This window comes from Myiozetetes cayanensis, unplaced genomic scaffold (genome assembly GCF_022539395.1).
Source record: "Myiozetetes cayanensis isolate MyiCay16 unplaced genomic scaffold, myiCay2020 scf5-8, whole genome shotgun sequence".
NCBI classification, from domain to species: domain Eukaryota; kingdom Metazoa; phylum Chordata; class Aves; order Passeriformes; family Tyrannidae; genus Myiozetetes; species Myiozetetes cayanensis.
In genome coordinates this window covers 56728851-56800939 of record NW_026087742.1, presented here as the reverse complement: position 1 = coordinate 56800939, position 72089 = coordinate 56728851, and positions in this window count along the sequence as shown.

The following is a 72089-nucleotide window of genomic DNA, read 5'->3' as shown; positions in this document are numbered from 1 at the left end:
TAAGCTTGGCCTACAAGGACCAAAATAGAGCTGTGACACAAGGCCAAGGTTCTGTGCATAAGTAGATACAGCCAAAAGGAAATTCCAGCATGCATTGGATATACTAGTATTGTCTTCTGAGAGCCTGGAAGCACTGGTTAAGTCATTGGTGCAATGGGCTCAGCACTTGAACATGCTAGCAAGTTTTTAGACAGAGAAACAGACAGACAGCTGGATAGCAGGTGGTGGGCGGGAGCCGTGTGCACTGTTTTAATTTCTCTTACACTCATACTTTCTGCATCTGATAGACCTCTCTTAGCGAAAACTATGGTTTCCTGGGTGAAAAAGCGAAATCCATGAACCTCACTTAGACAAAATGCAGTGGTGTCCGTTATGCTTTTTAATACACACACAGTGTGTATTAAACTGGAACAGTCTTGCTGCCCATCACTGTTGGACTGGGAATCCTGTACCTTTCTGAAAATTTTGTCTTCTTTTGGAGTGTCATATTTTTGATTGAAAAAGATCTTTCTGATGAGATTTAGGTTCTTTTTATGTTTGTAGCTCATAAAGGAAATTAGTAAGTTCCTCTATGGTTTCTAGCCTTCCTCTTGCTCACATAATTGACCTAAAATAGGGAAGAACATATAGCAGAGATTGTTGAAAAATACTACATTTACAGAGGATTATAGGAAGCATTTTATGTCTCATCTTTCTTTTGTTAGAGACATAGGTAGACACAAAAATGTTCAGTCAATTACTGCAAAGAAAATAGTATTCTTAGGGAAAAGTAAAACTTTGTTTTTCCTTTTAGATATGGAGTGCACTGATACATAATTCTGTTTCTTTGAAGTGTGCAGCCAGTACCATAATTCTCATAAACTACAGTTTCTTTAATATTCCATTGCTTTGTATTTATTGACCTGATATAATACAACACAATATTTATTGTACTGAGTTTTGTTTTGATGTACTGCATGAGCAGCTTCACAATGCAGTTATATGAGTGTGTGATTTCTTACAAATAGTGGATGTGTTCATCAGGTGTTTATGACCCCAGCTTGCTTTATTTGTAACAGGCATACAGTGGTGTGTGGAGACAGTGCACATAGATGAACATGCACATAAAAATAGGAAATATTTGAAATATGCATTTCCATCTCTCTACCTGCATTCTCCTCTAGCCTGGAGGTACTTGGAATGATATCACTAGTGCTAACAGAAAGTGTTCAGTGCATCTGAAACTACTTGAATTCTTGCTCAGTCAGAGTTCAGCTCAATTTCATTGCTTTATGAAAGGCAGGTCCTGCTTGACTCACCTGATCCCCTTCTATGACAGGGTGACCTGCTGTCATGGTTTAAGCCCAGCTGGAAATTAAGCACCAGGTAACCACTTGCTCAACTCCTCCTCTCTTTCTGCCCCATGCCGGTAGAATGGGGAGGAGGATTGAAGTAAAATTTGTATATTGAGATAAGAACAATTTAATAGCTGAAAATAGAGTAAAATACAATAACAATGGTACATAATAATAAGAAGGATAATAAAAGGGAAACAAACAAGTGATGCACAATGTAACTGCTCACCACCTGCTGACTGATGCCAGACCCCCTTTCTGAACCCAGCTTGTTCCCTTCCAGGTAACTCCTCTATCACACTGGGCATGATGTTCTATGGTGTGGATTATCCCTTTGCTCAGCTTGGGTCACCTGTCCCAGCTATACTCCCTCCCACTGGCATGGCATGAGACAAGGGAAAACACAAAAGTCCTTGACAGGATAAGCACGACTTAGCAAAACCCAAGCCATCAGTGTGTTATCAATGCCATTCTCATTCCAAATCCAAAACACATCACTGTGACAGCTACTGAGAGGAAATTAACTCTATCCTAGGGAAAACCAGGACACGTGCTTAGTGGATGAAGGAAAGGCTGTGTGTGTTGTTTCTCTAGACTTCAGTAAAGTCTTCGACACCATTTCCCGCAGTATTCATGGCCCAGATTGGTTCACTGTTCATTGTATTAAAAACTGTATTGTATTAATGACCAGACACAGAGAGTTACATCCTGTTGGCAGCCAGTCAGAGGTGATGTTCCCCCAGGCTCAGTATCGGGAACAGTTTTGTTTAATACACTTATCAATGATCTGGATCGAGGGATCAAGTACATCCTCAGGTAGTTTGCAGAGAACACCAGGTTGGGCAGATGTGTTCATCTATTGGAGAGTAGGAAGGCTTTATAGAACAATCTGGACAGGCTGGATCAATGGGATGAGGCCAACTGAATGAAGTTCAACAAGGTGAAGTTCCAGGTCATGCACTTCTATCACAACAACCCCATGCAGTGCTTCAGATCTGGGGAAGAGTGTTGGGAAAGCTGCCTGGCAGAAAAGGACCTGGGAGTGCTGGTCAGTGTCTGACTGAACCTGAGACAGCAGTGTGTCCAGATGACCAAGAAGGCCAGTGGCATCCTGGCCTCAGAAAGAGTGTGGCCAGCAAGACTAGAGAAGTGATAGTAACCCTGTACTTGCACTGGTTTTGTGAATCCTAATTTAGGATCCCACTGCGTACATCAATTTTTATTGAATGAGTGATTTTGTTTTCTCAAAGAATCACCAGTATTAGCAAAAGCATTTTTAATATAAATTTATAAATTGTGACTTACACAAAGTGTGATAGTAAGTTTCATTCTATCAGTTACTATGTGGAAGAAACGTAGAAAGAAATGTTGAGTTAGAATCAAGTTAGAATCATTTACACAGAGACCAGAGTCTCTGTCTGTGAAAAGGCAAGGAAGACCCTCCCATTGAGTCACAAGATTCAGAGAGGATTCCCTTGCTTTTTAAACTCCTTCTCAGAGGGGTGCCTGTGAGTGCCTAGATCCAGATTTAGTCCTAGATTTGGTCAACAGCTTATGTCTAAAGGATTATATGAGCAAAGTTTGTAATAATTAGTAATGAATACATGATTAGTAATGTTTCATCTGTGTTAATTCACCATGCTTTCCGTCACTTACTGAGGATGGGTTTTAAACAAAGGATCTCTCCACCCTGAGTAAGGAAGGATCTCAGACTCAGATATGAAATTTCAGATCTTGAGAGGTTTCTCCGCTCAAAGCTAGAGTCAACTTGTATGCATTCCAGTTGAAATTTAGGGAGAATCCGCATTGGGCTCATCTCTGATTGGAAAAATGTCTGTGTCTTGAGAAACAACCTTGAGCATCCCAGATTACTAGGAGATCGCCATGCACTCAGGTTGTCTAGCAGGGAGAGCTCAAAGAAGACTAACTTTGGCTCTCACATTTATGGATAAAAAGTAGTTGATTCATAGTCAAATTACATGTAAGAAAGGTATGCATGAGATTCCTTGTATCCATAACTTTCTTGGTTCTATGATAAGTCCTGAAAAAACCACCCACTATTCATGTGGTAATCATATGGTGGTGCCTGGAGAACATACCAAATTACTGCTAGTTTGGCTAAGGTGTCAGATGCAACCATCACAAAGGATGAGGCCGTACTTTGAATCCTGTGTTCAGTTTTGGGCCCCTCACTTCAAGAAAGACATTGAGATGCTGGACATATGTCCAGAGAAGGGCAGCAAACCTGAGAAGAGTCAAGAGCACAAGTTTAAATTCAAGGATCTTAACAGTTGACATACTTGAATGCTTGGATGCCAGTAGGTTACATCTAAAAGCAGGAAAATGTTACACCCTTCCTGGGCTTAAAATCTCTCTTCAAATGGCATGTAGGAACCTCAGTGAAGCTCTGCTCTGTTATTAAGTGATGATGTCAACATTTTTACTTGCAATTAGGGCAACATTACCTGACTCTTACATAGTAACTTAGAACACTCAGTGAAGAAAACTAAGTGAAGAAGAGTCCTAAAAGTTAGCTAAACTCTCATCTCACAGAGACTTAAACATCTAACTCTCAAATTTTTACCTGTCACAAAGCTGTGAAGCATTGAAGATGAATGGATATCTCATCTGTTGAAGCTGAGTCTTTGAGAATGCAGAATTCCTGACTCCAAGGAGAATAAATAAGTCAGATCCTTTCTCTATTCTTACTGTTGAGCTACCTGCCTAGAAGGTGGTAAGTGAAAGAAAAATTGTGTGAGTTTTTCTTCCACAACTGTTTTTTTTTACAATAGACAAATATTGAATTTTAATCCTTCGATTAAAAGTGATTTTTTATTATTATTATAGAATAGCTTAGGTTTTCTGTCCTATCTTTCAGAGGTATACACAGCCAGTGCCTTGCAGATAATGTTGAAGACAGACGAGAAAGGTAAATATTCCTTTAGGTTTGCTAACTTCTGACTGTTATTACAGAACATGCCCTGAATCTTGGTGTCACCATCTTCCACATCACTGGAAAACCCTGATGGTATCTGGGATGTGTAACCAGGTTATTTGATTTTGAAATCAAGGTACAGGAGGCTGACATATCCAGGTCTTTCCCCAATATGAAGTCAGACTACAGTGAGGAAGAATACTTGGATACAGCATGCCTGAATTCTGTACTAGAAACATAAGATGCATATCTTAATTTTTCATCAGTTATGCAGTTATAGGAATTCCACATCCTCAGATTGGTGTTTAGCCTATGCTAAATGGAAAAGTAAAACAGTCAGGGAAAATTTGGAATGTCTAGGGGAACAGGGAAAATTAATTTAACCTCCACCTTAACTGTTGATTCAAGATTTGATGGAATAATCCTAGAATCATAGAATGGCCTCAGTTGCAAGGGACCTTAAGGATCATCTAGTTCCAACCCTCCTGCCAAGGGCAGGGACACCTTCCACTAGACCAGGTTGCTCAAAGACCCCTCCAACCTTGCCTTAAACACTTCTAGAGATGGGGAGCCCACTACTTCTCTGGGCAACCTGTGTCCAAACCTCACCACCCTCACAACAAAAAACTTCTTCCTAATATCCAATCTAAACCTACTCTCTTTCTGTTTGAAACCATTCTCCTTTGTCCTATCACTACAAGCCCTTGTAAATTGTCCTCCTCTATCTTTCTTGTAGTCTCCCTTCAGGTACTAGAAGACCACAATTAGGTCTACATAAAACAAACACAGAAATACCAGGTCCTGTTGGAGGTGAACAGGAAGAAGAAAAGGATTTTAAAAGGTGGAAGGAAACAACATCTGGCAATGTGGGCCAGACAGCATAAGATAAATAGACTGTCTCTGTTAGATTGTAAGTTTTCTCTCACAGGGGAAAACAGAGAGTTTCTGATTGGACAGTGTCTAGTCAAGGCATCTGGCCTTTCCAATTAGGTACTTAAAAGTTATCTGAAAATTCATGTATCACCCCTTTTTGTCTCTGTCAATCCCTAGTCCTGACCAATGCCCTGGCCAAGTTTTTGCATATCTTTCCCCTTTTCTAGAATCTTCCTTATCTGCCCTATAAAAACCTTCCATTTTGTAAAATAAATTTAGATCAGCCCCTATTGCGAACAGCCACAGCTGCTATTCTGTGCAACTTGCCTCTTGTCCTTTGTTATGAGCTCGGCCGGTACTTAATATCTGGGTGAGACAAACTACGACCCTACCGGGCACAGTAAGAGGAACTGCAGCTTAACTGTGAGAATCCCGCTGGTCTGGAAATGATCCTGATCCCCAAATCGTGTCAAGGTCCTTAGTGAATGTCCACAGAATTTTTAAGCAATACTTTAAATAAAATAAGGATTAAGAGGAGCTGTTGAGCAAATGGAACATTTAAATTGAAATGGGAGTTAATTATTCTGGAAAATTATTCAGTGTCTAGGAGGTGCTTGAATATTTTAATAATGAACTTTATTAAAAACAACGTATATATAAATAAACTCTGAAAACAGTTCAGAAAATGACACAATTAGACAACCCAATGGCAGAATAAGATTATTAGAGAAAAGTACATTAGAACGAATACTACAAGCTACCCCTACACGTTGATGGATCTGTAATTATCTGCAGCCACTTAGGGAAGTGAGCTAGCTGAGTGTCACTGGAGCAGTTAAGTGAAAATGTCCCTCAGTGCTCTATAAACACCAGAGATACCTGGAAGTTGTTTGAAGTGTAGGATACACAAAAGAACAATACTAATGACACATATTTCAAAAATTCAGTATTCATTGCAGTGTTCATTTTGACGTGACAGGATGCAGCAGAAGAGAAACAGTCCAAAGAAGGGAAATGAGAATATAGAGAACTTTTATTGGAAGAGAGATCAAAAAGATTAAGTCAATTTAGTTTATAGAAGAGATGAATAAAAGGTGGTAGGCTAGAGTTGCATATAATAATAATAGTATAGTGGATGACATCCTATTTGGTCATACGCCTGTCTCCCTTTCACATAAGAACAGAAATTAACACCACTGGAATAATTTTACTGCATTTTTAAATATATTCTTAGTGCATGCTAAGCTATCCATTTCCTGTAGCTACACATTTCCTGTGGGTTTCGATATTTTTCCTGACAGAGTTTTTTGGAGTTAAATGAAAATATATCTTAATGTTAACTTTTTTGTGACCAATGAACATCAGCAATAAAAATTTAAACTTTGCATTTTGCAAATAACAAGTATTCAAAGCTTTTATTTGTTAAGAAAAACAAAAGTTAATAGTCATCATAATCCTAAATAGATGAAGCAGTGGTGAAGAAAACTGTAAAGCAAATATGAAATTTAATAATGGCCCTCCAACAGATTGCACTCAGATTGTTAGGAATTCATTAAACAATGGTTGAGCGGAACAGACAATTAAATTATTCTCATATGAAGTATCTATCCATATTATGAATATTGCATATGACAGTACACATTTCTGAAGGGAAGTAGTCAACAAATTTCATTTCAGAGAATCAGCAAGAGGCTTGATTTCAGCCTCCAGATATATCCTTCTTTGTTTCACAGACAAAATAATAATAATAGCAACAATAATTGGGATGCTGATGTATAAACAGAGTTCATATACAGAATCCTAATAACATAATGTAGGCTTCTGATAACTGTAGACAAAAACTTATGCCAGTGACTTGACAGATATTTCAGATACATATTTTATGTACACTTATAAAAAGAGTAAAGGTGGGTCTGGTAAAATGTTCATGGCAGCATTAAAAAAAGTCAATGAGACTAAAACTAAGCCAAAACAAAGATAAACATAAGTAGAATTTACAGTGCTGTATATCATAATGTGTAATGAACATCAAACATTGTGAGAAATCTCATACTAGCACTCAATCTTGTCACGTTTTGCTAATTTTAAATCTGACTTATGACTGAGGAGCACTAATGGAAAAAGAATCTGAGAAAATAAATTTCTGCTTTACTTGACACCTAATGGAATGTAAAATGGAATACAAATAACAGGTAGTGTTTAAAGCTAAAAGTAAAACCTATTACATCAGTTGGTGATGATAATTTTATAATCATCAAATTATTGATCTACAGATAAGATCAAGGTGACCAAAAGTAATATAAATACTGTAATAAATAATATATTCAAAACATATTTGAGATAATATGTATCTAAATCAATGTTTTCAGAGGAAAAACTATATGCAAAATACAAATATGTCTATAGTGGAGATTTTTTCCTATTGTATCCAGATACAGAAAGCTGATGAACACAGAGACCAGACTGGTAATCTAAACTCTGAAATTATGATTTTCAAGTTTTAATTCAAAACACAAATGGTGTGACAATCTGAGAACTTGCTGGGATATTATTCATAAAAATGTTTTGATCTCTTAAAAGGCCAAAGACTGGATCCAACCTGTGGAATCTATTAGTACATGACATAAGGTTTATTTCAGAGGAATCAAGAGAAATAATCAGGACAGTGACTGAAGACCCACAGATAAATAGGGTGCACACTACTCTGGCACACATTGCCTCAATAGTTTCCTTGATGTCTCTATTTCTCTGCCAGTTTTCTATGCCCTACTCGCTGTTAACACTGCATATTCAGATGTGTGTAGCCACAGTAAAATGTCTTAGCATGTTTTCTCAGCAGTATTTTCTTACGGTATGACAATCACACTGAAATTCTGAGGACTGACAGCTTGGTAACTTGCAGTTTAGATGTTGAGATCCAAACTAGCTTCAGAACTTGCAAGGTTTTCCCATTTCTTTTATAAAGCTAAAACTCATTATGCTGTCTCTTATTTCAGCATGAATAACATTATTTTCCCCAGCCTTGACAAACACAATATTGCCCCACTTGTATTCATTTATAATGATTATTTTTGCTAGATTGTCACTTGATCATTCCATGACCCTAACATACCTTTGATGATGCCTCCCTGCTTGGCTCAGTTAAACTACTTTCCCACTCTGCCCTTATTTCATTATTATTTTTTACATTTTTCTATTTTGTATATTGCCTTTCATTCAATATCAATAAAGGCATTAAGACTTGGTCTATCTACTGGCACGTTCTGTTAGCTTATTAGATTTTCAGAAAAGCACCTTAACATATGCTTTTACCTTCAGGTTGCAAGAGTATGGCAGTGTACAACTAAAAGTGCATCAGTAACACCAAAGAGCCTTTTGGCTTTTTCAGACTGTGTTTTTAAAAGTTTAACTGTCCTAAAATGTTTTTATCTAGGCTGACTTTGTTTTAAGCAGGATGATGATGTGCTTGTTCTGCTAAATTAGGTAAGTTGGCATATGGTGCAGAAATACGCATGCCAGCTGCGCAAATGTTGTCTGTACTGGTGACACATTCTCATTAAAGAAAAAAACTGCATCTGTGCTCATCAGAGCTAGAATGCACTGAGTAGATGCAAGGCAGGTTGATGTTTTTAACCAGGTTCAAGCAACCGAGAAATACTTCCACCACTGTGTCTGGGTGTAGGCCAAGTAATGGAAATAAGGTATGCATTGCACTCTCATGTCCTTGCTTTGCAGAGTTTCAGAGAGAAGGGAATGTGATTATGTGTTCTGTTCAGGCATGGATTTGCTGGGGTTGGGAAAGGAGAGGGGGTGAGAAAGAATCTTTAGCCTGTGGATTCCTATTGCATGGTGTGAAGCATATGCTCATCCACTGTGTGAGACAGCTGTCAATGTGTAACCTACTAGTCTAGTTGGACTTCCATTATTTTCAGTTACAGCATCCGGTCTTAAATATTGGACTATAGACTCTTTATCTATTAGCAGAGGAAGAGAAGAGGAAAAATTAATGAAAGGGCTTCAGGACAACGAATCAGGAGGCAAGATACACAATTTATTCTTTACGAAAGTCAAACAATGAAATATCTTAAATCTTACAGCTTCAGGACACAAAACAGGCCTTCACAACACTGTCAGTTTGGGCTCCTGTAATGGATTTTTACCCAAAGTCGAGGCAGTCTGGATATTAAAGGAAAGTATAGGAAGGTCTAAAAGTAATCATTAGATCTGCAAAGAATTCCAAAAGTGCTGGAGTGGGTCCTTGGGCAGAAACAAAGGGAAAAATATCTCAAGGCTTTTGACACAAAGGATTTTCTCAAAATATTGTTTAGATTAATACATCATTAGTAAAAAAAACCCAGAGCAATATAGCAGTGAAAGTAGCTCTAATAACTAGATCTTGAACAAAGTTATTAGTGCTTTATCATCAAAATAGAAGGACTAAGTTGGGTTCTTACAAAAAAAAAAGTATAATGCATAATACTGTAAGATGTCAACAAAAGAATAGTCTGCAAGATGTGTGAAGTATTCCCTCTGCCTTATTTAGGAAAGTTCCAGTTGGACTATATCCAGTTTTGAGCTACTCTTCAAAAAATGGTGTTTTCCCTGGACACTTTTGACATGAATATCCAGAACTCTTGAAATCAGCTGCTGTGCAACAGACCGTGATATTTCAGGTTGTTTAGTTTAGAGATCCAGAAGCTTAAAGCTGACATAGGTAGGACATGCTAGAAAAATTAATTTCTGTCCAGTTATAAGAGAAGATAGAAGGAAGGAAGGAAGGAAGGAAGTGATCAGGTGAATGTAGTACTATTACTTCCCAAATACTACAATACCGGAACTAGGATGCTCAGTGGAAGTAACAGGACACCATTGGAAAACATAGGACAAGGAAAATTTTTGCGTGAAGGGTAGTGAATTCCTGGAACTTTCACCTAAGGAGATTTTGGTGGCAGTCAGGATAAGCAAGTTCAAGAAGAGACTGAAAAAATGCCTAGATAGAAGATCCATAAAGGGATGCTAAAAGGACTAGGGAAGAGATTTTTTCCTCTAGAATGCCAAGTAAATATTTGTAGGTATAACAGAAGTACAAAGGAGGTGGTGCAGAAAATGAGCAGGCTTACATACTCTCTTTAAATAGTTTTTCTCATCGCTATTGTCCAAGAGAGAGTATGGGACTAGATGTACTATTAGTCTGATTCAATAGAAAATTTATTGCATTTTTAAGATAGATTAGGAGGACTTAAAATTAAGCCTTCCCCTCTCCCTCACCTGAAAATGTAATATTTTCATGATAACAGGATACCTTTTAACAATTTGGATTATGGAATATTCAGATGCTCTTTCTGGATATATAGGCAAAGACAATGATCTTAATACTTCGAATTCTATTTCTTTAGACTGTTATATTCTGATGGGTTTTCATTTACTGGGTTAAGGCATATCAAACCAGGGAACCTGCTATTCTTATTCTTTCAATGTTATTCAAGGCTAGACAAGCCTTGGAGGGCATTAATCTTCTACTAGTCCAGAGGGAAGAGAACACATTTTCCAGGCTACTGGTGGAATTCATCTATCTCTGCAGAGGAGATTTTTCATTGCCTACTCACTGAACAGCCTAACAAGGAATGGAGTGGGTTGCAAAGCTATCAATGGATTCTGGAAGTGTGCCTTGCCCAGAAATCACATTTGAGCATCTTATGATCCTTCTGCACAAAAACAAATAGAAAATCCTACACTAGAGATTTTGATCAAAAGTAAAGTGGTTTTATACAAAGATATATAGGTCTGCAAACTGATCCCTCCCTCCTTTTCACTGTCCATACGGGACTACCCATCATAGCTGGCACATGTAAGGAACTTTTCCAACTACTGCAGCCCTTGGGATAAAAAGTCAGTAGTGATTTGTCCAACATTTTAATGTTAATAAAAATGCAATGCATACAACTAGTGTAACAGAACTGTGGAAGAAAAAGCATGTACTACTATTGCTAATGAGAAAGACTACTGACTTCCTACTTAGAGAGCATGCATTTAATCTCTTTCTGACTGTAGTTTCTGAAACTGCTCTTGCCATTTTTAATTTTACAGTATGCTATACCTATGGTCATATTCAGAGTGGAACTAATAAAGTTAAGAGACTTCAACTAGTGTGTAAACTTCTTTTGGGTGAAACTAACTCATTATTTGAATCGTATGATGCTATTAATTTATGATGTAAGTGTTATATGATATTGTATGTCAGTACTGTTGTAGTTGCCATATGTCCCAGATATTATAGCAGGAAACTCTTGCTGCTAACTAAGATAGAAGATAGGGGAGGAATGAATTGCAATGTTAAACCCCCTGGCCTGGTCCAAACCAGTGGAGGACAAGCCTCACAACAAGCAGTGCAAGAGGGGCAGTAATCTGACCTACGTTGGTTTTGGTGTCCAGTAATGCCATACAACACACCTACTCCCAAGTGACCAGTCTAACAGATGGAGACCAAAGTCATGGATTAAACAATCTCAACAGACATTTTATGAGTTTTGTATTTTATGGTCATTTTATGGCTATTTTGCAGGGGTGGTCCATAGACTAAGGGAATGTTACTTGTGTATATATATAAAAGGATGGACTGTGAGGTAGAGGTTAATAGGGAATCTATTTTATAGTGTGGGACATGAAAATTATGTAAATAGTGTGGAATAAGGGGTGAATAATGTACTGATTTTGGCTAGGATAGAGTTTAATTTCTTTACAGTAGCTTGTATGGGACTGTGTTTTGGATCTGTGATGAAAACAGTGTTGATAGTAGAGAGATGCTTCAATTATTGCTGAATAGTGCTGACACAGAGGTCTTCTCTTCGTCTTGCACTCGCACCAGTAAGTAGGTTGGGAGTGCACAAGTTGTGAGGGGACACAACCAAGACAGTTGACCCCAGCTGACAAAAGAGATATTCCAGACCATGTGACATCACACTCAGTAGTAAAACCTAGGGGTGACATTGCTCAGGAACTGGCTGGATTTTGGTCTACTGGTGCTGAGCAGCTGAGTTCTTTTATATCTTTTTTTTTTTTTTCTGTTTTCCTTTACTGTTTTATTTTTGTTTTGTTTTGTTTGCTTTGTGGTTTTTTGTTTAAGGTTTTTTGTTTGGTTATTAAACTGTCTTTGTCTCAACTCATGACTTCTCTTTTACCCTCTTGTATGGTGCTTAGTTACCTATTGAGGTTAAACTGTGTCAGCTGAACATACAGAATCCAGGTAACTTAGAGACTTGACTGACCTGAACACTATAGATTATGAAACCTTTAATAACTCAGATAATATTGCTTTTCCACAGAAGTGTCTGTCATTTACCTTACAACTCCTTACATTACTAAATCAACCTAGAATACATGCTAATACAAGCTACAGAGCTCCCAGTGAGGGTGATCAAAGTAACCTTAGTGTGAGGAAGAATTAACCTCATACAAGTTTTATTGCCACAGAAACAGTAGGTCCCATCAAATGCATAAGACTACACACTTTATTGCCTGTGAAATTTTTTAAATAAAACCTACAAACTCCCTCGGAGACTAAATCTATACATAATTGCCAAGGAAAACCTCTTTCCAGATAAATAATTAGTCATATGAATTTAAAAGATATAGGTTTCCAAATGTCTTTGTTTTCCTTCTTGAAGACGAAAGTATTCTGAAATATTGATATATTTGCAAATAAAGAAATAGGTGGTGCCATTCCCAGCTGGTAATTCCATGAACACAAAATCATTAATTTCTTTGAACCAGCTCTTCTTGAATATTGCTAGGTGCAGCTGTAGCTTGGAAACAGGCATGAAAAAGCGCGCAGAAAAATGTTTGTACTCTTGAGGATATTCATCGTGGCTTATCAGAAAGCAGTAGGATAGAAAATCACTTTATTGGAAATGTATTTCTTTATACAAAATGTTCATGGTATGAGTAAAGCCTAATATTTCAAAGAATTGATATGAAACATTGTCAGAAAAGCAAAACTTTCACAAGAAAAGAAAAATATCTTGTGATACAAGAAGAGTTTATTTTTCTAGAATCCACTCACCCTCAAGCAATATTATGCAGGATTTATCTCTCCTAAATTTGATTTCTACAGAGTAGATGTTTACACTTGAACGTATCATCCCCAGCTCTTTTCTTCTGGTTAATGTAAAGTAAAGCACTTTTGGAGGGCTCTTTGTCCTAAACCAGACCTTTCATACAGAATGACTCTATCACCAAATATCATGCTTTATCAGAACGTACTACTTGGGGTGTTAACCATACAAATGCTTGTCCGGCAGGCAGTGCTCCACTGGGGCAGCCTAACAAACCTCTACCACAGCTCAGCCTTTGAGTAGTCCATCTGGTGTGTCTGACATGTGACAGGATTTTACGTTTCTACTCCGTCTCCAACGTATCCTCCCTTGGGCCTCAAATTTTGGGTTCTGAGATCTGAAGCCTGCAGACTGTGGAAGACAAAACATGATGTTAAGAAGATACGAGTATGAAGAACCTCAAAGTGTTTGCTGGAAGTGGTTTTCCACTGTGACTATTCTGTAAGATACCCAGAAGCCCTAAAAAAGCATATTGATTGCTGCACAAGCTGAAAGGTCTCAGAAAGACTCCTAGAGGTCTTTGCTATTAGGAAACTCCACCACTGGCCTCATTTTAGTAGGATGACTAAAATAGGTTTTGAATACCATTTCTGTAACAGATGACTAAATGTAGGTATCCTCTTTTCAAACTGAACTACGTTATAGAATTTAGAGTCACTACTGTGACTATATGAGTCTGTAGCTCTCCCAAAAGTCCTGTTTCATATCCCTTAGCTTTGTGGACAAGTCATATATGCCCTAGACATTTCAAATGCAGCAGTGAAAGCTGGCAAACTAGATCTTGCATATTATGTCTAGCCTAGATTTCAACCCGCAATATATTGGTGATATCATTGTGTTAGGCAACACAGCAGAGGAAGTGTTTGAGAAAGGGAAAAAAGTAATAACTAAAGCTGGTTTTGTCATAAAACAAAGGTCAAAACACCTCCAAAGGAAATCCAGCTTTTTGGAATAAAATGGAAAGATGGGTCCCAATGGATGTGATCAATAACATAACAGCTACTGTCTCCACCAATTAATAAAAAAGAAACACAAGCTTTCATATGTGTTGTGTGCTTTTGGAGAATGCATATTCCAGGTTTCAGACCTCTCTATAGAGTGACTTGGAAGAAGATGAAGTTTTGAATGGTGTCCAGGGCAGCAGCAAGACATTGAAAAAATTAGGTATGAGATGGTTCATGCAGTAGTTTGTGTCAGTCTAGACGGGACAAAATGTGAGAAACCTGCTTTAACTGCAGACAGGGACTATGGTCCCACCTGGAGCCTCTGACAGAAAGTACCTGAAGAGACTCAAGGTTGTGATCTGAGGTTTAATATTCAGGGATGCAGAAAATCCAAGGCCCACTACATTCCAACTGAAAAAGAAATATTATCATCATAAGAAGAGGTTTGAGACCCTTTCTAGAGAGCTAGTATTGAAGTACAGCTCCACTTGGCACCTTGATCACCCTTACTCTCTTGTAGCACCCTTTAGGTACTGGAAGGCTGCTGTAAGGCCTTCCCAGAACCCCTCGACTTGCTGGCCATGTTTCTTTTGAGGCAGCCCAGGATGCAGTTGGCTTTCTGGGTTGCAGGTGCAAATTGCTGGCTCATGTTGAGCTTCTTGTTGAGCTTCTTGTTCAGCCAACCCCCTCAAATCGTTCTCCTTAGGGCTGCTCCCAATCCTTCTTCCACCCAGCCTTTACCTGTTCTTGGATTCAGTTCTAATTTGAGTTCACTAAGTTCAGATGTCTCTGCAAAAGTCTGTAAATGAGAGACAGGTTTCCAAAATTTCATTAGAGCAAATGGAATGGCTTTAATTCAGTGACATTGTAATGTGTTCTAGTTAGTCTCCAGGTGCCACTCTGAAATATGGAGAGCTTCTGCAGGTCCTGTATCATATCTATCGGCTCTTTGCAGATTTTTTGAGTATGCTATTTCATATGGCACTGTGTGCCTTTGTTTAGGTAACTGAATCTCACTTGGAGAGCTACTAAAAATATTTCAAGTCTAATGCTCGTTCCAGTTTGTAGTGCAATTTCAGAAGCCCTAGAGTATCAAAGACATCTGCACAGGGCTGACAGATATGACACAAGACCTATTGGAGATTCATGCCCTTCTGAAGTACCCATTAAAGGCTAGACAGGAAATGACTGGTGTTTTAAATGGTATAGACATCTGTGTTTAGGCAGTAGAATAAACCCTCTAAATCTAGATGTCTTAATCTCAGATTGAATTTCACCCAAATAGCCTGTGTTTAGAAACCTAATTAGGTAAACTGATTTGCAAAAGTTACTGGGAAACCAACAGCTCTTACAGATGTCAGACTTGTATTCAGGGAAGGGAGAGAAAGATCTGGTTTATGAATGAGGAAAAAAAGATACTTATCCAGTTTTCTCACCACCTATAACAAACAAACAAACAAACAAACAGAAATATCTTGAAATGCATTAATAATTTTTAAAAAATTAATTATGGAGGAATTCTCAGATTGCATGAATATTCACATTTATAGATTATTCTGCTTTACCCATGTTTGCATCTCTTAACCTACTTGAATATCTTCAGGCAATCAGATGTAGCAGGCAGGATCATACAAAAGCCAATTTCAAAGTCACAAGTATTTTCACAAACTGATTGGCACACAGAGGGATCTCTAACAGAATTGCTTCCATGCTCATCCAAACACGAACAATCATGTGCAATTCTATCTGTCCTATGCTAGGGAATGAATTTTAAACATGAATACTGATCCATGCAGTAAAAGAATCTATCTAAAAATAATGATCATAACAACAAAAATCAAATTCCATTTAAATATTGCCTGTCTACTTACAGATATTGCATGCAGAAAACAGGCTATATTGATTTTATGGATTTGTTTCAAAATAGACACTATTCTGTGTTAGTAATACACAGAGCTAAGGGCTACTATGCAGTGAATGTAATTCAAACCAATTTTGGTGCACATGAAGAGTTGGCTGACAGAGTGGAGACATACAAAGTCTGTGCTTCCAAAAGCTACATCATTTGATGCAGAGTAAGAGTATATGTTGCACATCACACAGCAGCACCCCCCTGCACTAAAGAGACTCCTGACACACCTTGTGGGATTTGTACAGCTTTATTGAGCCCTGGGTGCTGAAGTTGCTTGGTGTGTGGCACTACCTCTTTCCCTCGTGTAGTGGGTTGACCCTGGTTGGATGCCAGGTACTCACTCCCCTCTGCAACTGGACAGAGGAGGGAGAAAAACAGCAAAGGATTCATGAGTTAAGATAAGAGCTGGGAGAGGTCACTTATTTATCACTATCATGGGCAAAACCGACTCAAAGCAGGGACATTAATTGAATTAATTGCTAACACAGTCAAAGCAAAAGAGTGAGAAGTAAAATAATCTGAAAAAACAACTTCCCCCCACCCTCCTTCCTTCCATGTTCTCCTTCTTCGACCCATTCCCCCCCCATCCCCCCCCACCCCGAGGTGTAGGGGGACAGGTAATGGTGGTTATGGTCAGTTGTTTCTACCGCTGCTCAGGGAGAGGAGAATAGCTGGCATGTTTCAGGGGTAGGAATGGCATATGTGGAGAAGCCTATTTCTGCAGCCAGGTAGAGAAGCCCATGGAGCTTCAGCTCACAGATATTTACACAAGGGAAACAGCTGTTAGGGGTGAGAGACATGGATGATATACTCTTGGGGGAGATGTGGTGAAAGGTGCTAAGGGAGACGTGGATAGAAGCTGTTGGAGTCTTAAGGGGAGAGATTCCTAGGAAGATACATAGGAGATAGGTTCTTGGGAAAAATCCAGGTGAGAGGCTTTAGGGGAAACATGTAGCGAGGATTTTGGGATACTCATATAGGGAGATAGTCCTGGGGACACACTTGGGAACATGCTTTTGGCAAGGTTCATAGAGTAGATGCTCTGAAAGATGCTCTTGGAGACATGAATGGCTTCAGTGGTAGATGAGAGAAACTGCATGAGTATATGACAGACTCCAGGAATACCTGAGACAAAGCCCTAAGGGAGATCCAAAGAGACTGGAAGAGAGAGCACCAAAGTAACTTCCAGGGAACCTCATGGCTACACGTCTTAGGATTGTGCACTGCTAACCTGGGACTGTTCAACTGAGCCACCCAACCTTCCTCCCAGACCTTGCTATCTTCCTGTCTACTTAATATGTAGTAATGTAATACTTAAAATGATTTGAATATCTGCAAATAAACTGTTTTGATATCAATGTCCATTTAATTTCCATGTAAGCAATTTTGTCTCAAACCATGAGAGCATATCCTGAAATCTTCTGATGATGATAATTTAGAATAAAAATATCCTCTTTTTTCCCCTTCTTTATTTCTAGAATGAACTTTTTTATCCCCAAGAGAGAATAATAGAAGAATTCTTGCACACTTTCAAACCTATTGCTTTGACAAGCTTATCTCAATGTACTCTTCTACTTCTGCACACAATTTAGAGATAACCTTTTCTTGACAGTAGTGCTTACCATCGGCATAGGACCTCTTCAACAGACAAGATCACCAAGTCCTCTGGCAAATCACATTACTTTCCATGAAAGCAACTATTCCCAGCAAGTCTCAGAATCTGGGCTTTCTATGTTTGTCCAAAACTTCATGAGTGCTGAAAGTGTTTCATTTGGAAACACAAACTCTTGTGCCTCCTTTATCAGTTTACTCTTCATACACACCAAAACTGGTTTGAACTGCATTCACTGCACAGTCATTAGTCCAACTCTAGTTCTTTATAGTCATAGACTATAAAGAACTATAGGAAGACAGTTGAACAAATTCACGGTACAAACATCCAATAAATTACAATCCTTTTATTCTGGAGTGAAATAGTCCGTGATAGATGACTATAAACTACACTGGGTTATCAGAGATAAAAGGTGCAACCAACATTGTGAATGCTGAGCTCTGTAACATGTACTGAAGCAATATGAAGGAAGGAATTACTAAAAGAATATTATCACTTTTCTTATCAAAATATTTTGTTTTAATATCACAGAAGAAAGTGGTCATTTTATCTTTTTTCATTGTTGTGTTCTAATTTACATACTGCAAATGGTTGAACCACTTTTCTGTTTTACTTTACTATTGAACCAAGCTCACTGTCTCAGCTGTACAGTCCAGTAATAACACTACAAGATTCTAAACTCACATAAACTGGTTGCAGTGTTCATCAATAACTATGGAACCTACAATTATTTCCTTTGTTTATTTAGAAAACATGACCTGTCAGTTATGATTACAGATCTGTTTTCCTAAAACTCTTTAGATGCTATTAAACTACAGTGTTTATTTTCTTACTAAGATTTCATTTTTACCTACTACATATTCTAGGGCCCATCACACTTAACCTTGTTTAATTATACCTCATGGTTACAAGGTTAAAAAGCAAGATTAAAGGGTGTTTAGGTTTGTATGTGACCTTTTAAGTAAAAACCTATCTGAGACAGTCTCAGGTTTTCAGACGACCTTTATAATGGTTTTGTGCCCCTTCACTTTTTATCATTATTATTTCTTGTCTTTAACTTTCAGATTGTAAATTACTTTGATTCATAATCATAAATCTCCTTTTCCCCTCCCACCCCCATGGTACTTCTGTTGCTTACCTAATCCTTTTTTTAACATTCCAAACAAATAAGAAAGCTTTTCCCCTCTTTGTGTTTATATACTTTTGTTTCTAGAGTTATTTTGGAAGATGATTTTTTACATAAGGATAAGATAAATCTGTTGCATTTTTAACATAATTTGCAAACCTGTTTCAAACATACCAAATGAGTTCTTTACCTTGTTAGGTTATGTTAGTGGAATTGAATGTGACTTCTATCTTTTAATTTTCCTACTCATGATTTGTCAAGTGTAAGCTAACTATTTTACACAGCAGCATTTGATTTCTCTATTAATTAAGTTCATTGACAGGAATAAGAAAGTGAAAAAATGTGGATTTTACAGAGGTTGCTTTTTAGCTCTGCATACACAGAAAGCTTTTCAAAGCATCCAGCTAGTACGTTCAGCAACAATGTACCATTTCCATAACTATATTGTGAGATTTCATCTAAAGGATGTTTTTTGAGATACAGTGCACTAGTTTAATGCTGTATCTATATATTTATGAGCCACCTTATTCTGTGGGATCCTCCTAAATCAAATATATATATTTGCTTATATATATTTATGAAGACCTTCAGATGTCTATCATTACCATCAAACTTAAGTGATATAAGGAACAAGGAGCAGTGCTGGCAGCATGCATTCACTTGGGTTCCAAGCTGCCATGGTGCCAAATGGAGCAGGATCAATTCTTAAAAAAAAAAATCATGATAGCATTTCAAGTCCCACATTTTGCAGAATACCCTAATGATTAAAACCTTTTCCTCATAAATGGAAGGACATGGTTCTAGATCTGATTCAGACTGTGTCCTGGAATTCACATGTCCTATATGGGAAATTTTCAGAGTAGGTATTGTGGTTTCCTATTGAAATGTTACACAATGAGGAGGACACAATTCCACGGTGCCAGCTGTATGTCGTGGTTTTGCTCTGGGTCAGTTTGCTTTCACACTCCCCACATAATTACTATTAGTTGAGAGAAGGTTTATGTAGACAAAAGAGACTGGATTTGGGAAAAATAGTATGAACATTTATTACTAGCAAAATAAAAACTACTAAAGAACTATATCTACAATAATTCTACTTAAGTAAAAGTACTATGTATTACAGAAATATTTCTCCCCCCTTTATATCTGTCCAAGGAGGAGAAGCAGTTTCTTTTTCCATTCTCGGAGCTCCAGGTTTTTTCAATAATTCTGCAGCACTCTTGTCGCAGCTGGAATTCTTTCTCCTTCCCTGTGTTGGCCTCCAGGGCTGGGCCTACTCCTCTCCTGGGCTAAGATAGGAGGCTGGGGGTTACCCAGGTCCTGAAGGTTTTTTCTTCCATGGTCTTGCAAGGAGACACTTGCTTACCATGGATCTTCTTCCACAGGGTTACAGGGGATAATAGTTTATGAGTCTACTCCTGTTTCCTTGTTGAGGTCCCTCTCCACGGGAGAACAGTCCTTGATAGACCTCTCCGGCATGGGTCTAGCATGGATTCCACACATGGATTCCAGCATCCCTACCTGAGCCGTTTTCTGTTACAGCATAGGTTTCCCTCAGGGTCACAAATCTCCATCACCAGTAGCATGGATTTCTCACTGAGATGCCAAGCTTATCTAAGCCGTCTGTTCCGGCATAAGCCTCATCCCTTCAGGGTCATAAATCTCCAACAGGACTCTGTCTTATCTCAGGTCTCTCATGAAGTCTTGGCTTCCTCATGCATCAACTTATTCCAGTGTAGGCTCCTCCATGAGCAACACGGGGGTTTCCTCACCCCAACCCAACAAACTTTCACAGGTAGTAGGGTTTTATTTTTCAGTTTTTTCCCTGCTGAAGGGAGAGAGTGAAAGGGGGGAGTAACAGCACCCTCTTCTAACTTCTCTCTCCTGTTGCAGCTTTGGCCTTGAACATTTCATTATCTCTGTGCCGGAATTCTTTTGCAGCAGTTTCTGTCCAAGTAGTCAGTCCTTCTCTGAAGTTTTCTTTTTCTTCACTCTCTTACATGAGAGAAGGGGGGCTTCAGTGCTACACCTGCCCCTGGCCCAGGGCTGGGGGAGGAGGGGGCCTTAGCCCACCTCGGGGCCCGCCGCTGCCTCTCCTACATGGCTGCTGCTCCTAATTTCAACTGCACCACTAGCCTTCTCTTCCGTTTTCTTAAATATGTAATTAGCAAAGGCGTTACTGAGAGTCTTAATTGGTTTCTTGTCCGGAAATCCACCAGGACAAAACTATCCTCAGCCCCAGGGGCTGGCTGGTTGGGCAAAACCACGGCACTGGAGAGCACAGATCATGGTGACTGTATAAGAGCTAGAAAAAGGAGACTTTTTGCCTCAACATATGATAAAAATTTCAACTAGCTGATCTTCCCTAGGGTTGTATTTGATTGTTAGGATAAGCTACACTTTTCTACAGTGGATTTTCTGTAGCGATGGATGATCACCAAGGTAGACTACAGGTATTGACTGCAGAGTGAAAGAAAGGAAGAAGAGACATCAGAAAAATAAGTAATCAATACTTTAAAAATAAAACATGTTGATTGACATAGTTACAAAGAGACAATTGCCACTATTATGCACAATGCATAAGTCATGCACAGATACAACCTCAAATCATTACAGCTTCTATCACTAGGTTAATTAAGAGCTTAGATGTATGTCTTAATTCTCCACTTGGAGCTTTAATTATAAGACTGTAATGACACTAAAATCAGTCATTGACCATTGTGGTTATTTGATGTCCATTAGGACATGCCTTTGCTCTTGATGAAATAATGATTGCTCAGTGTATTTCCGTCCATCATTATTTGATTAATGAAGAAATGACAGTTTACTTTTAACTAAAAATGTCAGTCTGTCTTAGAGTGGTTTAGATTACGAAAAGCAAAATCAGTTCTTATCAAATACTAGAACATCATAAAATCATATCTTATTGCTGAAAAAAGGCTCATAAAGAAAGATACTGAACAGTCATCTTAAGAATATGTATCAAGAGCATAATATATTTCTAATTAGAGTGACATATATTTTAATTTAAAAGAACTGAACTGAGGCTTATATATGTAATTGAGTATGACTTCTGACAAAACTGTTATTACTATTACAAATTTACTAGCTAATAGCTTCAGGATGAAGTCACTGACAGTTAATGATATCTATGACATATTTTCATAACTTCTGTGATTGTTGCACTGGAGGAACTTGCTACCATTATAAATCTTCAAATCAAGTCTCACTCTTCAACTCTGTTTCCCCTTTACAGCTAAATGTGGACACAGCTCAGCAGGGTCATTTAGTTTTATAGTGCTGCTTAGAGAGAAAGAGTGCTTTTATCTGTTGGGGTATGATATTCTGTTATGCTGCACCACATAATAAAGTAAAAATTACATGCAAGTGGAAAGAAAGCAAGAATAGGATGGGTAACAGTACTGGGGCATCCAGATTTGTCCAAAAGGTTGTGTCTTTCTGAGTATATGGAACTTGAAACTGTTGGTTATGTCTGTCCCACCCTGGTGTTATGAAGTCTTCAGGTATATCTGAAGACCTTTGGAACAGATTAGGACATCACTGTTTGTATGTCCATTTTCTCACGAGTTACTTAATAAGAGTTGTCTTATTAAGAAGGTATATAACTTCTAGCTATTAATGTATTTTCAATGTTGCTTTTTCTATAGGTATTTATACAAAGATAAAAGAAGTAAAAAGTAAAAGTAAACAATATATGTACATATTGGAGACAAGGTGTAATCAGTGACAGAAATACATCATCTAATCATCTATTTACCTGGAAAATGGCTGTGTGTTCCTTTGCCAGTCTTCTTGAAGCAAGGCCACTGCCTTCTGCTAATACAGTTGGACACAGAAGATACGATTTATTAACACCCAGTTTAGTCATTCCTATTCTGTAAATCCCATGAACAATAGAAAAATAAATTGCAGCAGAGTACAATATCTTATTAAAAAACTTGAAAAACCATAGTACCATAAATTGTCTAATGTTGGTCAACTAATCTTCACAGAATCATGCAAAGGTTAGGCTGCAAAGGACCTCTGAAAATTATCTAGCGTGTGTGCCCTCTCACATATCAATAACATATGCTACAGTTTCAATAAATTGCAATAGCATTCAGTAAAATATGTAGCAGACTATATCCTCAAAACAAACTCAAACCACTTAAGCCCCAATTCTTTGATTTCACATTCTCCATATGAATAGTGGGCTATTTTTTACTTTTAAATGCGTCTTTTCACCTCCTGATTTTGTCTGGGAAGAAGAATTGGACTGTTAAAAGACCACAGAAGCCCAGAAATATTGCAAAATCTTTTCAGATTAATCTGCAAAATTTAGTCTGAGAAGATACAATAGTACTAAGGTACAATATATACAGTGGAACTATTTAACTTCCCTTGATTGTTTCTTTCTGATTTTTGTTAATAAACATCTGATAGACCAGGCAATCAAGTGGGAAATTCATATTGTTTCATCTTTCCTATCAGATTGTTATTACTCTGAAGTTTGGACTGCTTTGGGTGTTGTTTGTTTCAATCTTTTTTTTTTTTTTTTTTTTTTTGTTTGTTTTGTTTTGTTTGGTTTTTTTGTTATTTACTTTTTGAAAGACAATTACATTATCACTGACTAAACATCTCTGTCTCACACACCTAGCTGACTCAGTAAAACAATTCCAACTGATTTCAGCAACAGAGGGTCAGAACTATAGAGACAAAGTTCATTCCATCTAAATTTAGTTGCTGAGAAAGAGATACTTTAGAAGTGTCTATCCAGGTGTTTAAGGGGTCATTGCCAAAGCTCAAATCAGTCAAAATCACCTTTCTTTATAGTTAAGGGAGATAAAAAGATATTCCAAGAGGGTGATTTGCTTAATCCCAAAACACTTGCCCAACACTGATGAAGAGAAATCATTCTCCCACTTGATCTGATGCTGGGTAGGATGGGGTGACTGCTAATGCATGGAGAGCCTCCAAAGGACTGGTTGAAACTCTGATGGATTTCATCATATTCTAGGCTTTTTTCCCCCTCTCTTTCTGTCCATATTGACTGTAGAAGGAGCCCCAAACATTTGTACTCCTAGCATAGGTACTTCAGCTGAAATTCTGCCCTGAAATGGAATTAAATTGGACTAGGTAGCCTTCCATTAGATGTTCTGGGAATTTCCATTTCACACCTTCTTTCAAACTGTTGTTCACATTCAATTGCCTAAATCACAGAATACACTGAGTTGGAAGGGACGCACAAGGGTCACAGAGTTCAGCCCTTACCCCTGCACAGGACCAACCCCCAAGAGTCACACCATGTGCCTGAGAGTATCATCCAAGCTCTTCTTGAACTCTGTCAGACTTGGTGCTGTGACCACTTTCCTGGGGAACCTATTCTTTCAGTGTGGTTCCTTTTTCTTTTTTTTTCCCCTCAATTTTTTTTTCACTGCCTGACTTCTGTTCTACCATTTCTGGTACGTGGGTTGTATCGACGTCCTTTTTTTCGCATCAAAAGTTTGGCATATACTCTGAATATCTCAGCTCATATGATGGGCACACTTATATGCTAATAAAACAAACAAACAAAACCAAAAACTAAGACAACTAAGGCCAAATTTTCACAAGTTTCTAGTTATTTGGGTCTCACTTAGGCATTAAAACCATGACTTCCTGTTTCTTAAGGGTTCTAATTTTCCATGTGGCTTTCTGAAAATTATGCTGGTTTTCTTTACTTCCCAACTGAAACACATTCAGCTGTTGATGTCCTACTTCTGGAATTGGCTGCAAGCACAGTTACACTGACTTTCCCACTCTAATTCTCTCCTCACTACTCTCTCCCAGCCCTAACTGTTTGTGTACAGTAATATGCACATACCAAACGTCTAGAAACTCTAAGCTAGTTCATATAAAGCTGGCTTGCTTGTTCATTTTGAATGTTTTAGCAGGTTAAGATCATCACAGTCCTTATATTTTCTGTAAGATGCCTCATGTCATCCCCCTTTTTAAGTGTCACAGCAGAGAAGGCTGCATTCATTATCTAAAAAGCAATGTAAACTGTTGGTTAGGGTTTGTTTTGCTACTCGTTGAAGTACAGTTCCTCACACAGAGATTAGTGCATACATATTAATCCTTCTGTCTTCCTTCTCCTACCATCATTTGTTTCTTCTTGTTGTTATTTGTTTGGTTGTGGTTTTTTTGTTTGGTTGGTTTTTTGTTTTCATATACCCATGCATTTGTTTACATGAAGTACTCCTTTTCTTCTTCACCCAAGGGTACTACAGTATCCTGGGGTGTCTTTAGATGTCAACTAAATTTGCTAATACTTTTTGACATTCCGTGACCCCTGAGGAAAAATGTGGAAATGTATTCTGATTTTAGATTAACTAAGACTTCAGTTTATGCAAAACTGACAGACAAATGGAGTGGAAGTGATACATAAGACAAATATAATTAGACACCCTATTTAATGACCTGACATTTCATTTGCCATCTCTGTGGAAGAGGGTGGTTCCAACAGAAGGAGCTGTGATGTATGAAATTTCACTTTTTTTTTCTAGACAGAAGGCAGTGTTGGGATTCAAGATAATGGTTTTCAAAAAAAACCATAAATTTATATAACACAAGTCTAATCCTTTCCTGGTGATGACAGGATAGACCAGTGGAGAAGGGTATCAGGGGGGATATTGACTTACAGAACCTCAGATTATTTTTCTTCTGCATTGTACCCTATGTAAATATTTGTACTTTTGAATAAAGACTGTAAAATTGAGAAAGGGACAGCTAATTCACAGAGTACAACTCTTTATGATCATAAAATAGGAACTATCCAATACTACAGTTCTGGAGGAACATACCTGTTTGCATTGGCTATGGAATGAAGTTAAATGACTAGTGCAGACTAGATGGCTGTTTTCTGACAGCTAACTTAGTGTAGAAGATTTCCAATCCTTAAGTCTACCTACAAAGAGGTTTGAGTAAAAGTTTGGTGACGCAAATCCATGCTTAGGTCATTAAGTCCCTTAGCTGCTTTTGAAAATCTTAGATGTAATCAGATTATTTTTAAAAAGTTAAAAGTGACTCAACTTTCGGCAGAACTTAGCATCTTTTATCTATAACCACAAAGTTTATGATGTGCCTACAAAGCATAAAATATGATACCTTTCTAGCTTTTCATATCACATTCATAATTTTCATCTCAGGCAGGTGGGTGCTTAAATATCTTTTAAAACCTATTTCATTATATGAGTTTTTATGCTTTGTGGCTCTTCCTTAGCCTTGATCATGAGTTTGTTTTGCTAGCCTCTGTTCACTTCCAATTTTGTATTTGCCTGCTTCCACTATCTCTTGGTTAGTGTAAAGCTTTTTGAACTTTCAGTCACTTTTCCCATTAATAATTGTGATATGACACATATTCGAAAATGAAACTTTGTATATAAACATATCAAAATCTTGAAAAATGACTCAAGGTTTGAGTAACTGAATATACTGAATAATATCACTAATCTGTCTCTCCCCTTAATGGTAGCTGCAGCTCCACAGGACAACTTCTTCAGCCTGGAAAATTATGTTCTGAAGGAACCAGACATTTCAGTGAGTCTAAATTTAAAATTAGAAGATTATCACTAAAGCCTATCTATTGGAATTACTTATCTGAGCCAAAGTAATTCAGGTGCAGTGAAACACTTCTAATTTTAAATTTAGGAGCACTGAACAGTGAGGAGGATTCTTTGGCACAGCAAAGAACTTAGTTGTTACTACTCTCTCCTTCTCATTCTTTCTGCTTTCCAACTTCATCCTTTTTAAATCCATGTTTCCAAAACCCAAGCATTGATGGTGTCAGATAAAAATTGTGTCCCTATATAATAATGAAAACAAAGATATTAACTATTAAATATAATACAGTTTTTAAAAAAGGATAAAGTATATGTTATTTCTGAAATGCTGTAATGATTAACATCATGGAGCACTATATGTGATCCAAAGATCAGTTTTGGGAAAACAATATAGGAGGGTGATAAACCCATCAAATGGTTAGTAAAGTGAGTCTTGGAATTTTCATTAAAGGTGAAATTGAAAAGATTGAAGTAAATGGACTTTGTTGGACTATTCAGGCACAACAGAAACTGGAGAAATGTATATTGTTTAATACAGGTAGATGGAGAAGTCATGTGTTTATTCCTTTCTCAAATACATTGGAGCCATTAATTGTGCTCTAGTAGTATTTGAGGATTAAATTCTTCACAGGCTCATAAAGACCAGCACTCCCAGCAACCCACACATGAAAATGTTTCTTGTGAATTACATTACCATTGTTATCAAGGGGCACACATTTAAGAGTTATTTTTAATTTTGTGGTTAAAAACATAAAGATCCTTCATCAATGTATTTTTTACTTTTCAAAGATTGAGGAAAGACAAGGTAAGATACAGGCAGTCCTAAAGGACAGAAGTTGAATGACAAAAGATGTAGAGAAACACATTTCTACTGACACAACCTGGAAATTCTGATTTTAAGCTATTGTAATAATTGAAGATAACCAAACAAAGCTGAGGACATAATCATTAACATCAGCCAGGGTGTTCTTGTAACATGCGGTATGATGTATGTTTGCACCCATGGAACCCCAGTTCAGACTGGAACTGTATTCTCTTCTAGAGTTTATTGAATACAGTCAGATAGTAACAAAACTGACAGTTTAATTAAGAACAAAGAAAAAGGTTGATAGTACAAGTAAGGTACTGAAATGGTTGCAGAGCCCCAGGAAGTACACATCAGATATGATGATTCTTTAAACAAAAGTATAGTTTTCTACTTTGAGAAGGCTGTCTACTGTCATACTGGGCAGACTCTGTGTCTTAGTTTGAGACAATTTGGAGGAATGGAGGCCTTGGACAGAAGTCTCCTCCTCGGATTCAATACCCTTGGTTTCTCCAACACAGAGAGAGAGACCAAAGACACCCAGATGTAAGTGAAAAAATAACTCTTTACCAAGAAGAATGCTAATAACAATACTAATAAAACTAGGTTAAACCAACCAATGAAGAGAAACTTCCCAAGCCCTACCTACTAGACCAAATCAAGATGCCAGCTAGCCACAGGAAAGAGATAAGATGGCTGCCTTTCAATGTGGTTTGACTCCCCCACACCTGGAAAACCTGGCAGGAATGGTTGGATAGTCAGTGACGGCAGGAAACAGCGGATGGCTGGGATTCAATACTGGCAGACACTTGCATGGTGCTGAAATGAGGCTGCGATGCTGGGACAGGCAGTCTGAGCAGGGCTGTGGACCCCCCAGGTGACTGGAAAGACTCACAAGACATCTGAGACTTGGTTGTCACAATTTTGATGTTCATCACTTGAAGTGGTGGTTGTAGTCCTGTCAAAGTGGTGGTCACAGTCCAGATCCATTGAGGTGGTGGTGATGGAAGCCCCAGGTCATAAATCCTATGTGGTGAGGGAGGAAAACCCCATCCTGAACAAAGTCCAAGTGTGGTCTTTTATTTGGCTTCAGCTAGGTGGAAATGGCCTGAGTGCCACCCCTGGGGCAAGGAGTTTTACAGTGAATGATGTAATACTGGATCACAGGACATGCCACGAGACTTTGATGCCTTCTAAGACATTATAGCTGCCTATTACTTCAGTGAGTCCATTATGGCCTATCAGCAGAGGTTAATTACCTCCAGGCAACGTGTGAATTGTCCTTGATGCTCTCTTGGAGGGAAGTTAGGACAGTGTAGTCGTTTGTGTAAGGACAAAGAAACACCACCTAGCCTCACAGGGTTTGCCTCTCTCCTTATCTTATTCAGGAGCCCCTGATGGTCTAGTGGTAAGGGCGTGGCGCTGTCACTGCGGAGGCCTGAGTTCGATTCCCGGTCAGGGCCACTCCCGGGCAGGTGGAGCTCATTAGCCTTTTAAAAGGCAACCCATCTACGTCCTAAGGGCTTGGCCCCGGCAGATGAACCTTAGGATTAAAGGGTGGGCTCAGTCACACTGTGTCTCACCTAAAAAAAAAAAATCCAATGTGCAGACTGGAAGGTGTAAAGACCTTCCCTGGATCTTCGCTTGCGAAGACTGGCCATTACTACCTTATTCAACACCCAGCTTGTAGCCTGAGCATCAGCATCTGGTTGGTTACTTTGCACATTTTCAGCTTGCAACCGGGCTGTCTGAATCATCAGCATTCCAATCTTTCACACTTGTGGATATATTCTTGTCCTAGGATAATAATACCACCCTTACCTTATATCAGGTTCCCATTGCAGTCCAAATTAGTAGGCATACTTGGGTAAAAGAGAAAAGAAAATGTGGATATCAGAATTTTTTGTGCAACACAGGACACTGGAAAAGTGAATTTCAGGATTCTTTTAACATATAGAAATTGAATATTGATCTATAGAAATCTTGACTCTTCGCATAGAAGTAGATCCAAACCAAACCAAAGAAGTCCCACAACAAAACAAACCTCAAAACATTCTGAGATGTCTTAAATAAATTCATCCTATCAAGCTTGAGGTAGTTAACAGAAACACTTGACTGTGGAGCAATCTTGCCTTAAAGACACCCTACAGAATTTTACCTCTTATCTTAAGTTGGTAGTGGATCAAGGGTTGGACTTGATGATCCCAGAGGTCCTTTCCAACACAGCTGATTCTATGATTAATGTTACCAAGAGGTAATTTTACCTCTATAATAATGGCCAGTCTTCGCGAGCGAAGATCCGGGGAAGGTCTTTCCACCTTCCAGCCTGCACATTGGATTTTTTAGGTGAGACACAGTGTGCGCGGAACTGAGCCCACCCTTTAATCCTAAGGTTCATCTGCCGGGGCCAAGCGAGCTTGGACGGTGGCAGCGAGGTCCTTAGGACGTAGGTGGGTTGCCTTTTTTTTAAGGGCTAACGAGCCCCACCTGCCCGGGAGTGGCCCTGACCGGGAATCGAACCCGGGTCTCCGCGGTGATAGCGCCGCGCCTTTACCACTAGACCACCAGGGGTGGCAATTTTACCTCTACTAATACCAAGATGACAATTCAATTTCAAACATAGGCTGGGTGCATTTGTGTCTTTCCATTTTTCTGAAAAGAATAATTTCATTCCAAATTTTCACATGCATATGTCTTCAAGTCCTAACCTCAGTGATGGACTTATTGCTTAACACAGTTTCAGACAGCAGGAAACTACATTTCTAAAGGTAAGTTAATAATACTGATAAATTTACTACAGCTTTACTGAAGGGACAAAATGTTATAAAGGGTGAATGAAAATAATATTCTGTGTAGTGGCTGTTATTTTATGCTAGCATTCTTGTTGTAGAGGGCATGGCTAACCTCTCTCAACATCCATTCTCTCAGATTTTGTTTCATAATTAATAAATAAAATTAGTAAGCACCTCTCAAGCTGCTTTTTAAAATGAAATATGGCACAGCTTTGTAATGAGGGTTGACATTCCATGTTCCATTTTAATACTTTCTAAATGGGCACAGGTCCACATAACATATGGGTAAATATATTTGAAGATGCCTTCAATTGCAAAAATAGTCAAGACCATCAAGGTATTCAACACTTAATGTAGAATCCACACAGTTTTTCATGAATAAATAGTGAATAGCTGCATTAAGGACATGCAATCTGTCACAAAATGACTTATGCCTTCCCCTGGGTAACTCCTGCTTATATGCTCTGCTCATTCAATTCTATAATACATTTTTAATAATAAATAACAAATTCAATAATAAATTTGGATGTCAAGTGCTGAACTTAGGAACTTGTCTTTTTCATTCCTCAATCTTATTATCTTTGACATCTAGCAGGTAAAATCAGAGAGGAAACAGATATGGGATGAGAAATATAAGGATTATAATGGATAGAAAGAAATAAAAGGAATTTTTAAACATGTAATTAAATTAAGCAAGGGATTGAAATAAAAATTTTGAATCCTGTAAATTTCCCAAGACTTCCTAATAAGCAAATAAATAAATAAATGTGGTCTATTAACCAGAATCTCTTTAAAAAAATATCTTAGCACCCCAGGTAAAGACCTAATAACTAATAGGCAAACTCAGCAAACATAGTAATGAGGTTTTAAAAATTAATAAATGGATTGTAAATTATCATAGACTTATACAATGGCCGGTGTTGGAAAGGACCATAAAAATCACCTCGTTCCAAACCCCCTGCCATGGGCAGGGGCACCTTCTGCTAGACCAGGTTGCTCAGTGCTCCATCCAACCTGTCCTTAAGCACTTCCAGGGGTGGGGTATCTGCACTTGTGCTAGCATCTCATCATCCTCACAGTAAAGAATTTTTCCTAACATCTAATCTACTCTCTTTCAGTTTGAAGCCATTCCTCCTTGTCTTGTCCTGCCCAAGATTTTACAACGATTTTGAAAGTATAAACTCTAACTAAAATATAGTATTGATATAGATTAAAAACACTCACTTGGAAGGTAGTGCCAGTGCAGATAAATTATAGGGAGAATTAAGTAATTCTGGAACCTCGGCATCAATACTAGGATGGCATGCAGTAGTACAAAGTTTAAGGTCAGGAGTTTAGAAAAAAACTGCCATGATAATTGTGGAAAAGGAAGTCTTATTGTTAGAAAAGAACTGGAAAAGCCATCCAGTACAATCGAAATGTTCATAAATACATCTAGGAGTTAGACGTGGAGGAGGAAGAACAATTGAAACTCAGGTACTACACTGGCACAAAGGCCAACAGACCTATCTAGATCTTAATTTCCTTTAACCTGGAAATTATCATTCCTGTCTTTTGAACAGATATTGCAAGTGAAGAAAGTCTAGCTAATGTAAGACAGACTTTGGTACACTAATGCATTTAATTATGTGATTTAGTGGTTTGCAGTGTCAGAAATCTTTAGCTATTTACTCAAATAGCCCCTTCTAATCTCTCTCTGACAGAATCACACCTAAAGTTAGTCCCCAAGTCTTCTTTTGCAAAACCAATCTCCTTTCTCTTTCTAGCTTTGCCCTGGGCCGGTGTACTGAAAGAATTGCCCAGGGCCGGTGTACTGAAACACTTTGAATTTTAAAGGAAGTGAATTCCTCTCATCTTTTCTTGTTTCACCTTATTCTTGAATAATTTACATCTGTGAGCCTTGAGACTCCCTTACATCTTACCTTTTCTTTCAAGTGTTGTCATTACAATATTGTCATCTATTGATGCATTGGGCACTCTATGGCTCTCTTCAAACAGAATATGAAAGCTGAACTGTAATGAGTCAAAAGGTATGAGGTAGAGTCATGGTCTGAGGCTTTTCTTTCCCAAAGAAGGCTCTATGAATTTCCCTACTTGTGAATGGTCCTAAAATTGATGGACATTAATAACTACAGAAGACCCCAAGACAGTTCACTGTTTTCCTAGGGAAAGGAAAAAAAAGAAAAAAAAAACACAACCAAACCAAACCAGCACAAAAAAAGGGATATTCAGTTTGTTGAGGCAATCAAGTTATTACATGAATTGTGGGCTAGTATCCATTGGCTTAAATAGGCATACAGTCAATGTAAATAATCATAATGATCTCTTCTGGCAAAAAACCAAACCAACAAACCAAACAAAGCAACAAAAAAACCACCTCATAAAAATATGAAAAATTCAAACCCCAAATGCAATTTTCAGCTGATGTCCCTCCTGGAATTCCAGTGCTTCTGTTAATGGTTTATTAACTCTTTCAATTTCATGTCAAAATAGAATGCTAACAGTGAAAATCAGCATAATATAGAGAAAAAAAAAAAGAAAATATTTCTTTACTAAGAGGGAAAAAGAGAAAATGATAGAATGCAAAAGATAATAAAATATGCAGCAAATTTCAGTTCCTCAATTGATCAGCAACTGCAATAAGCTATATATGTTGTCACGTACTTCTATTCATGAACAGAAAAAGAATAAGTCTTCAATCAAGGAACATGAGATTCACTGGAAGGAAGGGGGTCGCAGCTTCAGGCTTCTTTGAAGCTAATGCTTTACATTAAATTCAGACTGCCAAATTTAGTTTCAGCAGACATTTGGTTTGGCATCAACAAAATTCTCTTTTAAAATATACCTGGCACTCACTACCAAAATGTTTTGCCATTACTGTCTGAGCTTACAGATTCATATTCATAATTTCTTATTTTTCTTTGAATCAAAGAATATTTATTGACATATTTCTTAGATCAACCTAAAACAAAGAGAGTAATATATAATTTACTTCCTCCTATCCCTGAATAATTTATGTTGAGGGGATGGGAGAATATTCTAGAATATGAGACCTGTGTGGTCAAATCCTTTCAGGCAGACATGTTCAGGCAGACAGCTTCAGGCAGCTGTTGTTCCCATATCAAGGATAAGTGGAGTGTTTTAGTTGCATGGAAAAACAGAAGCAGCACCTCATTCTACTGTCATTTTTAAGAAATGTTTTGCCTATTCAGTTTTTCAGGGAAGAATTAAGTGGCATACCTCAGAAGGAGAAAGTTCTTGGGAATGTTGGTCCCATAAGAAAAGAAGCATTTTATTTTAGTATCAGATTAAAATATTTATAATCTGGAAAAGGTCTGAAACATATCTATGTTTTTGTCCTTCATGTTTTTACTAATTAACTTAGGTTCCCTGACTTCATACTACCCTTAATTTCATGGATAGGTACTTCTCTAAAATGCACACAGATGCTGCAGCTATCAGTGCTACAAGGCCAAAGTCTTATCTAAACATCTATTACACACATTCGTTGAATCCTTACAGTCAAGTTCTCATGTCAGTAGGTGCATCTTGCAGACATATGCACTATTTTATTTGTTGAGCAGTCACCAACAATGTTTAGTCCCTTCTCTTTTGTGATGAACCTGGATAGGGATTTATATTAAAGATATTGTTACAAAATTCTCTTTTTTTTATCAGACCTACATAGGAAATGAGAAGGGTAAAGTCATTTTAGAATTCTAAATGGATTTGGGAGGTCTTGATAGAAATGACATATAAAGAACTGTCAAATTGAATCGATAATGACACATTTTCATAGGATATTAATGCATTCTTGTAGTTTTCTGCAGAGAAAATATTGTGGCAAATCCTCTAAAGTTCTGCACATGTTTTATTTGATAGAGAGATAATATGATTTAGCAAGTGGAATGGAAGGGGAAAGTAAGATTCTTATTAATTTTACTGTACATCACAACAGTGATTTTTCACTATAGTTAACAAAAATATTGAATAAAAGAAAAATAATTGGTTTTTATCTTTAGGGGCTTTTTTAAAACTTTGGACAAATGTTTTGACTTTGGGATCTCTCACACACAATGTGTTTTTGCTGTAGATGTGGTACACTTGTATATGCAATAGACAACAACTTTGTTCAAAAAATTCTTTCCTAACTTTCTGAAATAATTTCTTATGTCTATCAAGTGTGCTTCTATACTTAGATCACTGCTACTACCATGTCCCAAGTGATTTTCTATTGAGATTTAGTGCGTTTCCTGTGCTAGTGAAGATGCCAAAGTTGAAATATTATGTGAAGCTTTGGACACATTGCAAATTTTGTCAAATCATCATGATAGGGAATCAACAACATTTACCTGTATTGGTTCAGACCCTCTGGAATAAAAAAAGAAATTGCTATGTTTATGATTGCTATATGGTGGGAAGAAAATATAGGCAAATAAAAGTATTTTATAAATAAGAAAGGTCTTTATTACAGCTGCTAGGCTATTAGAAACATAGAAAATAATTGTGAGGTATTCTGCATTTAAAAATCACATTTAACTTATTCAGTCATTAGATTGTTGAGTTAAATGACTAAGAAATCACAAGAAAACATGCAGAAAAAAGTTCATTTTTAATTGAGAGAAAATCAGACCTCAAAACTGATTGAAAATAACCATATGAAAAATTTCTATTTAGGAAATGGAAATGAAAAAAACCCAAGTAAGTAAACAAAAATGTAAATTATATTCTGTTTTCCATAGGAAATTTACCCGTATCTCTCCTGGTTTTGAACTCAATAAGTATTAAAATGCATTTTAATGCATTCAAATTTATTTGAAATGCATGATTTGCAAGGGACAAAATAATAGAAATAAAAAAATTAGCCTCAACTTATGCAAATTTAGACAGCTCTGTGAAATACAAACATTTCATGGTCACTCAGAATGAGGTAACGTTATGTGCAAGGAATTATGCTCCTCCAACTCTCATTAATAAAACAGATGTCTTCATGTCTTCCCAGAAACCATATGCATTGATCCTCTTGAGTGAGAATACAGTAAGCCCCATGCTGAGGGACTCTGGTTTAAAATTCTGATGAAAAATGTTTGGGTGTTGAAGAACAGATAATCTCTTGTGTTATGATTGCCACATGCTGGTTTCCTATAAATAAAAATGATGCCAGGTTTCAGATGACTTTTCTTTCTTCTTTTTTTGCTTGTTTGACAAACACATAGTGTGCCTTTACCTGGAATAATTGTGTGCTCTTTATGCTAGTAGTGAAATTCTGAGGCCTAGATATATCTGTGATTTGTTAAATTGGGAACATTACCTTAAATTCACAGTTTAGAATTTGGGCAAAAGCACTCTTATTGAGCAATGGGTATGATAAATATCTGAATATATGACAATTCATCTTAGGCTATGATTCATTACATTATCAAATAATATTTTAAATAATAACTTTGGTAAAAGAAATATTGAAAACCATGCATTGTACTACTGTTACAAAACTCTTAAATTCACTGGATACCAGAAAAAGGATACAATCTACCTAAAGACAGAAATTTTAAAACACGGAGCACAGTGACTACAGACTTACACCTAAACAATTGTGTCCTTGCAAAAATCTTAACAAACTACTACAGTCCTGAATTAAGCTTACTGTTAACTGGAAAGCTGTGTAGTGAAGATGGTAATGGGGCATGACATAATGGCCAAAAGCTTGGAGAATGAGGTCTTTGCCAATGAAATCTTTTGCGTCCTCAGAAACTTGATGATATTTGAATTTACTGCCCATAAAGAGGGATTTATTGGGGTAGCTCATTCTTTCCATAGCAAGTCAAATGTGTCGAATCATAAAGTGATACACAAGGTAATGCTATTTGAAGACTGATGTTGAAACAATTCAAATTTTTCAGTGTGACAGGACAGGCCTTCATATCTGCTAAATAAGTATGTAGCAGAAACAAAGCATGTTGTGTATTTGGAAGGTAGCTGGAGACCACAGGAAAATATGGTACCACAAGCAAACTGTTAGTCGCAAAACTGGGAAAACACTGCACTGTTTTGATTTCCTTCTTTATAAGATGATAATGTCTTGATATTAAAATCCCACAAAAATTACTTTTATTATTTTATATCTACTACCATTTTATCAGAAATGTGAAGCTTTTCTTGAAAAACATTTTACAACATACAGCTGTCAAACCAAAAACAAAAGAAACAAAGAAATGAAGAAAGAAATAAAATTTCCAGATGTATTGAAAAATCCCTGTGTAATTCATATATTGGAATACTCTTTATCTTTTCTTTAGACTCTGAGAATAAACTTCACTAGTCATGCTCAGAAAATAGCTACTGGGAATACAATTATGCTTCCCTGTTGGGACTTGCCTGAAGACATGAACAGTTGGAAAGGTTCTCTCTAGGAGACATAAACAGTTGGTGTGTGGTTTGTTTAAAACTGTCTTCATAAAAGTGGTGTCATGAAAGACTTGTTATCTTGGTTTATAAGAGGAAAAATTAAGATAACAATGATAAAACCTCCTATCTGTATTAGAAGTCAGTAACAGTATCTTAATGAAGCAAGAAAATTGTCTAAACAGACATTACGTTTTCTTTTTGTTTAATATGCTTTATGACAGATTTAGACACTGTTGAGATCTCTGAGGCACAGCATAGCCTAAAGACAATCAGATTTGTTATCAGTCTTTATCTATCTAATGAAGGCTTATAGCCCTTTAATACCTGTACAAAATTAAGTGATTCTTTACATCTCTTCTTGCATCAAGTCTGTCTGAATGAATAAAGATGTGACAAGGATTGCTGAGAGCATAAATGTCTGATATTCTGTGCGACTGTCCTTATCAAAGTACATGAACCTTCAACTTGTCTTAAGGGCAGCAGCTGGCTTTCTGCGTTCCTTTAGTTTCTCTCATGTGAGATGAGCAGAGTTTATTCACATCTGTGGAAATCCAGCATACGAATGAGAGATATTTCTTGCTGATGGTTAAATCCGCAGAGGAAAACAGAAAAATCAATCGGAAATGCACATCATATTTGCTTAGGGAAGGCTGCTGTGTTGCACCCACGGCATAGAAAATAAATAGCTCTTTAGCCTGGAGATGTTGATCTTGAAATTCTTGAGCAATTTCTCCCCCAGCATGTATTCATTCCCAATCCCACTCAAGGGCTGGCACCTGTAGCTGTTGCTAAGTGGTGTGTCTGCCACATGGTGGAAACATAATATTGATTTTTAGGAAAATCAATTCCCAGTTTTACAAGATCAAAACCAGAAGATAGCAAAAGAGAGACTGGACTTTATTTTATAATGATAATCATTATACTGTACAGATTCTTGAAAGAGATGCATGGCTAAGAGACATCATATTGATTTACCAGTAATAAACTCTGCCTGTTATGGTTCTAACTGAGCTGCTTGAATCTCTAGATATAACACTATTGATCAAAAGCAGTGAGTATCTTCTTATCTGTAAATAAAGAATTCCATTCTATTTTTTAGGTCTTTCAAATTGCGAAAATGTGGAAAAGCGTAAAAGGATGTCAGATGTCACTGCAACCATTTATTTTAAAGAGAAAAATAAAATGACTGAGTTTTCTTAAAACTATGAAACCTGGAGATGGATCCTCTGGGCAATGTTATTAAAAGCTAGCCTGGCCATTTCTGGTGAATTCCATTCTTTAATACAAAATATATTGTTACTTTATTTGATCTTTCTTTAACTAGTGAATGTGGCTCATCTCACTTATTAAATAATGACTTAAAGAATCACAGAATAGTTAAGACTGGAAGAAACCTGTGGAGATTATCTAGTCCAACTCCCCTGCCAAGGCAGGGTCACTTAGAATAGATTACATAGGAACACATTCAGAGAGGGTTTTTTTAAAACATTTCCAGAGAGGGAGACTCCACAGTCTCCCTGGGCACCCTGTTCCACTGCTGTTCCATCCTCCATGTAAAGAAGTTCTTCCTCATGTTCAGGTGGAAACTGTGCTTTAGTTTATGTCCATTGCTTCTTGTCCTGTTGCTGGGCATGACTGAAAATGGCATTTGGTGCTTGCCTGAGATACTTACATGCGTTGATGAGATCCCAACTCAGTCTTTCCTTCTCTGTACTAAACAGGCCCAGCTCCCACAGTCTCTCCTCGTAAGAGAGATTCTCCAGACACCTCATAATCTTTGTGGCCCTCTGCTGGACCCTCTCTAGTAGATCCTTGTCTTTCTTGAACTGTAGATACCAGACCTGAACACAGTAATTCAGATGTGGTCTCACTAGGGACAAAAAAATGGGGAGGATTACCTCCCTTGTCCTGCTAGCCACACCCTTCCAGATGCAGTGAAATAAGAAAGGACCTTCCATTAAAAGACCATATCGTCAAAAACAATTAATAGGAAATAATAACAATACATATGTTCATCCAACATTATTGTATATACTGGAATACATTTGTGCTAATAGTTTTAGAAAATTATTTATTTAAAATATAGTTTACCAATTGCCTAGTGCATAGAAGAAAAGTTACAGCTAGAGCAGCAAAGCAATCCCCAAGTTGATATTCTGTTCGAGAAACTTGTAGTTATCCCTGGGAGAATGATGATATGCATCAGAGGATTTTATATGGTCTGTGAAAAATTCCCTTGTCTTGTGTCAGAACCATCAAGTATTGCGAAATAATTTTGAACAATATACAGTCCTAATTCCTATTGCTCACAGGTTCGAGAACCTTTTTGTAAAGACACAGATAAAATCCACAAAGGCAGATCAGCTAACACTTTCCAAAATTGGTTTACTAGTTTAGTTTACAGCAATTCATAGAATAATTTAGTTTGGAAAACAATTTTAATATCACAAGTCCAACTGTTAACCTGGCACTTCCTGCCACTCACCGCTAAACCACGTCCCTAAATGCCTTATCTACATATCTTTTAGATTACTCCAGGGGTGGTGAGTCAACCACTTATCTGGGCAGCCTATAAGTTTGTATCTTACCTCTCATGTATGATTTGGGTAATGGCTATAGGTTATCCTCAGGTTCAGAAGCCCCAAAGCAGATTTAATTTTCATAGTACAGATATTTCTTCTATGAGAATCTTCCTATAAAGGCAAGAAATGTCAAGAAAACTGCTTGACACTGAAGGTGAACTGACAGCAGCTAAGGTTCATCCTCCATGCAGGAGTACAGGAGTTCACCCATGTAGCTGTCAGTGAGAAACTGCACAGGTCTTACTGCAGCAGGCTTCATCTGAAGCAGAGAAATGAAAATAGGTTGCAAACATCTCTAGTGATGATTTCTTTCCCACAGTTTTAGACTGCCCAGCATAGGGGGACTGTGACACCCAGCTGCACCATGACAATATAAATGGGTCTTGCTGATGTTGTGTATGTGTGTCTTTGAAAAAGTTAAACTTTTGAGCAACTAAGCAAGCATGTAAATGCTGCAGAAAGCTTTGAATATATTTGGTGCTCCATAAGACGTATCTTCTGACAAATCATCGTTGCCCTACGACATCAGCAGAAATCAGACAATTTCATTTGCATTTGCCTCTTGCATAGGACGTGACAGATTCCTGCCTCAAGTCTTATGAAAATGGTTCCTGTAGTACATATTTCCATGTCACACAGTTAATTGGCTTTCAGCATCAAACTGATCTTTGCTAGGTACAGTTTTACTTGTAGAGGACTTATAAATAAGCTAGAGCACAGACTTCATATTTTGGGCTCATAGTAAAAAAAATTTTTTGTGCATTTACAAGTGCCTCTCCAAAGCACCATTCCAGGGTAAGCAATTAATGATTCTCAAGAAAGAAGGGCTTAGCACAGCTCCTGGTGAACCTGAGAGATGCCTTCTTTTGGATCAGAGGACAGAGTTTTTCTTCCCAGACTATTAACTAAATCTACTCTTGGCATAAGATGCAAGGGAGATGCAATTCCGTTAAGAGGTACTCAATTTAGATGTCAGAAAAGGTACTTTTCCACAGAATACCTATTAAAATTGTACCTGCAGGGTCAGACCCTTCTTTGGTAAACCATGTAAATAGGTTATTAATTTAGAATGGTTTGACAAAGCAGAAAAATAAGCAACATTTGGCAATTACAGCAATTTGAGGGCTTGATCCAACTATAGATGTAAGTACTTACAGCTAAGGGACTTGAAAGCTGTGGTTTAGGTGCCTGATCCTTACAGAGATCATATGTAATGGTAAAGTAAACACTGCCTGGGAATCTTCATGAGTGTTGAAAGCTCAGCATCTGTATTGCTAAATCATTACAACTGTCCCCAATGCAGTCATTGTCTGTGCCAAATGTCATCCTCCCCAGATGTTTCTAGGAATAGCTGGTGACTTAATGTGGAGGTGGGGCCATTCCCTATTTGCAGCACAGTCACTATGACCTGAAGAAAACAGAACGGCTACAGGCTGTCCCTTGCCAGCTGGACTCAGGGTCAGAGAGGTTCTCTCAGTTATGTTTAATGCTGGAAGACAGATGTAGCTACAAGAACCAGACTCCAGAAACCTGGATATGTTGCTCAAGTACTTGGAGAATGGCATTCAAAATAGCCATGCAGAGATAGCCAAGGTGGAAAGTTGAGAGTACAGAGGTCCAAAATGCCTCTCCTCCATAGTTTTGATGTATGACTTTTAAGTGGCAGCAAGTGTTTTGATGCCAAAGCCCAAAACTACTGACAGAATATCTGAACATACTGAACCAAAATTTCTACCTGAACATTTCCAGCTTTTCTTTCAAGGAACTGAGAAAAGTGTATCCTTTTCTTTTAGAACAAACACCATAGGAGAAATAACAAAAGTGTTCAGGAAGGAAGTCTATTTTCTACATACTCAATAAAACCCCTCCTCTTCCCCATGTCTGTCAGCACAGGATCTGTGCTGGGTTGTGGTAGAAGAAGGAACTGCTGTGTGGTGCTGTTGGAGAGCTGAGCATGCAGAACTAAAAATAAAGATTATGAAAGGATGTGTGATGATGAAAGTAAAATTGATTGTAGGAATGTGGAATAGAGCTTCAGACATCCTTTTTTATTTTCCTGGTTATTACCAGACAACAAGATTAAAGTGATATTACTTATTTAATAAACCTTAAAAAGAAAAGAAAAAAAGGAAAGCAGGTCTATTAATTAGGTTTTGTTGGGCTGAAAAAACCATCTTTTTCACTAATCTGTAATGTCTAAGTGCATTCTTAAATTCTCCTGTCCAGCTCATGTCCTGTTGCTTGCTTACACCTTGCTTATATACTACTTGATTTTGTACAGTCCCTAGCACAAAGTTATCCAGAAGCATAAAACAGGGCTATTAAATGCTGGATGGTGATGATAATGCTGATAATAAAAGTATCATTTGATTAATTATATCAGTCTTTATTTGCATGAAACAGGCTTACATTTCCTTCTGCATTTTAATAATACAGTAATGGTTATTGTAATGAACTCATTAAATCTGAGAGTCAATATTAATGGACTGTGAGAAGGATCTTTATGAACTTCATTGGCAGCCTACAAATAGTGGATTAATATAAACTGCAGAATGAGTCAATTGGTTGTACAGTTATGAGTAATCAATTTATATTACTAAAAGTGCCTTAAGTTAGAAGCAAACATTTTAAAATACTGAGTTGAATTCTTGTTAGATGCAAATCAATAATGGGAGGTCAATCTAAACCAGATGCAGTTTTGGAAGAGCATTTTAGCAAAGGAAATGTTGTTTGTATTGATAAAAATATTGTCAATACTAAATCACCAGGAAGGCCCCAGAATATGATGATACTGCATTGATATAATGTGATTTTAATGGATATCTGTATATTTTAATCAGGTATTATTCTTTTTAAATAATAATTTCATGCACTTTTAATTATTCTATTTTCTGTCTACATGTCTGCATTCATTTTAGAGAAAAATTTCAATTTAAGTATAATTTTCAAACTTTTCTTCAGGCTACAAGAGTAAAACACTTTTTTATTTTAAATTACAATGGAGTTAATTTTGTTGTGCAATTGCTTGTGTTTAATAGCTGTTGCAACAAGAATTATAAGAACTATATTAAAATTGGAAAAGCTGACAATGTGGCAGTAATTCAATTATGAAAATCCAAATTAAAAAAATCCTGCTAATGCCCATGGAAATGTTGTCATTCAAAATAAAGATTTAGTTAAAATGAGGAGTGTCATAAGTTGCCATAAAGAAGTTTTAACCCCTTTTTGTTATACCATTAGCTGGGATGTCCAGGTAACACAAAGGGAAAGGCCTTCTATAGCACAGATGGCCAACAGGGCACTGCATTTCAACTTTCTTAGTGCTACCAAAGGTTTCTATTTCTTGGTTTATGCTTTTTCTAGTGCTCAGATTTTTTTTAAATACTACTGTGCCCAGAAACTTAGCAAGGCACCCAGGAGGGCGATGTGATAACCAGGTCCTCACACATGCGGCAGCGAGTCATATGAGTTCACTTTCTCTGTGTTTCTTGAGTTTGCTCGTACCTTGCTCCTTTGGTGGACAAGAAATTTGAAATGAGCCAGCAATATGCACTTGCAGCCCAAAAATACAATTGTATCCTGAGCTGCATCAAATGCTGTGTGGCCAGCAATTCAAGGGAGATGATTCTGCCCATTTACTCCGCTCTTGTGAGACCCCACCTGAAGAGCAGCATCCTGCTCTGGGGCCTTCAGCACAAGAAAGACATGGACCTGTTGGAATGGCTACAGAGGAGGACCAAAAAGATGATCACAGGACTGGAGCACCTCTTCTATGAAGACAGGCTGAGGGAGTTGGGGTTGTTCAGCCTGGAGAAGAGAAGGCTCTCAGGAGACCTTATGGCAACTTCCAGTACCTAAAGGGGGCTGCAAGAGAGTGGAGAGGGGCTTCTGAAAAGAGCATGTACTCATAGGACAAGAAGGAATGGCTTTAAAATAAAACAGTGATGATTAAGATTAGCTATTAGGAGGAAATTCTTTCCTCTGAGACTGGTGAGATGCTGGCACATGTTGCCCAGAGATTGTAGATGCTGCATCCCTGAAAGTGCTGGGCTTTGAGCAACCTGATCTAATGTGTGGCATCCCTGCCCATGGCAGGGAGTTGGAACTAGGTGATCTTGAGGTCCTTCAAAACCAAACCATTCTATTATTCCGTAATACAGAATCTCCACTTGAAACTTTATCAGCAACTGAGGCCTTGTTGTTGACTTTCTCCTTTCTGGTGTTTTTCATATTGGATAAGTACAACACTTTTCTCAGACCTTTGCCTTAGACTCATCTTTGTGGCTTCCTGTTATAAACTGTAGGAACTTAACAACTACCCCTGAGACTCAAATCTCTCTTTTGGATTTAACTGAATGTTAGCTGGTCAGTTAAAAGGTGGAAAGACATCCAAAACCACTCCCCCCCAACAAACACAAATAAGAGAAATTTGTTAAGTCAAGAAAAAATGTCAAAAGCAAATAGTATGCAAAAGGAAGTTCACACAGCTTATACTTTCTCTCTTTTTCATTTTTTTTATTACTGTGTGTTGTTATGCAATATATTTCCTTAAAATACTCTGAAAAAAACCCAGTTTTTTTGTTTTACTTTTCTCAATTTAGAATTTGAAATAGGGTAACTTTTCTCCCCCTTGATCCCTTCATCCTTGTCATGGTTTTAACTGGGGTTAAAACATGGCATAAAGTCATAAAGTCAATAAGGACTATATGTAAGACTTTATGATGCTTAGTCTGAGTCAGAGGTTCAAAGAGTTTGAATTTTCATGTGAGGAAAAAAAAAAGAAAATACTGGAATTACCTTGGGATGTGCTATAATGAGTGAATCATCATTGTCTCTTTCCGTACCCTTGTCTTACTCAGCAGGTTTCACCTTGTTGAATGTATTTTTAACAGGCAAGTACTAGTTCAAAATGTGCACACCCACATCACAGCAGCCACACTGAGTCCCTGCTTGGAGGCAAGAAACAAGCAAACAAACAAAAGGAATGAATACCTCAACCCACTCACACAACTCTGTCTCTGGAGCATTGCATGTTTTTGTAATTTAGCTCAAATAGAGAATGACAGAGAAGGAAAGGAAAAAAACAAATCAACCCACAATATTTTCTGGCCTCAGGGATAGTCTTTTATCTTGACAGTGTTTTACCCTTTCACTTTTCTCCTGGACATTTGACCAAAATGATCAAGCCTATAAATCCCATTACTAAGACCCATTCTTTTTTCATGGGCAGAAGAAATTCTGTTAGCTGACATTTCATGATTTCTTTCAGTCATTCCAAAATCTATAAAAATTTACAAAACATCCATAGAAATAAAAACAGTAACTTTTTTCCTTTTCAAAATATTTGATATTTTTAAATTTTTTTTTTTTAATTTTATTTTTATTTGTGAATATTTGGCAAGCACAAAATTTACATGTTTGGGAAGTTTATATAGGAACCTTTAATGTCTACCAGTCACTGTGAAAAACTATGCTGATGCCAGCTAGTTAGATTATTTCTTTACTGTGAGTAAAGGGCTTTTTTACTCACGTATTAGAGCAGCAAGGGCCCAGTAAATTGATTCATTCTCCAAAGATAAGCTTGCAGCATGCAAAAGTTGAAGATTCAAGCTAAAGAAATCACAATGTCTTGTGGTAGTAGTGATCGTGACTAAGAGTTACTTAATGAATCCCAAAAAAACCTCTGATTTCTAATTCAACACAAGCTGTGCCAAGCTTATAAAAATAATTTAGTTCTTTTATGCAATATTATAAGTGAAATGTGGCAAAGCTGGGATCTGTAGGACAAACAATGACAGAACCTCAGGATGGGAGTGATTTCTTCTAGTCATGATACAGCTCTGGGCTGATTTGTGCATGTTGTAGCTCAAGCTGTAAAGCTGGATTCCCAGGGCTTATATACTAGAGTACATTAATTGGAACACGCCCATGTAGGAGTGTTCATGGTTAGTATGAAACACAGCACTGTTAGGGAGTGTTGCATGCCTAGATCTTATCATGATGTGCCCTTGAAATTTTGCTGAAATGTGCAAACTTTTTGCTGAAAAGAACATGATTTTGTGCAATGGACCTATCCTCTACAACTGTGAAATTTAACATCTAGAAGTGCTGATTTCCACTTGCAAATAAGCCTCTATCTAGTGCAGCCTAATGCAGTGCTGCCACTTCCAGTGACCATGCAGTAGCTCTCATTGCTTCACTGTACTATCTGCTTTGTTTCTAGTCTTCCCTCAGACCTGGTTTGTGGACTGGTGTGGACAGTGTGGGATACACAAACCCCATGGCACTGACAACTGTGATTCAGAACCTCGTGAAAGGATAAATAATTTTCTAAAGGACTGCATTACTTAGTCATGGGTGCTCATGAGCCCTGCCTTATATGCATTCCCAGGGCCTGGAGCACATCACCCTAATTTGGAGATTAGATACCTGAGTCAAGGAGTTTAGCTGGTTGAGTCCAAGGTCAGCTTTACTGCTGGTAAGAACTGTTGTGAAGAAGTTAAAAACAAGGTCCTACGCCACCTTTCCTGTGGTAGCTATTTTTAAGCTGTGGCCGTACCACCACCCCCTACGTGGGCTATAGCACAGATGTATTGCAGCTACATCTGTGCTTGGGTTTGTGCCTCCTCTATCTGGAGGTGTTGTGTGGTCACCGGTCTGTTTCTGACCCTGACCACCACCTCTAGCCCTTATCCTGACCAGACTTGCCACTTCTAATGATCAGGTCACTGCTCTTGCCTGCCTTCTTATTCCCCCTGATCTCAGTTCCCTTTCCTGGAGGCCCTTGCTGCTCCCTGAAAGCTGAGATTTGAAGCTGATTGGAGAAAGAACACCCACTGTTTTGATCAGCTGTACAAGAACTTTGTATTCAGTCTGGTTGCAAAGATCTGTGGAAGCCTTCAGCACTACTAGACCATGCTGAGCCCCAAACTGGGTGTTTAGTTCTTAACAGCCAGTGTGACAACTCTGAACAGGACATATTATTATGATATAAATATTTAATGGACATCTTTCACCTGACTAATCAAGTTGGATATTTCGCTGTAGGATGTGTTTTCTTTTTATAGATGTAAAATGCCAGCTATTTAAATGTTACATTTCTCTATTTTTCTCTAACAGTGTGGGGTTATGTTATTCCCTGCTGGAGGAAAAAGCTATTAAAAATCAAGAAACTACATGAACTTGTCTTTCCCTAGATTTCTGTTCTTTTCCCCAAATGAATCTTCCTTTTCTGATTTTGTTTTTCTTTTTATCTTATCTTTCAAGCTATCTTGATAATATTAAAGATAATCCTTAATTCATATTTACAATTCCTTCTCCCAGTGAGTATGGGGCAGTAGACAATGGAGTTTTGGTATCTTAAATGAGCTAAGGAGTTATTCTCAGTTGCTGGTACTGTGGTTTGTCTTTAGAATTTTTTCTTTTCTCATCCCAGGCCTCAGAACTTGTGTGCACATATATGAAAGATTGTTACTGTATTTTGCTGAAAAATGATCAAACATTTTCAGGCATAATTACAGATGGTTACATGACACTGCATTTTTCAGTATGCTTTAGTGAGGACGTACCAAAATCAGAATTTGATATATAATAGCTAAAGAATCTTCCCCCGACACCTTTCACAACTCTCTTCATGTACTGTCTTCTTGTTTCTGTTTTCTTTGCTGGCTATCTTCCCAGAGCTCCCATGTTGAATTTTAATGATGAAATGTTTGATTCTACTCTATGCAATGATTCTGAGAAAATTTATCCCCACACAGTGTATACTTTAAGCATGATGATATATTCCTACAAATGAATAATAATGATATACAAAGGACCACAAATTTTGATTAGTGAACACTTCAGAAAGACATAATCAAGAAAGAATAGCAAATCATTGAAAACAGTTTGTGGAATGGACAATGTTTCCTTCTTTTTATTGCAACTAAGAAAAATGGTTAGGAAACTCCGAGCAGGGAATATGCCAGGAAAAACTAAGTTAACACTTGTACAACTCTGCCATTTAAAAATTATGTTTTCCTAAGCAGTTCAGCATGAAAAAATGATAGTAGGTGATATTCTTGTTTAGTCAGAAGTGACAGAGCCATTTGATTTCATGAGCAGTAAACAGGACAGTAAAAATAACAGTAACCAACTAGCAGATTCAGCAATAAAACTAGATTAACATAATGGGGAAAGAACATTGGAAGAACATGTGGGGATTTTGACTTCAGTTTCACTTGTGTACATGAGGGAGTCAGCTGACATAAGTAAAAAAATAAACATACTTTGAAGCATATGAGAAGAGAATTTTGAGTCAAAGTTTTAATTACTGTGATCAAAAGACTAGAGACGATTTAGAGATTATATTTCAGTCTAAAATGATAACAAGGATATGTTCTTGCCTAGAATTTTACAATTCCATTCTCTGTTACAGATTCTGTGCTGTTTTCCACACTTTATAAATCTTTATACACTCCAAGACCTTTTTCCTTTTAGGATGTTTTTCCTTATGAACCTCTTAATTTTTTTGTGCTCTTTGTCAACTATACTTAACACGTAAATTTTAGAAGTTATTTACTTTCCCAGACAGGTGGAAAGTACCACCAGCTCTATACTGTCATTGTTACCAGACTGTAAATTTTGCTAGCTTTATCACCTACTCCCCTCCAGGTGATTGCTCATGTCCACTGCTGACACAGCTACCCAGGGGACATAAACATAAGGTGGTGTATTAACATATGACATGATTCAGAGATGAAAGCACTAAGGAAAAAAAAATCATTTCTGAACTTCTCTTTGTCACCTCAGCAAAAAAAGAGGACCATCAAGGCCTATATTTTGCATTATTAAGTCAACCTTAAATTCAGGGTACAAGTAATTATGGGAGTTCTGTCTGGATTCCATATCTCCACTCTGACTTAGGCAGAATGACAGTAAAGGACAAAAAAGTGTAGCGTACTGCAGAAGGAATGCAAGAAAGGGGTGGAACAGATGGAGCAAGATGACTTTGGTGGTGCATAATAGGGCTGTCACAGATATTTAAAGACAGATTAGAGTCTAATTCTGATTTTACCCATTTTTTTTTCAATAGGTACTGTAGGAGCTTTGACAGTAACACAAGGTTTCTTGTTAAACTCATTTTTCTTATCCCACATTAAGACAATAGGAGAATTTGGTCTATTATTTTTGAAAATTTATCATCTTTAACAGGAAACAATTACTAGCAATTATGGATTTTTCTTATGATGTATGATATCAGTGGATGGTATCAATATATACTGGAAAATTAAAAATGCAAACAAGCTGGAAACTAGTAAATTTTAATCCCCACTTTTGCTCCTTATTGCAGAAAAAAAAATAAAATGAAGCCCAAATTCCAGGAAAAATAAAGGAGTAAGGGAGAGGGATTAGAGCTCCTTATGTCTCCCTGTATGATAGCTAGTACACTTGGAAGTTTCTTGCCTTGGAGTATCTCACTGACTCCTTTTAAAAGACAGTGTCTCTCATTAAACATGAAGAACAGAAGAGAAATACTAAGTTCTTTTCCTCATCTTCTTTTGGTTCGAGGCCTTAACAAAAAGAAATAAATTTGAATGATAGACATCTCCTCCACAGTTGTGAAATGAGGTATTGTTCCCCTGTGTGGAGAGAACAATCCTTCAATGCACAAAATTACCTTGTCATCCTGGAGGTTTATGAGTCTGTCATATGATTTTCTAAATGCACACTGTATTCTTGGGAACAAAACCAAGACTGTTGACCAAAAGAAATCAGTGGATGAGGAAGCTCTGTTGGTGCTGAAAATGTTCAGTTCTGAGAGGTAGCAATTCCAGATTTGTCTGCTCATCTGTATACCAGTGGTTGAATATAAAAGTCTAATGATCAGATGAACAATCTAGAGGAAAAGTTAGGACTCTAAAGGCCTTTGTGGTTTCATTTGCAACTAAATTTTTCACATATTGTCTGTGCTTTCACAGTGCAGCATCTTTGCTATTCTATTTCACTATTCCTTAAGAAATTAACCCTCGTGGTTATGAGGATGGATGGTGGATGACTCCCCCCACTCCCCTTCATTGGTTTAATATTTACATAAAGCACCTGGACTAAAAGGCAGTGACAGAATATTTCATATTACTGGAGCATACAAAAAAAGAAAGCAGTCTTCTGGAAACAGCGATGAGTAGAAAGTTGATCGTACTGGACAAGGGGAAGAAGACAGGAAGTGTAAAGATGATATGGTGATCTAAATTTAAGCCTCAGTAGTTTTCAGAAAGAGCTCTTTCTTTGAGGAATAAGTGATACTAACAGTTGCCTCTGGAGTCTCCCCACTCACATAGTGACCTGAAATTTCTTAATATGGAGATTAAAAAAAAAAACTTTTGCTAATATGCTCTGAGGCCACAACAACACTTCACTAAGGCCACTACACAGTCAAAACAGCAACTGCTCAACGATAGCCTGAAATGGATCTGAACTAGTGAACTAAGATAACATTTTCAAAAGTATGTATATGACCTGGCTTCTTAGCAAGGTGTTAAAATGTGTCTGAGAAAGATGAGGTCTTAAATATGCAGATACCTGGCTATATTTTTCTCCCTGCAGAAATGTCAGTGTACTTAACTTTTATTGATTTCAGAGACATTAATTTCAATGAGAGTGGACTAGTAAGACATTTTCAGAAAATCCTACCAAGCATCTACATGAAACTTAAAGCCCTTAAATACCTTTGTAAATCTGACCCTTTTGTACTTAGAAATACTTAGAATCACAGTGAAGGGCAGAGGGATTTGGACTCTGAATACCTGTGACTTAGACAAGTGGCTGCTTTTGGAAATCCTCAGACACAGGAATGAATTTGTTTCTTTATACTCGCCTGTGATTTTTTTTTTCCTTCAGTCCATTAACATGAACAAATACAATATACAGGCATGTGGTTTACCATAGAATAGCAGTAAAGCAGGACATACACTCTGTAGTAAAATGCTAAGTAAGAAATGAAGGTTGTGATTGATATTCATGCTGGCTAAATTTGAATAGAGAACAAGACAATAGAGGTGAATGTACTTGAGAAGATATATCTTTTCTCAAAACTGAACTAGCAAAGAAGACTAAGTGGGTTTTTTTTGTTTGGGTTTTTTGTTTGTTTTGTTTTGTGTGGTTTTTGTTTGTTGTTTGTTTGTTTTTTGTGTTTTGTTTTGTTTGTTTGGTTTTTTTGGTTGGATTTTGTTGTTGTTGTTTTTAACAGAATACATTTTTATGAGATATGAAATCCCCAGTAGTGCTGAGAAATGGTTGTTATTCCTCTCGGGTACTAATGATTTATCATCATGAGATCTTTAATAGAAATAGGGGGAAAAATGTGTTTTTCCAACTGCTGAAATTAATTGAAACAATTAAGGACTGATTTCATGAGTCTCAAACCTCCTAATATACAGACAACTCTTGGGAGGAGCAGGAACTCCAGTCACTCAAGACCGTCTTAACAAAGCAATAAGGGATCACAGTCTTGATGGTCCACAAGGATACAAGAAAACAAGGAGTCTCCTGCCATTCATCTCTGTATGTATGAGCTTATTTTTATGGTTTCCAGGGAGTAGATGGAATCTACTGACCAGGTTTGAGTCATGAATATATAGACTGAGAATTTCCTGCCATGAAATCCAATGTAAAGGAACATAAGTTGTATACAAAACATACTATTGATTGTTTTGGTGTCTCTTACAGAGACTGTTTTCTCATAGCCATTTCTTACCCTTTTACCATATGAATGGCAAATCAATTTTATTACAAACATAGGACTGAAATAGAGATGGCATATATAAACCTCTTACTGTTAGTTTTATTGGGATGGCTAAGGAAAGTTTTTCCTTGTCATATTGAGAATAAATTTCACATTCAAATGAAATATTCTGCAAAAGACCAATATATTTTTGTTTTAAATTATGTCTAAAACTCCAAAATGTGTTTTGTCAATTGAAAACCCTTGTTGCTAACATATGGTTACTACTTTTATTCATCTCTCAGCAATCAGTCCATCCTCCAAAAAAATCAAAGAAAATTGCAATACATATGTAAAGATTTCATGTTCATTTAAAAATATTTCCTGTGAGTAAACTTAGGTTTACTGTGCAGTGATTACATTCCTTCTGTATCTTTGGGCTTGTATGACTTCACTGCAGCTACTTTGGCACCCATACTGTCAGCTGTAGACCATCCATCACATCTCCACCTGCCATTTTCAGAATACTACAAATCTCTATAAAGCGTTCTCTGGCTCTATAAATGTCTTTACAAGAAGAACACCAGGGATTTGCAGTAAAATTTCTAGGGTGGATGGCATGGACTGTGGCAGCAGACTACTAACAATCCAAGCAGTCAATCAGTTCCTGTAGTGCAGCGACGTCTGTGCCTGAGACCAGACCATGGCTCTGTCATCTCAGGTAATCTCCATCCATATGTAAATTCCCTAAAATTTCACTTAAATCTGGATGTCACCATGAGTTGAATTGCATATAGTTCAGGTAGGGGGTAAGTTTGGATATCATCCAATCCTGATCTGATCTAATTGACATGAACTTACATTTGATAAATAGCATAAATGCACTCTCACTGGACCAGAATTATCTTTTATATGTTGGGTTACATCTTATTCAGCAAGAAATCTATAGGACACAGTGGCACAACTCTTAGGGCATGGATGCTAAACTTGCCCTCTTTTCTGCTATTAATAGCTAGACTGGGCAATATTTCTGATGAGAAGGGCCTACTCCTAGAAATTATCAGTAGAAAGACTCATGAAAGGAAATGATCACATGGATGAGTGACAACTGAACAAATATGCCTGTGAAGCATCAGTGAACTCCAACTCCAGGTCTTTAATATCTTCTCTTTCCAATGTCTTAGGGAAGATGATTTTCTGAACAGCAAAACTCCACAAGGTAGGTTTGACAGATTTGAGTCTAAATTAAACTACTCAAAGTAGATTTTACACAACTGAGTTTAAATTAAACTCTGTTTCAAATAAAATTATAAGTCTGAAACAAGGTACAGTACATATAGAACAAAAAGCCAATGTCATGCTGATAAAATAAAGGGGAGTTTTAATTTGAAAATAATAGCCTGAAAACTTAAACTTTGGCATTTATCAAAATAAAGTACAAGTTAGTTGTAAATCATAATATATGGAAAATTTTGTTAAACCTACATATATTTAGTTTTGGAGTTTTAATGGCTCTGTGTCATGGCCAGCCAATATGTTGATGGCAAGTACATAACTTTAACTTCTTTGTTCACTTTAGCTTCATATCTGATTTTTGGTTCTCTACTGTTTCTTTAGATAATGTCTCAGTAATTATGATTAATAATATTTTCAAATGTATCTGAAAAGAATTTACAAATTTAAGAATGTAGGTTAGGAATCAGCTATTTTGATACACAGGCACACACACAGGTGTGGAGAAAAAACATTTGCTTTAAAAAACCTCATAGGTAGTGCAGAGAATGATTACATCTACTTCCTTGTAACCCTGCACATCTCTGTAGGTTCCTGTAGTGATTAAACTCCCTATAGAGTTGGTATCTCCTTTTGTGCTTAACAGGAACAGTCTATACAAGCTGAGAATCACCTATCTCCCGTCTATAATCCTTTGACATCCAAATTTGGAAGGCGAATCATCTATACTTTTCTAAACTCCACTACAGGATCTAGTAAATTTAAATTTGATGAGGACTACAAATCCTTTCGTTTCCAATGACGCATTCAAGATAGAGTGTTTCTTGCCTAATGGTGTGATGGTACAGCCTCGTGCCCACACAATATTCATATACTTTATTTTAGAGAAAATGTAAATTATTCCCTAAAAAAGGGATTAGAGTAAGTTAACTTTTCTTTCTACAGATCTTTCTGTTATTGAGTTATAATGCTGAATGTAAATCACTAAATGGAGTGAGTCCTAAGTGGACTAATTACATACTATCAGTTCCCTATGTTCTCAATGGAGAGATAAATTTATATATGCAGAATAATAATTTATATAAGCAGAATTTCCTCTTTTCAGGCCCTTAAAGGAACTGAAGGTCTCCACAGACTGTACTCAAAATTTGTGAGTTTACTTGCCTAACCATCAATAGAGAGGATGGCATAAGTTTCAGAGCAGGAGTCATGGGGTAGCTTAAACCCCAAGACAATGACCTGGGGCAATATGCAGGTCTGTGTTATCATGAATACCAGAATTATTCCTATTGCTCATCAGTGCTGATGGTACTAGAGCTGTTATGCCAAGTATGTGAAGACAATTTACACTAAAGAACAGTTTTTAAATATATTTGATTAAGAAAAATTGCTTAATTTTGATAAATGAATTCTGGATACAAATGTAGAAAAAATCTTAGATGTTTTTAAATCTATCTGAACAATAATGATTTCTTCTAATGTCTTAGACATTTGCTCTTATAGCTTCGTATGTTTGGTTTCTTTTGATGACAAGGATCTCTAAATCATTGTAGTTGAATAAATACAAATCAAAATATCTCTTTTTTTTCTATACTTAATGTCTGAGCTGCTTATTTTTGTTATCTAGCAAGATTTAATGCACTCTTTCTAAATGCCAAAATTCTTCTATATGATTTATTGGATTTGTCTTTTGAAGTTATAGCAGTAATTGTTTCTGGAACTAAACAAAATTCAAATCGGGGCAAATAATCCAAGGGCTTACCTTGTAGTGTTAGGGTGCCTTACTGCAGACAGAAAGAAACTTCCCAAGCGTAAATTACTACATTTCCCACTCTAGCAAATTGTTCACTGCAATAATGTTGCAAATAATGACATTTTCAATCTACTGCATGGCTTTGAGAAAATGATGCTGTGACATTCATACTAAACCTCACCCAACTTTCCTGGCCATCTTACTCTCAAATGTCTTTAACAATATGTGGAACCACTTGACTCTCTGTCATGGTGCATATTGTCCCTCTGCCATTTAGGCCTCTGCCCTGGCAATGAGAGCTGGAGTTTGTCTCATACAGACAGCCCATAATGAAGTTACACCACAGCTATATAACTCCACAGGCAGCTAAAGGAAAGAACTGGGCTCATTATTTTTCTTTGGCCTTGTTACTGTAGCAACTGTGGAGCAAGGAGATGGTAATTTACTGCTGGCAGACATAAGCAGCAGCTTTCTGCCACTTACTCCTTGTCTCCCACCACCCAGAGAGCTGGAACTCCACCCATCAGCCAGCAGCCGTAAAAGTAATAAACAGCACATAGTATTTATTTTTCATATCTACTTGCAAGATACAGAGAAAAATATAGGATACACTTACTCCCTGAAGTCCAAGACACTTTATGTCTCAGGAAAAAGCCATGACACATAACAGAATAAAAAATAGAGAAATATGTACTTTTGTTCTTGCTTACAGTGGTGCTACTTCATTGGAGCTCTGGTCCTTTATTTTTAAGTACAGTTCTTCAACAGAACCAATAATTGTGACATCCAAAGGAAGATGGGATGAAATGGTGGAGGACAGCAACAGATATATAGAACGGAACGTCAAAGCATAGTTTATTGACTACAAAATTTTCCTGCACGTTATTCATATTTATTGAAATGCTCTCTTCTATTTCACAGTAAAGGGAGAGTCATTAATACACATCTCTGTAGAGTTATAAGGAGGCTATAAGAGATGTTCTATTATTATGCAGATGGCTCTTGGTCTAGGGGGCTTGAATAAAGTACCATTGTGCATCTAATTAACTCTAAAATGACTATGCCAATTGCTTAGCTATGTTTGAAACCTTCTGTTCTCATATGTTTTGATGAGTTGTTTATTCACAAAAAAATACTAGGATGTTTTGTTGGCCTCAAAGCAGCACTCAGAAAGGTACTGAAGTTGGCAGAATTAGCTTACACCCACTTGTCAGGCTAGCAGAATGCATTAACAAACTTCAGGAAGTGTTCCCTTAGACCATCATTGATTGAAGGCTAAAGTCTATGACTGTAGCCTGTAAATATTCCCTGGCAGTAATTCAATAGAGCTGTGGCTCACTATTCTGTAATGAACTGCAACTCTAACTTCATGTTAAACTAAGCTAGCACCCAAGTTCGTTACAGAAGTCTTTATGAAACGAGGCTACCATGATCCTTAGTCAAGTCTTTAAAAGATTAGTAGTAAATTAAATGCTGGCACACAGAGTAAATTAGAACATCAAACGATACTGGAATAATAAACTTTAAACAGTGTACCAAATTATGTTCAGCTTGCAAAAGGCAAGATATGTAAATTAAGCCCAATGCACCAGGCAACCACTGTGCATATAACTGTGTGAAATGTAATGGGAGGTGCATGTATTTATAGCCGTTTTGAAGTTATTTGACTGATTCCTGTGTAGGTAGCCTCCAGGAGTACATTAAGCCAAATGTTGACATATGGTTTAGTCCTGCATTTGCAAACATATACTGCACAACCACATTAAAACAACATCTCACATATGTTTATTTACTGATCAGGTGCTTGGGAGAAAACAGTTTGCTTCTTGGATGTTACTTCACCTGCTTTAAAGGATACTCAAATACATTCATGGATATCTTTGTTTTCCCTAGGGTTTCCCACAGCTTTTTGTGCTCCCTGTGCAAGGGAAATCTGTGGCTTTTGAAAGGGAGTGGATCTTATGAATAAATTGTATCCATGTAGAGAAAGTGGGGAAGAAGGAAGGGGAATCTTCCCTTATTTGTATGAAAAAGTTTCAAACCCCATTCCCTCCCTATGTAACTATAAATGTAAAGATGTGTATATTGAAGTATGTGGAGTATATGAAATGGAAACCAGCGATGACTGGCATTCCTCAGCGGTCAGTATTGGGATCAGCACTGTTTAACATCTTTGTTGGTGACATGGACAGCGGGACTGAGTACACACTCGACACTTTACCAACAACACCAGGTTGTTGTGCAGTCAACATGCTGGAGGGCAGGGACACCATCCAGATAGACTTTGACAGGCTTGAGTGGTGGGCCTATGCAAACCTCACGAAAATCAGCAAGGCCAAGTGAAAGTTCCTGCACAAGGATCAGGGCAATCTCAAGCACAAATACAGGTTGAATAGAGAATAGACTGAAAGGAACCCCGAGGAAAAGGACTTGGTGTTGGTGGTGAAGAAGCTTGACAAGACCCAGCAATGTGTACCTGCAGTCCAAAAAGTCAACCATATGGGCTGCATCGAAAGCAGTGTGGCCAGCAGGTTGAGGGAAGTGATTCTGCCCTTCTACTCCACTCTTGTGAGTCCTCACCTGGAGTATCACATCCAGCTCTGTATACCCCAACAGAAGGACATGGACCTGTTGGAATGGGTGCAGAAGACAGCCATGAAAATGATCAGAGGTGTGGAGCACTTCTCCTATGAAGACAGCCTGAGAAAGTTGGGGTTGTTCAGCCTGGAGAAGGCTCTGGGGAGCCTTTAGGCAACCTTCCAATACCTAATGGGGGCTACAAGAGAGATGGAGAGGGACTTTTGTCAAGGCCATGTACTGACAGGAGAAGGGGGAATGGCTTTAAACTGAAAGCAGGTAGGTTGAGATGAGATATTAGCAAGAATTTTACTGTGAGGGTGGTGAGACACTGTGTAGGAGTAGTTGTGCTTCCAGAAGAATTTGTAACGGGAAAGCTAGGAACTCTGTTTTCACTTAGGAAGCCAGCAAAGTGCCTGTTCTCAAGAGGGTTAGATGCTTTTATTCCTTTCTGCAGTCCAGAGCGAGTTGCAGAGAGAGCTATGTTCTCTCTCTCTCTGCTGTGCTTGAGAGAGATAACCCTAACAGACATGCATAGAGACCGTGGGAAGGTGGGGAAGAAACAGAGAGGATAAAGAGGCCCTGGAGAGGGTGGGAACTTGCCTTTTCTCCCTGGGGCCTGATGCTTCAACAATCAGTGTGAGGTATTTTTAATTCTCTTGAGTTCTGGCATTCTAAATAAACTTCTGAATTTTTTCCACTGCCTTGGCATTTCTGAGGATACCTGTGTATCTTACTTGACCTGCTGTCACAGGTTGTCCGGAGAAGTTGTGGATACCCCATCTCTGGCAGTCTTCAAGGTCAGGTTGGGGCTTTGAGCTACCTGGTGTACTGGAAGATGTCCCTGTCCATGGCAGTGAGTTGGAACTAGATGATCTTTAGGGTCCCTTCTAAACCAGACCATTCTATGATTACATGATTCTGTTGATATTAATTTTAAAATGGGTATATTAAAAGGAGTGTATTAAAAAGAAGCACAGAGTTGTTTCCTACCTCATTTCAGGTGAATGCCTTTACATTTGCACAGCAGATCAGTGCTACCTCTTACACTCTTTGACCTTTACCTTACCACTCTTTTATGATGCGAATTCCTGACAAAACAGCATCCTAATTTCAAAAGGAAAGTTTGCAGTTCTGTGATCTTAGACTCATAGAATCATTTAGGATCTCTAAAGCCCACCCTCTGTACCTCTGTCTTTGCTCATATCAGAACATATCTCCATTTACGTTTTAGTTTTGAACACTATTCTGAGTATAACATAGAGTTATCAGGAGAAAAACTTACCATCTAGGTTTGTTTCTTTTTTTTTTGTTAATTTTTCGTATGTGTTTGTTTCTTTGTTTGTTTTTTTCCCTTTTGTTTTTATTAATTGGTTTTTATTTGGTTGTGCTTTTTGTTTGTTTGGTTTTTGGTGTTTGGTTTTGTTTGTTTGTTTGTTTTTTGCTTTGGTTTTGGGTGTTATTTTTTTTTTTAAATTTGGAAAATGTGTCAAACTGAATTGCAAAACCACACTAAAAAAATCTGGAAAGCTATTCTCAGCTTAGAAATGGTCAAAAACAAATACACATTATGAAAACAAACAAAATTCGAAGTACAATATTTAAACCTTCCTACTTGACAAAGTTTAATTGCCTTTGAATTAGTATTTAAGTTTATGTATTATGAGCAACATCATTGGATTGTTTAGTCAAATTGCCTTCAAAGAGTAGGGTAGCCATTGCTATAAAAAAAAAAGAAGAAGAAAGGAAGGAAAAAACTGCACATCTTAAGTCCCTATCTCTTAGTAAAGTTTTATTACACTGCATAAAGTGTTTATATGAAAAGGATTAAAAAATGTATTTAAACAGAAATGCATTCTTAATAGTTGTTGCTTTGTGAGTGCTGCCCTGCATTTCCACAATTGATTTTCACATCATTTTCATGCTCCTGAAGTATGTCTACCCTATTTGAAATGCACGGATTTGCTGTAAGAATAGGATATTGTCACCATCCATAAGACAGCAGCTAGATTTATGTGAACTCTGAAATCGGTTTAAAAACTTCTCAAGTCTCCTCCCAGGATGATCATTTTCCTCCTGGGTCCAAGATATCTTTAACTGTTCTAAGGCTCTGTCTTGAGTCTGGAAGAGAAGTTCACTATCATATTGCCAAGCAGTAAGTCATCCATCAGTCATGGTATGTTCTGTGAGTACTGATTGCACGATATAATTTTCTCCATGTATTGACGACTCTTCACTTGTCAGAGGCCTTTGAAAGTAGTCAGCTTTCATCAGTGGATCTTGACAACATGGAAAGGATGAGTCATCTGAAGGAAGCGCAGGGCATAGCATTTCAAAAGTGGTATCTGAAGACTGATTATTCTTCGTCCTTGACATCCTGCCAAGGGCTAAGTGCATTGAACATTTGGGAAGTAATGGAGCCTACAAATCACTGGTTGCCTACAATCCCAGTCAGGCCACAAGAGGATAGCATGTGTGACTCCAGTTTTTATTACGTGTTATAAGCTTTTGACTGTTCTATGTTGTCACTGACATGTCAAGACTCAGCTCTGACAGGGTGTCTGACCTGATTGAGATCAACAATGATCTGTTAAAACTGAAAAGAAAAAAAAGGCAAAAACCCCACACTACTGAGGGACTTCCTTTAATTGACTTTAGTCAGTACCTGTGCTACATGGAAACAAAACACGAGGGGCATGTTAAGTGTGTAGCAGTGCTCCTGGGTGAGATGGGTGGGTATAGGAACATACTGCCAAAGTGTTTTGTGCTCTATGAGCCATACACTGTGATGTTTCCTTTGTTGTTGTAGAAGCCTTTGTCCTGGCATACCTCTGCTTATTCACCACCTCAATATTCCAGACTAAAAGAGAAATCACCAAAAGCCTTGGTGATTTAAAACAGTTCAATTGTCCTAAAACATAATACTCTGATCCTCCTACAAAATCTTTTATAGGGAGATCGGTGTATTATGTATTAGAACTAAAATTCTCTAACATTATGAGTGCTACCGATCAACCTCTCCTGTTAAGTGAGAATCTGGTAACAAGTAGCTGTTTTGGGTTTTTTTCTTCCACTTTAAAAATACCAAACATTTTGTCCTATAAAAGCTAGAGAAGGTAACAATAATGGTGTTTTTACAGCCATTTGTAATTCTAAACAAATAAAAAGAGGACCAATGAGGGCATATTGACCCAAATCATGCTTCAAATTTTAATTACAGATTTTTAGGTATAGGATGCCCACTCAAAAATGGAAACATAAGACCCCTCAGGATAATGTCACCATATTCTTTGAATGACATCTGAAAACAACACTATTCTCTAGTTATATGTCAAAGTTCTGCCAAGTCAAAGGAAAAATTAGAGTGCAGATAACATCTGAACTAAATGAGCAAGCACATCTAGAAGATTCCTGTACATGGAGAGTCACAGAGCTATTTTAATGCAGACAGCTGAATCTGCAGGATGTAAACCAGCATGAATTTCAGAGCTCATTTTCCTCTGAATATTTAAAGTCAAAGTATATATTTTCTGGAACCACCAAAGTGTTCCAAAAGCTATGGTATTTCTTTTCTATAAGGTGGCACTGACATAATTTAAAAGTTTCTATCATTACCATCAACCTGTAGTACCATTTAGAAGGAAACTTTGAGATGTCATTTATCTTGCTGGGATCTATAAATCTTTGCAACTACTTGAAACTGAACCAGTATTTATCGCTCTCTCTTTGAATACAGACAAATAGTTCATTCTAATACATAGGAAGAAAAGCAATAGTTCACAGATTAAACAAAACCCTTTAAAGTTGCAGATGCTTTTGATCCTGACGTAACATAACACCCTCTGAAACAACAGAAGTGTCATGTGAACCTGTATTTATGTTTCTATAGGCTAGAGAAGTTATAAAGTGTTGAGATGAAAATATTTCCTAACACTGCTCTATCTTTTGACAAACAAAGTATGACAAGCTCCAGTGTATTTTACTGTTGTGGCATTATAGGCATAGCTTGCTTTTCAGTGACAAAAATTTCTAGTAGTGGTTTTTTCACAGACAAGAGTTTCCTGACCTCATCTGGACAAACCTCTCCCCAAATCATATTTTTGATATGGTGTCATACCGAACATTGTCTAAAACCACACAAGTGAATGAGCTACCAACCAGTTCTTTGGGTCAGAAAAAGAAAAAAATCAAACACTTGAGAACTTTTCTGTAATATTTTGCCTGCATTTCCTTCAGTTTAATGTTTCTAGTTCTGCCTTTCTGTCCTTTACGATAACATAACTTCACCTGCTTTGGTAATTGCACTGCTTCTGTGCTTACACACAGGCAGTGTAACAAATATTTCCCATACATAATTAAGGACAATAGGTCAAATTAAAATAAAAAATTACAAAACAAGAAAAAATTACATTGATAAGAAAAGTCTATTCTATAATTTTTCAATTGATTTGCCATGTCCTACTGATTTTTTCAAGCAATTAGAAAGTCAAAATGAAGAAAAGTTCCAAGACTAAAACCAGAATAACATAGCATCAGCATGTAATTTTTCCCCCAAATTAACTAACAACTATAAAATCACGAATCAATTTAAATAATACAAAATTAATATTAATAAGTAAAAACCTGACACACTGTGAAAAGATACAGAAGTTTTTACCTCAGAGAAAGCAGGACAGTGCATTGGAGGGTCAGGGGAGACCTTGTTACTAATAAAAAACAGAGTGAAGAAGGTATGAGTACCTAGGGTGTTTTTACAAAGTTTGTCACCAGGTCCTCTGTCCACTTCAACAGCCCACATATTCTTCAGATTTTCCTTTTGCTGCTGCTGTACTGTAGAAGCTCTTCTTGTTGCCATTCAAAGCACTCATCAGATTCATCACTACGTGGGCTTTGGCTTTCCTAATTACTTTCTTGCAGTCTCAGACAGGGTATCTATATTCCTTCTTGGTTACCTCTTGCTGTTTCTGTTTCTAGTATACTTACTTTCTATATTTGTCTTTTTGTTTGGAACTTGTTAATCTGTCAAGTTCTCCTACTACCTTTACATTATTGACAAATCTCCCAGTTCCTCATCCCTTATCACAACACTGAGCTTATTCCATCTTCAGCTTGTGATCAAGTGTAATTCCCAAATCCTTTCCCAGAAAAATGTTATGTTGTCCATCCTGTGTAAGCTTTGATTTTTTATTTACCCTTATTCAGCATTTTCCCTGTTTCTCCCATTTGTCAAGGTAATTCTGAATTCTCCGATCCTGCCCTTCAGCATCATTCCAGATTCTCTCAGCTTTGGGCTCTCATGCATCAACTAAGTCATTGATTAAATATTGGAGAGAAACTGGGCACAGGATGAAATATCAACCTCCTTTCATTCTGACAGGGAACCACTGACAACTAAAAGAGGACTGTGTTTTTCAATAGTTTTACATAACTTAGTTTTCACAGTGTTTCTTATAAATATATTTTTGTGAACACATTCCCTAAATCAAAGTCTCACATTTAAATATCAATATCTAGCAGCAATAAAAGAATTAATTTCTGTGAAAACAATAGATTAACTAATTAGAGGCCTTTTTTAGCTATTGATAGTATTCTAATTAGGATTTAAAATACTTTATACTATTTGCAGTATTTGAAATATTAGATTGAAATAAAATTATAGAACTTGGCTTTATTAACACATTGCAATTTTCTAAATAGAAAAACAAACACATAAATTTAAAACAAACAAACAAAAAAAACCAAACAGGACATTTCTTTCTGCATGAATTATGTTGTCTAAAAATAACAATAATCACTTACAAATAGAGCTATATTTCAAAACAACCCTTATGTAGACCAGGTTTAAGCTAACAAGAAGAAAACAAATTGTGAAGGAAATGTGTAAGAATAGTTATACCTAAATTCATACCCTCTTCTTGATAAATACCAATACACTTGCAGAACTCAGCCATTAGGTAGTATGACATATAAAATATAATTAGGTTATAGTCCTTGCAATATCCTCAAAATCTTCCCTGGTCCTTTCTGGAAAGCTGGAAGGTAGCTTGACATTTACTTCAAATATTTAGTTGTGGCACCTTGGAAAGCCTTGAATTATACATAATGAGTAAAAGTGACTGAATTGCAATGCATTGCTGCTGCTAATATGGATCTATTTAGCCAGCACTAAATAGATCCATATTGGTTAGTTAGAAGGAGGAATGGGGAGAGGCATGGTTGTCTGGGAGGATTGTCTCCCTAAAACAGAGATGCTGAGATGGACAGAATTCAAAAGGTCAGTAAGGAATCAGCAAAAGTAATGGAAGAGAGAAAACCAAACAAACTAACAAAAAAATAGCTCTTTTAAGTTAGCCCAGATCTGTCACACATTTACTTAAAAACAAGAAAAAAAAAAAGATATATATCCAACAGAAATATTTCTATCTGGAACTCAGGGTACATTTCTTTTGTTAAACTAAAAGATTATTTAAAAAGTTTTGCATGTGACTCATGTTGACTAGTAACTGTGCAACCATGAGAATAGAATGAGACATGGATTTCACCAGTGTACTGAACTATACAGCTGTTTTCTTGATAGTATGGTTGAGACCAAACGATAAGGGATAAAATTCCAGACTGAATCCTAGCGATTTTAGTCTGTCCTGATCTCATTCTCTGAGTGTCATTTCTAGTTCCTCTCTGCTCAGATTCCTAATTTACCCTGTTATGATTCTAGTTTTTTCTCTTTCTTCCTTATCTTGTAATCCAACTTCATCCCTTTCTTCTACTCCTTTTCCTTATCTCTGACGCATGCTTGCTTCCCTCTCTCTCCTTTTTCTCTTCCTGTTGCCAGCCCCTGCAAGCCCTAATTTTTTTATTCTCTGTGTTTGACTGTCTCCTTCCAGAGTGCTCTGTTTCTGGATCCTTGCTCCTCTATTCCTGGACCCTGCTTTGGCCACCTACCCCTGCTCTCCTCACCCCTTCTCCCCTTCCTCTGCCTCCACTTGATTTCTTCTCTACTATCACAATATTTCTTTCTTGCTAGACTCTGAAAGAGGAAGCAATGAAATCAGCAGAGATAGTTTCTCTGCTCATAGCTGCTGCATGAGACATGGGGTTGCAGGGGAGACTAGCCCATGGGCAGAGGGATCATGTTCTGGTGCTGAGAGGATGCAATATCTGGTTGGGTGCAGCAGCTGACAGAGAACATAGTCCTCACGGAGCAGGTGGAAGGCTTCCTGTCTGACCTCTGCTGCACAAAGCCAAACTCCATAAGCATCCAAAGCTTATAGCTTTACCATGGAGAAGATGTCTGTGCCCACAGTTAGCAGCGTGTTCTTCAAACAGCACCATTGCCTTCCCCATTCTAGACAGCTAAGACCTCCTCTAGAGCATAGAGGTACATAAAGCTGTAAGAGTATGTGAAGTCAGAGAGCATCTCACTCACTGAATTACTTGTTTAAGGACTCTTCAGTATAAAAGAACACATAACTAGGAAATTCATAATGAAGACAACAACAAAGACTGGACCCCTTCAGATGTCAGTTCATTAAATGTACTGCTCAGAGATAACCCTAAAGAGGGTCAATCTGAACTTGTAACTGATAAGAAGGAGAAAACAAGACTAACATCACTATTATCAGATACTAAAGTGGGTTTGTGATAATTTGTTAAAATAGTACCTTTTTTTTCAGGGGAAAGCCCAACAGCAGAGAAAGGGAAGGATCAGGATAGATTATCCAAAAACAAGCAGAGGGAAATGGATAGGAGAGGGATAAGGGGCCAAGCTGCCTATCTTCTTATTAATCCTTCTACTAACAATTTTTTTTCAGTGTAAACTCACTCCCTATCCTTTATGTGTGAATGCTGCAAGGTCTACATGCCAGCAACCAGAAAAGGGATGAACTGAAAGCACTTATAAATCCATGTTGCAGGAATTGTAGAGGTAAGGATACAATCCTTTGTGCATGTGTGCATAAGTGTCATTTGCTAGCACATTTTAATCTTGACTAGCTGCCAAATAGAAGTAGACCTGCATCAGGGAAGACTCAGGTTCTGGACCAGTGCCTAGGAAAGGGGCCCAGAGTCCAGGTATGTATAGTACATAGAGGTCATCCTAACATTTGAGAAGTCTATGATTGTGGGTCTATGTGTGAGAATGCAGCTAACAGAGGCAGCTGATAGATACTGCAGTTAAGCAGCAGTACCTGGATTCTGCTTCTGGACTTTCTGGAGACAAACTCCAAGGTCATTGGGAAGCACCTGGGAACCTTATGAGAAACTTGAGGGATGCCTGCTGCTGTTAGGCAAGGATGGGGTAAGGGGAATTACAAAGGTGTGGGCATAAGGAAACTCTAGTAGCTTCTATTCAACATGATTGGCATAGAGTGCCTGGAGCCTCTTTTGTAGCTGCTTCCTTATTAGGGAAGGCCGGTGCATCTTCAGTCGGTGCTCAGGAGGGGCCAGAACACAGCTCTCAGAGGCAGCAGTTTGTGCAGAAGAGTGTGCAGAAGGGGGTCTCCATTGAAATGCTGCCGTTGTAATGGCAGTCAGACACACTGGTAACATGTCATGGATCAATTTCTCCAGTAGATGTGGAGCAGTTGTCCCTGCCAGGGCAGAGGCTTTGGTGCAGACTGAGCCTCAGGTGGTGGATGCAGCCCTCCAGGTCCCAGGCTGGAGGAAGGAAGACAGAAACGAGCACCTCTGTCCTGTGAGAGGTGTGCTGTCCTGGAAGAGCTGTGCAGACAGGTGGAGGAGTTAGGGGAAGAAGTGAGCATGCTGAGCAACATTTGCAAAGGTGAGAGAGACGGGATTGTCTCTGAGGCTGAACAGCTTGAAGTACCCAAGCCTTCACAGACAATAGAGAAGCAAGCAGTGTCCAACCCCACTGTTAAGGCAAGAGAAACCGCTAAAGAAAGGCAAGGATTGGCACTCATGATTCCAAGAGTAATACTCCTGCCCTGCTTGAGGACTTACATCTGTAAAATAAGTTTATTACTCTGGAAGGTGAAGGGAATCCAGGTGTACCTAAAAGCAAAGAATCTTCTTCACTTACCTGTAAACCTTGCAGGACTACCAGGAAGAAATGACAAGTCACCATAAGAGGCGACTCCCTGCTGCAGGGGACAGAGGCACCCAACTGCCAGCCTGAGCAGTTATCTGGAGAGGTTTATGGCCTGATGGAAGCCAGGACTGGGGATGTTGTGGAAGGAGATGTCTGTGTGAGTTTTTACTGCATGTGTCTGTGTGTGGGGGTACACTGCCAGTACTGATGCTGGCTGAACCTGCAAACAGGAAGAGCAGCAACCTCCTGCATGGGAATGGGATGAAGGGACCTCCAGGGTCCCAAAATGCACCCAGCTGGGCTTTAGCACCCAGGAAAGAGGAATTCAAAAGTCTGCTGCATTTGGTTGGTTCATTAACATCCTTTTGAAAAGATTTTCCCCTAAAATACCAACCGGTAAGTATGTGACTTTATAGTAGGAAAAGAAGAAAAAAATCTCTAACAATAGTTAAGCTTTGTCAAAACTCCAAAGTGACATAGTTCAGGTGAAACAGTTTATATTAAACAAAGTTAAAAGCAGTGAAGAGGAGGGAGTATGAAAGCCTTATTTTTCCTGCTTATAATGTCATTCATTGTCCTAGAATGAAAAATGTATTAATTGTCCTTCTGATTCAATGGAGACTATTACACTCTTTTATACCTCTTATGGTAACATAGCATTAAAACACAAAGTGAATGATGATTTGAAGATTTCAGATACAGTGGTTCACAGTAAAAAGAGACCTCAGATAACTTCAATAAGCAATTCTCAGTACTTGAGAAGGAAGTGAACCATCTCATGAAGGTTTGTTTTTTTTATGAACTCTGTAACTGTAGATTTCCAGAACACGAAATTAATGCTTTTGCTAAAGTATAGGGAGCTCTAATTACTGTTTTTTATGTTGACAAGGCAAATTATTTCTGCGAGAAAAAAAAAGGTAGATTAATTCTATTTCTGGAGGCAATAATGGGTTGATATATGGTGTCTTCTGTATGGTGTTCATTGTCTTTTTTATCAAGTAGATGACAGGTAGATTGATAATTGGGTCCCAGCACGGAGCAGAAAAATAAGCAACATCACCCAATTCAGTTAATGAAACAAGTAGAGAGAGAGAAGAGACAGGAGAGAGGAAATAAGAGCAGGCTTTACAGGATTGTGGCTGTCAGAATTTAAAAACAGTTTTGCACAAAAAGCCTAAGGCTGACTTTCATGTCAAGGAGCTGACCATGTGTACTGTGCTATGAAACACATCGCTTCCACACAGCTTTTACTACTGGCACCAATTTTATGTTGAATGAATAACCTCCTTCTCACTATAAACTTTTGAGGATGAATTGCACTGATCAGATTTGCTCCATTTCTTCCAAACGAGAGGTGTTATCTTCTAATCTTCTCTGCTAGCAAAGAAATACCAGGAAATCTGACCCTCTTTTGGATTCCTTGGTTTGCCTGCCTGCTGGGCCTTACTGTTGACAAGCTTGCTTACATTACATTTTTTTCAGTTGAAAAAGTAATGTGTTGCTTATATCAGGTCTGTGACTGAAGTCCAGTACATCAGAGAAAGACAGGAGTGCTGTGAAGTAATCAGAGATAAAAACAGGACATATTTGTAAACAGGTTGTGTGAGCCTTTTGGTTTTCATTCACCTGTGGAGAGAGGATTAATGCCTTATAAATAAAGCCAAAGGGGAAGATGTTGAACATTCTGTACTTACCTTTTAAATATATGCATCTAAAAATGAATTTGCATTTTTTGTGTTTAGCTCTATATTATTACATCAAAATCACTTTCTGCTGTAGCCTGTAAGGCAAATGAAGGGATATCACCAAAAATGAGGGTAGCCTCTGAAGCAATACAGATTTTTTTTTTAGCAGTAAGGTCCATGGTGATTTTTCAGCATGTGTATATATATGCCAGATACGTTTTCTTGGTTTGTTTCAAGTGAAATGGAAAGGCATTGTGCCCCCTTACCCACAACTTCCTTTCCCAGTTTGTACAGCTTAGACTCTCAGGAAAACAAGACTCTCTTCTCTGAGAGAGAGATCTCCTTAAACTGTTTTTTCTACATGTTAATGCATAGTGTGTAGGGGGCCTACTCCAAAATACCCAGCAAGAAACCTAAAACTCAGTCAATATTATGTTTCCTGCATGGTTCATGAACTGATGTGATATGATAAATACTGACTGCATTGTTCTGTCACATGGTACAGCTCACAAGAAGTGGGTGTAGGTGAAATACCTGTGAAACTCTATAATTTTTCTGGAATTCATCATATTCAGCTTGGACATCCCTTAGTCTGAGGTCACAGAGCTTTCCAGGGCTATTTGTGCCTTTCTTTTCCCTGGTGCACACTCACCTCCTCCATGGCAGTATAGGTGGGTTCATTCTCCTCTCCCATTTCCATCTCATAAGCAGGTGTCCTATTTGGTTAGTTAGATTCCCACTAATAGGCACCACTACAGTGCAATTAATTTGTGCTGCTTTAGTCACTTATCTCAGAAGGAGATGAACTACTATAGGAGGTGTTTATCAAAGAAACATAAGTGACTAACTCAAATGAGACAGTGAGCTTTCATATGGTTGCAGGTCCCACCTGCAAGGTGATTCTGTAGAGTTCTGCCTTGCCTCAGGAGCCATCTGAAAAAAGGAAGTTTCTGGAGAAGAAGGATAAAGAAGTATTTTAAAGTAGGTTAGTAAAAGCCAAAACTGTAGCAAGATGAATGTTTTTCTTTATTACTCTGCTATTGCTGCCCTTTTAGTTCTTCATCTGTTCTGTCCCCTTTCTTTTGACACACCTTGTGCATGTTTCCTGGGAGACACGGAGGGCGATTCACGGTTGCGTAATCCTTCTTCCAGGGCTGGTTTTACTTCTAGTCAGGAGATGATTTCACCATAGTGTTTATTTGTACGGGCTAATGATACTGGCTGCAGCTGCTGCATTTTCCAGTATTTTCCTCAGCACAGCTTTAGAAGAGTTTCTGTCTGGTCAGATTTAAAAAGCTTTGTTCTTCCTCTGTTCCCATGACCCTCACACTGTTTTCTGATATGTGAAGTTCTTGCTGCTGTCATCTAGTGATAAGGAAGGAACACAAAACTTTTCCCTAAAATTATTTTTAAAGTATCTCTGTAAGAAACTTCACATAATCATTTCAAATCCTAAGGGAAGATTCTTTTTGGCTATTCCTTTTAGTATGTATAAAAAATGTGATTGTAACAGAGGGTTCATCTTCACATGACAAATGATTAGAATGGCTTCTTTATAAATGCATATTGCATTGCATTACAGCAGAACCTCTTCTGACATAATGCATTGCATGAAAAAACTTTTGTGATTTTCATTTTAGAGATTTAATCCTCCGCTTTTAGGACAGCTGAAAAAAGCAACAGATCCTTAAATCAAGTGACGTCAAATGAAGTTCTGTCCAGAAAAGGAAAAAAATTGTCTTAAATGTTAAAATAAAATAAATGGAATTGATTTTATTTTAAAAGTTGGTTGCTTTTGTTTGTTTGTTTGTTTGTTTTAATTTATCAAATAGATTTATATATTATTTTCAACTGCACAGGCTCATAGCTTGTTTGTAATTATCAGTTATATCTGCATACTAATGAAATGTAAAAACAAATACTTCTCCCTAAAATTATTTTCTTGATACAAGTAGATTTCCAGTACAATTAAAAATATTAGTGAGTATTAAAAGACATTGGCTGCACTCAGATATTGCACATTAGACCAAACCTAACCATCTACAGTGCCCTCTGATCCAGAAGAAAAAAAGGTACTATTGAAAGTAACATGCTTCTGGGTTAATGCTTATGTCATGGTCCTTGGAGGGCAGTAAATGGACCTGTTTTAAAGCTAAAATTAGAGCTGGAATTGAGATTGGGTTTGCTTCTCAGAAGGCATGCTTCCTTTCAGCAGGGAATAGGCAAACAACAACCACCTGGTTACTGGCTACATAAATCGGTAGGGCCAGTTTTGCCAGGCTTGTCCTGTTCTATTTCTGCGTGACAGAGGAGAAAAGGTATTTTAGTAAATAAATAAGCAAGTCCATCTCTTTCCAACACCACATGTCATAGAACTTGTCAGTGTTGAGTATCATGTTTGGAAATGCACTAGAAGCTTCATAAATGAAAACTTCTCAACATTCACATTCACATTTGCTTTGATAGACGGTGATGGTAGAGAAGAGGTTGAAATGCATTTTCCAGTCTCCCTGTCTGCCTGGCAGCAAGTCTGTTATATCATATAAGCCACTGAAAGCAGAAAGCTGAGGGAATGCTACATGCAATCTCTGTCACCAGGAATCAATTAGAAGCTTCAGGACAGGAGTCTGTGTAAACCCAGAAAATTAAAGTGAAAGATATCAGGATAGTTAAGGCTCTAATTCAGAAAAGGAGAAACTAAAGTTCAATGTCACCTTTAGATCAAGTGTTCTGCGGTAATTGCAGAAAATTGTGGTTTTTCAACTTATTTTCATAGGACATTCTCTTCAAAATGACGTAGAATTTTTTAAAATCTTAGTAATTTTCAAAGCAGAACAGTTCCTTGCCCAGTTCTGTTTTGGGTATTGTGCTGTAAAATGCAAGATGCACATTTATTCAGATATTTTTGTCTCTGTCTCAGATCTTAAGACGATCTTAAGATTGTTTGTTCCCAATGTGTACCTAGGTACAAGAGAAAGCAAAAGAAATGTCTTGATGCCTTACAGCCACAGGAAGTGCTCTTTCCTGAAGGAACATCTCTCATTCACGCAACTAGAGAATTTCAGAATTTCTGAATTTTGAGAATTTCTGGTATTTCAGAACTGATTTGTAATCTTATTTCATTGATTAGTTTCATTGTTATGATTGACAATGTAAAATTAGCAAGATCAGTGAAGATATTAGTAGATCTTGAAAGGGACTGTACATGATGCATCTTCTCTCTCTTTCTGGAGATCCAGGATAAACAGAAAGAGCTGACACCTCAAACCCTCTCATAATATGTCTGTTTCCATAGTATTATTAGCCAAATATAGAAGTACTAAGATCTAATGGATGTTATTTTTGAATGCAGACAGTGCAGGCACGTGGACTTGTGAAGACTTCCTCAACAGTCAGTGAAGATTGAAAGCATCTCAGTAGAGTATTCAGCTGACCTACTGTATCCAGCTACTTCAGGGTGTGATGAATCCCCATATCTCTGTGTGCAACACTTCACTGCCATTTGTGGGAGCTGAGATAACTTAGACTAGAAGTTTGACTTTTCAATAGTTGCAGTTAAGTGACATGAATCCCATCCAAAGTGAATACTGTAGTCTTATAGAACTCAAGGAGAATGCTGACATCAGCATATGCCTGCTTATTCTTCTACCACATGCAGAATCAGACCTTGCTTAATGAAACAGCTGCTGTGGTGTGCTTGAGAGTGCTCACAAATAACTGCTCTATATGAAGACAACAAAGCCTTTTCTTTGGCAATATGCCTCTAACTGCATTTTATGGCAGTTAATCATAATTTTGCCTGCCTACAGCAGTTTATGGTCGGAATAAGATACTGGCATGTTTAACATCAACTGTTTAAAATTTTATAAATATCACAACTGCCAACCATTCTATAAGAACAAAAACAGAACCAAAATTTAGAAAATTTGGTGAGAGGAAGATTTGTAATGTTTTAAAAAATAAAATTAGTCCTTTAACCTCTGAATTGTGGCTGTTAGGACCTGTAGTATATTGCTATAGCAATACACTTCAAATGTAATGGCAAAATATGAACAATTAATGAAGGAAAAAACTTCCTGTGAAAAAAAATTCCCAATTTGTAGAATTACAACATTTAAGAGGATTCCAATGAACTTTTTCCAGGATTAAAAAAAAATTTCCAAATCTTATTTTTCCTATAAAACCTTTAAGTGCTCTTCAGTAATGAAAGAGATTTGTCAAAATATTTTTTCCCATTGAAAATTAATCACATGGTGAAAATATATCAGTCATGTACAGTGTATACTGTTTAGAAAGACTAAGATAGAATTTTGTGATTATGTGCAGAAATAGCTTGCTAATATCATCTCTGTATGTACATAATCAAAGCTATTAAAGCAGTAGATTAAAAAACTACAGGGAATTTATTTCTTTTTTTTCTTTTTTCCCCCCTTAGAAATCTAGATGGATGATGGCTTCCTCTGTGAAATCATTTTATCCTACACTGCAGGATAAGTTCGGTCTTTCTCTGTCACATAACCTAGAAGATGAAGTGATCTGCAACAGAATTTGTAACTATACTATTGATGTATCCATGCAGAGGACGATCTTAATGACAGCAGGGTTCCTTCAAGAACGTGTATGGATCATTTACTTTTACAGGTCTTTCACCTATTAGAAGCTTACAGTCATCATTACAGATGTACTTGTGAGCAGGCATTTTCCCAGTTAACACATTACCTCCCAAGGAAGTACTGACTGTTCAATGTAAATGCATTTGAGTTGTCATCCAAACCAGAGAGGAGGCCCAATGATTTAAATATGATCAAATATGTGCTAACTTTTTAATCTATTTATATAGAGAACAGATATCCAAGAAGATTTGCTGCAGAAACAATTGATTACTTTGAAAGTTATAAGGTTACAAGCTTATTTCTTACCTGTTTGGAAAGTGGGGTTTTTTAAATCTTTTTTAAAAGTCATATCATGTAAAGAGAAGACCATTACTGATATTCTGATAAAAAGAATTAAGCAATGTGTTGTCACACTTTGTCTTTCATGCAGTAACTTCTGTGTTGCT